Source organism: Ahaetulla prasina, chromosome 1, assembly GCF_028640845.1.
Source record: "Ahaetulla prasina isolate Xishuangbanna chromosome 1, ASM2864084v1, whole genome shotgun sequence".
Taxonomy (NCBI): Eukaryota; Metazoa; Chordata; class Lepidosauria; order Squamata; family Colubridae; genus Ahaetulla; species Ahaetulla prasina.
In genome coordinates this window covers 37,727,380-37,799,468 of record NC_080539.1, presented here as the reverse complement: position 1 = coordinate 37,799,468, position 72,089 = coordinate 37,727,380, and the positions used below count along the sequence as shown (strand labels likewise).

The following is a 72,089-nucleotide window of genomic DNA, read 5'->3' as shown; positions in this document are numbered from 1 at the left end:
CAGCCAAGCAATGTCGGCTGGCGGCCCCCAGGGGAAGGTCCTTCTCTGTGGGGGCTCCCACACTCTGGAACGAGCTTCCCCCGGGTTTACGCCAAATACCTGACCTTCGGACCTTCCGCCGCGAACTGAAGACACATCTTTTCATTCGCGCGGGGCTGGCTTAAATTTTATCGATTTTAAATTTTCTATTACAAATTTTAATGGGGTTTTAGTTTTATATATTTTAAAGTTTTTTGGCCAATTATAAAATAAGTTTTTTAATTTGTATTTTAAATTGTATATTGTATTGTTTGTTTTTTACTTTTTGGCTGTACACCGCCCTGAGTCCTTCGGGAGAAGGGCGGTATAAAAATCGAATTAAATAAATAAATAATAAATAAATACAGTATATCTCAGCTTTCATATCTGTTAAAAATTCCTGCTTTCTGAAGTTAAATCTAAGGGGGGGGGAAGCAGGAATGTATATGTGGGGGGAAGTAACTAATTTATGCCCTGGATAGCCATGCAAATTTTAAAATATTTACTATTTCTACATCACTACATGTCTTTAGGATGGAACATATTAAGGCTCCACTTGACTCTTCGGGCAAGTGCATTTTCCGTGTCCATGACATTTTTCAAATATTAAATGCTGCATAATCCAGGACATCAGAGCTGCTCTTAATATGATTCAGGAAGTTAGAAACAAACTACAAATAAACATTGCCAAGGTTTTTGTTTACTTCCCTAAAATTTTTGCCTTCAATCACTGAGCCTATGTTCACTTGCAGTTTAACATCTCTCTACTAAAATTATCTCCTAGACCTGTGAGATCATTATACCTGTCATTCTGTTGAAAAAGAAACATATTTAGCACTCAGCAACCCTACCTAATTTTCCTTGAAGGCAAGGAACAAACAGCTAGAATTAAGCAAATATCTCAGCAGCTCAGTCTGTCCAACTAATTCTCAGAATAGTTTAATTGTCTGTCCCCACAATTTAGATACAGCTTTTAAAATTCATTTATCTTCCTCCCCCTATTTCAATGTTATACTTAAAAAATAATCTTGATTTTTTTTAATAAAAAGAACTTGATAGATACAAGAATCAGTGATGACTAGTTTAATTAATTAACTTCCAATAGACAATCGGCCACTTGCCACCATTTTTTTCAATATCATTTTTGGGTTTTTTTTAATTCTGTGGAACATTTTCATTTGTGCAATGTTCCAGTCCTTTTCAACACTGTGTAAAAAATGGATTAGACTCAAGGTAGCCTTGAAAGTCATATGCCTCAATAGAAAATTAATAATGCATTGCATCAGTATAAAAATTAAGTTAGGGTGGGGGGAAGAGGGGAATTAGCCAAGAGGGGTGGCTGTGGTCAAAATATCATACATTCCAACTCAGAAATAATTTCTCACAATCTCACATCAAATCTTGGCATATAACTTTTATTCTTCTTCTATACACTTATTATATCTATCTATCTATCTATCTATCTATCTATCTATCTATCTATCTATCTATCTATCTATCTATCTATTTGCTGTCCATCTCATATCCAATGACTCTGGACCATTTACAGCTTAAAGCATTAAAGAAGAAAAGACATTAAAATTGACAGTTATGGTACACAGCAGATAAAATCATTCACAATTACAGACCATTAAAATCAAATGGTAAAGGCAGGAGCTGGACACACAGGGCGTGGGGAGGTGGAGTTAGATTCCAGTATGTAGCTTCCCTGCTAGATTCCAGTATGAAGCTTTCCAAGCCATCCAGAAGAGCCAAATCTTGAAGCTCTTCGAAACAACAGGAGGGTGGGAGCCAATCTCACCTCAGGGAGCAGAATGTTCCTAAGGGCAAGAGCCATGGCCAAAGAGGTTCTTCTCTTGGAGCCCGCCAGCTGAAATTACTTGGCTGATGGGATCCACAGTATGCACCCTCTGCTGGCATGGATGGTGCAGGCCAGTCTCATCAGGGTGAGACAGTTCCTCAAATAGCCTGGACCCATGCCATGCAGGGCTTTAAAGGTAATAACAAACACCTTGAATTGCACCTGGAAGCAGAATGGCAACCAGTGCAGCTCACGAAACTGTGGTATAACATGGGCCAGCCACACTAGGGGTCCTAAAAACTGCCCACACCATGGCACTCTGCACCAGCTGTAGTTTCCAGGGAGCCCTATGTAGAGAGCATTGCAATAGTCCAAACATGAGTTGACTAGAACTTGAGGTAAGTGAGCACAGGGACTCCTGATCCAGGAAAGGTCACAACTGCCATACAATATGAAGATGTGCAAGGGATCACCTAGCCACAATTGCCACCTGCACTTCTTTATACTCATTCAGAAAATGTGTATCATCATAAGTACCTAGAACATTCACTATAAAAACTATAAGTTGTTCATCCATTTGTTGAATAAATCATAATTGGTCCATTTCATGCCATACACAAAACCAAAACCAAATGAATCATGATGTTATCTTATGTGAACCCAACCATAATTTCAGTGGGCTGGATTCCTTCATTTCTACTTTCATAGGCCCTCTTTTTATGGTCTTTTTTTTCTTTTTCCTATGTTGTAATCGCTTGAAGGACACATTTCCTGGATTTATATGGCTTATTGAGTTTTATCTTATTAGCATATTCATGATAATGGAATCTGTAAAGAAACATGTTCCAGGTTAGTAAACTAGTTTAAAATCATGTTTTCTGATAGGCGTATTTCTAAACAATGTCCATGTGTCACATAGTTTGCTTATTTCTGGCTTATACCTACTTTATTTTGCTCCTCTTTAATCATTAATCGATTCACAAAAGTGTAGGCACAACCAATTTAAAAAAGAGATAACAAATAAGTCAGCATTACTTAAGAAAGTTTCCAGCTGGGTTCATACATCATATTATGCAAAACATTGTCTGTTGGTTTCATCTTAAGACATGTTTTCAGAGGTCTGTGTTGCACATTCAAAATGGGTGGATCTTCAATTGTATCACTATGACTTCCATCAACCTTTTTTTATAATGTCTTGTGAATATCTTTGAAGCTAATCATAGTTTAGTACAATGTATACAGGCATCCAACAAACTATGATGTCCAACAAACTATGATTAAGGTAAGCCATGGTTCACTATAATATAGACTTATTATTATTATTATTCCTAGCGTATTCCTGCAAGTGCAGGGTCCTCTTTTTGGATCATTGAACGCAGGGATGCATTCTTGTGGGATGCTTCTGCATGCGCAGAAATGTCTGGGCAGGTGGCCAGCGCCTCCTGCCGCCGCCGCTACCAGTTCTCCCAATCCAGGGTGAACCGGTAGCAACCCACCATTGATTGAATGTCACTTTGCATGGTTAGCTGCGTCTCCAGGTGCAGGTCCGTGGCTTCAATATCTTGCTAGATGGTATCTTGCCATTTTGTTTTGGATGCCCTTGAGGTCATTGGCCATTGATTTCTACGGTAGTTCGTAGGCAGTCTTGGCAAAAGGGGCTGCTCTCAGGACATGCCCATACCAGTGGAGCCGGCCTTCTCTCATCTTTTCTACAATTGGTGCCACACCAAAATGTAGTCAAATGATGTCATTTGTGATGTGGGTCATTTGTGATGTGGTCAAGAAGGGAGATGCCCAATATCCAATGGAGCATTCATATTTCCATGGCATAGAGATAGGTTTCAGTCCCTGTTATTGCTGCCCAGCATTCAGTGCCATATAGTGCAACAGGACTGCACTATAAGATTGTCTTGTAAATCTTAGATTTAAGACAGGTTGGCATTCGTCTGTCACATAGCACACTGGTGAGTTATCGCCAATGCTTCCAGGCTGCATTCATCCTTGCTTACACCTCACCATCGATGTTACCATTGTCTTAGAGGTGAAATCCCAGATACCGAAAAATTCCACCTTCAGCATAATACAGTATATGAACATAAACACTAGCACTAAGGTGTCATACCTTATTTGACTTGCTTCTTCTAATATTTCAGATTGTCCTGTTTTGAAATCTAAATGTTCCAGCTAACCCAGTGTGACTTCCAGATTGTTATCAAAAACTGGACCATATTCAGCACCAGCTCCATATCAAATTCTAGATATCCTGGGATCAGGATATCACAGGAACTACCTTCATTTTTATTTCTCTGCTTAAGAACTTTGTTCAGCTGCAGAAGCAGTTTCTCACAGCAGAGCAGGAATATTTGATTTCCTAACCTAGTCCTAGCCTGCAAAGCCTTGAATGAAGTCCTTTCAACAGAGTACAGTTAAGTATAGCCTTAATTGTCATGTTTTACTGAAGAAAATGGGAATGTTTAAATACATATTGAATCATTAGATTCATTAAATTAAATTAAATTTTAATTTTAATTTACTATCAAAATAAATTTAGTTTTTGTCTTTCTTCATTTGGGGTAAACATGGCTTTTAGTCTGAGCAATATTCCTATAGAGCTTTCACTTTCCATTTATACAGGTTTTAAAACTGAAATTATCCCAGCACAGTTTTTTTAACTGGAAACTGATCTGCTTTGCTGTATTTTTGCTTTGTTTTTGCACCAAATGTAATATTATTGATCTTGCTTTTTTTTAAAAAAAAAAAAAAGAACTTTTTTTAAGACTCTGAGAGTTAGTAGTATATGGAAAAAAGGAATCTAAGAAGGCAGTGATTTGTAGCTATTTAGTGATGACATTTGGTAGATCAGAAATTAATTCATATTTTTAAAATTCATATTTAATTTTGGATCTCCAATAAACATCAATGAGTTTCTGACCTCTAACATTTTAAGAAGGGAGGGAGGGAGGGAGGGAGGGAGGAAGGAAGGAAGGAAGGAGGAAGGAAGGAAGACTGAAGATTTTCATTCATATTTTTGTGTTACTGTTTCCTGCCTGCCTATTGCTCTCTTTTGCAGGTGTACAGCTGGTTTGCAAGTGAGCCCCAGAAATGCTGACTTGAAAACAAAACTGCACATCAATTATAAATTGTCAAAAGTAGATGAATATGTTATTTTGTTGTATTGTTAATATTTCAGGAGGATAATTCAAAGTCTGCTATAAAGTGAATACTTCATTTTTCTTCCTTATTTCTAAGAAACACAAACATACACATACACACACACACACACACATCCCTCCCTCTCTATATTCCCTCCTCGCTGTGCTCAGTAGTGCTGCCTTTCGAGCTGTCAAGCCAAGTGTTTTCAGACCCCCTCATTAACAAAACAGACAACCAGTCTCAATATGCATTATCAAAATTAGATCTTTTCGGAACAGTTGACAATTATGTATTATACAGTTACATGCATATAAATCTGGGGCTTGGCTTTGTTAGATTTTACTCCCGACTTTTAACAAAGTGCTATCTAATTACATTTCACATTGTGCCAACTCTCCATGGTGTGTGTGTGTATGTGTGCGTATGTATAACTTGTGGAGGGGCTCTTTACTTTGCAATTTGTTTTGCAATGAAATTGTACAAAAACTGAAATGATCATGTGTAGCAAAGGTTTTTATTGCTCTTGGTTAGCTATTTCTGCTAGTAAGCAAAGCCCTGTGGATGCAAGAATCAAAGTTCTTAATAGCATTAACTTTTCACATATACATGCAGATATTTCTAGAGACGCTGATGAAATGCCCTCATATCAAGACCTACAACTCAGGGCATTGCTGCTTGCTGCAATTAAACTATCCTTCTCTCTAGAGTTCAAGCCCACCTCTGTCTTACATTGAAGCTCTCTACATGATTTGGGATGGCATAACACAACACAACACAACACAACACAACACAACACAACATAACATAACATAACATAACATAACAACAGAGTTGGAAGGGACCTTGGAGGTCTTCTAGTCCAACCCCCTGCCCATTTCAGACAAATGGCTATCCAACATTTTCTTAAAAATTTCCAGTGTTGGAGCATTCACAACTTCTGCAGGCAAGTTATTCCACTGAGCAATTGTTCTAACTGTCAGGAAATTTCTCCTTAGTTCTAAGTTGCTTCTCTCCTTGATTACTTTATTTATTTATTTATTTATTTATTTATTTATTTATTTATTTATTTATTAAATTTTTATACCGCCCTTCTCCCGAAGGACTCAGGGCGGTGTACAGCCAAAAATAAAACACAAAATATATACAATTAAAAACAACAGTTACAACATAGCAGATTATAAAAGGCTGATAATTAAAATTAAAATTTTAAATTTTAAAATATTCACAAAACCCCAAATTAAAATTCAACACCATTATGCCAGTCCCGCTTGAATGAATAGATGTGTTTTGAGCTCACAATGGAAGGTCCGAAGATCAGGCACTTTCCACTCATTGCTTCTTGTTCTACCCTCAGGTGCTTTGGAAAATAGTTTGACTCCCTCTTCTTTGTGGCAACCCCTGAGATATTGGAACACTGCTATCATGTCTCCTCTAGTCCTTTTCATTAAACTAGACATACCGAGTTCCTGCAACCGTTCTTCATATGTTTTAGCCTTCAGTCCCCTAATCATCTTTGTTGCTCTTCTCTGCACGCTTTCTAGAGTCTCAACATCTTTTTTACATTGTAAAACACCAAGGCATTATAAAGTGGTATTAACACTTCACGTGATCTTGATTCTATCCCTCTGTTTATGCAGCCCAGAACTGTGTTGGCTTTTTTGGCAGCTGCTGCACACTGCTGGCTCAAATCTAAATGGCTTACTTCCAGCCATCTAGACTGCATAGAGATCCAATGTGCAATTAGCGACTTACAAGTTGATTTTAGCTTCCTGTTCTCTGTATTCAATGCAAGAGTTAATGGAGTAGGCCTAATGGTCTGAGGTGGAACTGTTCCTCTTTGAAAAAATGAATGCCTCACATATGAATACAGTACAAGTAGTCCATAACTTACAACAGTTCGTTTACTGACCCTTCAAAGTTAGACCACTTTGAAAAAAGTGACTTATGACCATTTTTCACATTTATGACTGTTGTAGCATCACTACAGTCACTGATTTACATTCAGATGCTTGACAGCTGACTCACATTTATGACAGTTGCGGTGTCCCAGAGTCATGTGCATTTTTCTGACAAGTAAAGTCAGTTAAGACTCATTTAACAACCATGTTACTAATTTAACTGCAGTGATTTACTTAACAAATGTGGCAAGGAAGGTCATAAAAGGGTGCAAAACTCATTTAACAAATTTCTCAGTTAACAACTTAAATTTTGGGCTCAGTGGTTCTCGTAAGTTGAGGACTACCTATAATGCAGTACTCCTTCATTATCCAAAACTGCTTATCAGAAATTCCTTGTTTAAGCAATGCAGGTAAAACACTAACTGCACAGAAAAACATATGACTTTGTGTATTGTTACCTAAAGAAAAACTGTTTTTACTCAATTTTGGGTAATTTATCCAGGTATGGGAAGCACTGCAGTAATGGGTAAAGAGGCTTTCAGCTTTCTTCCTCTCTCAAGCTTTGATCTGCATGTGCAATGAATGAGATAATAAAGTTTGCAGGTGTTAACATGTAATGCATGAATTCCAATCCCATTATCAACATTGCACATGTAAATGTTCTTATGCATTAAAAAAAAAGAAGAAATGTAAGGGAAATCCAGGAACAGAACCTTGTTTTTATCGTGTTAGTTGGTTGGTTGGTTTTGTATCAGGGATCAAATTACATAATGTAATAATGTCCATTGCTCCATGATGGTCTCTAGGCCATCCTGGACAATGGTTAGGTTAATCTACCTCACAAGGAACTTGTGAAAACAAAATAGGGAGTAGCAAGTAAGCCCTTTGTAAGAAGAGCAGAATATGAAAATTATTGAATATGTTAGCAGTATTCCATCAATACGCAATTATTTCATCGATATTCATTCCACCAAATCCAAGTTTCTACTACTTTCACTTGTCCTGATTTTTTTTCTTTTGTATATGAGAATCAACATTTTCCCTTCAGGTAACCATTTTGTACAGAACTTTTCCTAACATATTGATGTTTGTATGGAGCATTTTCTAATGCAAACACTTCCTTGTACAGATTTTGAGACCAGAGTAAAGACTGCCTAATTCGATGACTTGGGCAAACTCAAAAAAAATTGAATTCTAATATACACATTTGGCAGTACTGGAATTCAATTTTTTTCACTACCAGTTCTGTGGGCGTGGCTTGGTGGGCGTGGTGTGGCTTGGTGGGCGTGGCAGGGGAAGGATACTGAAAAATCTCCATTTCCCCCCCGCTCCTGGGAGAAGGTTACTGCAAAAATCTCCATTCTCACCCCACTCTGGGGCCAGCCAGAGGTGGTATTTGCTGGTTCTCCGAACTACTCAACATTTCCGCTATCAGTTCTCCAGAACCTGTCAGAACCTGCTGAATTTCTCCAGAGGTGGGTTTCAGCAGGTTCTGACCAGTTCTGGAGAACTGAGAGCAGAAATTTTGAGTAGTTCGGAGAACCGGTAAATACCACCTCTGACTGGGCCCGACCCCATCTATTCTCTGCCTTCAGAGTCCCAGCTGATCGGGAGAAAATGGGGATTTTGCAATAACCTTCCCTTAGAGTGGGGAGGGAATGGAGATTTTATAGTATTCTTCCCCTGCCACGCCCACCAAGCCACTTCCATCAAGCCATGCCATGCCCACCAAGCCATACCCACAGAACCGGTAGTAAAAAAATTTGAAACCCACCACTGAATTTCACCCCTGACATTTGGCTTAGTTTTATGAGTCAGATTCACTTTGCTTCAAAATGTCAGCCAGGTACAATTCTTCACCATTCCTGAATCAAGGATTAAGATTAAAGATTACTGTTCCCCTTGTTCAATACTCAAGGAGAAGCTATTTATTGTAGGAGACACTTGAACTGAACAAGTTATGGACCCAGGACCTAAGAAAAATGGATGGAGACAAATGGAAATCAAGCCCCCTCATCATTCATCCATAAAGGACACAAATACTAGATCCTGCCTTTCATTTAAACTTATGAGTTTTCAACTTGTTTTCCAGCCATGAGAGTTAGCAGTTTTCTTTTTTCTCCAAGAAAAGCTCACACCAGAGACATAGAGGAGGAGCTACCTTTATTATTTCTCTGATTCCTGCAATCACAGGACTTCTCTCTCCCTTGTCTATAGCTTCACAATGTAGCAGCTGTATCAAAGCCTGGAAATGAATTCAAAAAGCTTCGCAGATTAATAAATATTTCATATTTGATCATGAAATGCCCAAGTCTTTGACAATGCACCATGAAATATGCTATGTTTGTTACTGTGAGAAAACAATATTTTATCATAAACCTTTCAGCCCTAGTTGTAACCCTTTAATTTAAGGTTCCTCATTGCCCATAAGGCCCACAGGTTTAACAAGATTGTTAGGAAAATGCTTGTCGTCAAATTCAGAGGGAATCATATGTCAGCACAAACAGCCCAGAATATGATACTTTGCCTGAATGTGCCATATTGTCTTATTCTTTTAATTGTTTCTCTGATGCAAGAGAGAGAGAGAGAGAGAGGTAGAGAGTCAAAAAAGCAAGTGACCCGCTTTCTAATGAAAAAAGTAAAAACTAAAATAGTTGTCCATCAATAGGACCTCTAGATCTGTTTCCTGAGGCATGGGACTACACGCCAGCACAACGATTTAAACATGATATCCATGTAAAAAGAACAGGAGGCTGCTGGTCTCGCCTGTCATATATTTTTATAGGCTTTTCCAGAATGCTGTTGTGTTTGACAGAGTAACTGACTATGGCTTGAAATGAAGTGTAAGTCAATTCCATGCTTCCATAATTCACTGCCCAGGATTGTTGAAAAAAGATTTAGTGATGGCAGTGACAGACAGCAAGCCTCTTGAAGTTTTCATTTTCACTTAGTGGCTGTAATACCTCAAACTTGCTGACCCCCAGAGAACAGACTGAGAAAGGCCTCCAGAACTTCTCTGAAGGTGTTCATTCACTCAAATATTTTTGTTTGCTTCCGGTACCTTTAGCAACTAGCCACAAATCCACCTGGGTGCAGAATGAAGGTGAGAAAAAAATATTTATGAGGATTTTTCACTGCCAAGGCACTGTCAGAAGCCTTATACTCTTCTTAATGCTCTAGACCATTTCTTCAATCCTTTTTTAAAGTGCTGACTAGACTGTAATAAATTGTGCAGCATCCATTTTTAAAATGACGTGTAAATATATATATATATATATATACTGAGACCCAGGAATCTTCAAGGTTAGTCAAAAAAGTCAAGATGGTGGCCATGACTGTGTGATCAAAGCCCAATCTCCCTTTGATGTGGTGGAGAGGGAAATTTAATGTTCTAAAAGAGCAGACATTTCTCCTTTCTTGCTTGTGGCATTCATATTATGAAACACCTTGTGTCCCCTGAAGTTTGAGATCATCCACCCAGCCTGCCTTTTATAAGGCTGTATAAATTATACTCTTCTAACAAGATTATGGTATGGGTGGTGGACCCAGCTATCTTTGTAAATGGATGGTTTTTGTTTGTCATGGTTTTATTTTTGCCTTTAGTTTCACTGATATTATGAACCACCCTAACTCTTAAAATAGAGTAGTACGAAAATCTTTCCATAACTAAATAAAATTTGTGGTTTCCTGCCTGAATAGGGGATTGGACTAGAAGACCTCTGAGGTCCCTTCCAACTCTGTCATTCTATTCCATTCCATTCCATTCTATATGTTCAGAAAGCAAATGTGCATTTCTTTGTTTACCAGTTTTGTTCTTTCAGCATCCAATTTCAGGGCAGTTTACACTGCAAGCTAAAGAAATATGATAAAATTGTAAAATTGTAAAAACAGAAATATACTCAATCTAGAATATGTTAGTGATGGTGGAGCTGAAAACGAGGCTTGATCACATCAATATGTTCATGAGGTTTTCATCCTAACAGTACTTGAAGGGGCTTGCTGTGACCTTTATATGGATTTTTTAAAAAAACTCCCTAATCTGATTTACAGCCCTGGGATTCCCTGGTGGTCTCCCAACCAACTACTAACCAGGCCCACCTGCCTAGTTTCTGAACTCAAACAAAGTTAACTAGATATTGCCATCTGCAGAGACATCACAACTATGAAACAAGCATATCTGAAAAAACCTAGAACCAATTCAGACAATTCATTTTCTTTCATTTGAAAATGTCAGCTGTATTTCTTACAGCTTGCGACTCTTTTGGGCATTAGGTAACGTAGTCCATCAAAGGCTGATCTCTGTTGATTTCTGTATTACTTTATTTAAAGTATGTTTCCTGGAAGTGTGCTGGTATCAGTATTTCTTTTTTCAAGAAGCAGTGCTGGCAAGCCAGAAGAGTTCCAGCAGTGGATTTAGGAATACTCTAAAGTCATAAAACACAATTCCTCATGGAGTATAACACACATTCGCCAAACAAACAGGTTTAATTCTGTTTAATGGTGATTTTTCTACTGATCAGAACCACCTATTGTATTTTCTAACTGGTATAATACTACAAATAAAAGATTTAAATGCTGTGAATTATTATCAACTTCATTTTCATCTTTGTGTTTCATTCCTGAGCTATAAGGAGATGGAAAACTGTAGATATTATCCTTTGTTTGTTCTCCAATATCTGTTGTTATCTGTGGTGTTTCCTATTTATACTGTATAATATTGTGGTTCAATTGTTAGATGGCCTAGACCAGGGTGTCAAAGTCAAGGCCCAGGGGCCAAATCCAGCCCTCAGAGTGCTTAGATCTGGCTCATGGGGTTGCCCTGGAAACAGTTAAGGATTGGCCCACACATGGCCCTCCTGAGCTCCTTTTTCGCTGGCAGAGGGTTGCAGGCCACCACTGACATCCCAGCCAAAAACAGAGCTTGGGAGTCCATTTTTGCTGGCAGAGCACTCAGGCCACACAGGTACTCCCCGACATGAATGATGCTGGCCAGCCCCCCCTCAGCCACGCCTACCTCAGCCCCCCAAGGTCAAACACAACCCTAATGTGGCTCTCAATGAAATTGAGTTTGATACCCCTGGCCTAGACACTGGTATTTCAACATAGATTTTTTTTTAACATTTGTATTTTATTGTGTTTTATTAATCTACATGAAATGTTAATATATATTGCTACTCCATGTATGATATGCAATACACTAAATAAATAAATAATCTGTATAATCAAAGCATAAAGGTAAAGGTAAAGGTTTCCCTTGCACATACGTGCTAGTTGTTACCGACTCTAGGAGGCAGTGCTCATCTCCGTTTCAAAGCTGAAGAGCCAGCGCTGTCCGAAGATGTCTCCGTGGTCATGTGGCCGGCATGATTCAATGCCAAAGGTGCACGGAACGTTGTTACCTTCCCACCAAGTTGGTCCCTATTTTTTCTACTTGCATTTTTACGTGCTTTCGAAACTGCTAGGTTGGCAGAAGCTGGGACAAGTAACGGGAGCTCACCCCGTTACACGGTAGCACTAGGGATTCGAACCGCTGAGCTGCCAACCTTTCGATCGACAAGCTCAACGTCCTAGCCCCGAGCCACCACGTCCCTAGAAGAAGCTTAATAAATCCTAAAAAACCTGACTATTAGCACTTAATGGTTTTAAAAGTTAACATTAGAATTTTCAATTGAGATTTAAAAAGATTGAGAGGCGGAATCAAGATTAGAATTAGATAAACTAATGATGTCCAGCACCCAAAGAACAATATAGTCTCTTTGCTGTTACTTTTGTTTCCTGCTAACTACAAAATTCTTGGATTTAAAGAGTAAGCAGGGAGATCATTGCACTCAGACTGCAGCCTTCTTCCATCTGTTTTTAATTTCTTGCATCAGTAAGAACTTCCACAATTCATCATGGTCATCAGCATGTTCATTATTGGTGTTATTATTTGATTCCATTATTACTGAGGTATAGATTGGGAGGCAACTATTTTCTCCAATTTTCTGTTATAAGTCTGCTAATAGTTTTATTAGTTTTGATGATCTCAAGCAAGGATCATTTAATCTGAAAAGAGCAGCATCTACAAGATCAGTATATAGTCAGTTATTAGGTTTTATTTTCAAAACAAGTGTTTTTGTCAATAAAAATAAATTGATTGAATGGGTTTGTTTAGTAAAATGTGGATATCAGAAAACTACACAAAGGTATTCTTCCTGCTAACCCATGCAGTTGTAAAATCAGAATATATATATCCATTTGTGCAATTAGTTTCTTTACAAAAAATACTTGTTAAGGCATTTCAGTGGACTTACATTTATAAATTTATCAGGAGAATGGGAGCAGCCATTCTCTTCAATGGTGCTGATCATAAAAGAATTCTTGGTATCTCCATCACTTAGAAAAAAAATCATGGGTCTGTTGCCTAGGAAAAAAACTTTAGGAATTTCAGCTATGTGAATCTGAACATAAACAGCTTCCATCAGAAACCAGAATATTCAGATTTCAGATCAAAATCTAAATTCTTTCTACAATATCTCATAATTCCAACATTCTCCCTCTACCATCCATCTATGATAGATAAATCTATCCAAGTAGTCCTCAACTTACAACCACAACTGAAATCAGTATTTCCATGCAGCTTTTAAGTAAGTCACACCTGATTTTACAATCTTTTTGCTGCATTTGTTAAGTGAATTAATATGGTCATTAAGTGAATCGTGCGGTTCTTAAGCGAATTCAGCTTCTCCCATTGACTTTGCTTATCAGAAATCCTTGAAAAGGACAGAAATGGCAACAACATGATTCCAGGATGCTACAATCATTGTAAATACATGTCAGTTGCCAAGCAACCAAATTTTGATCTGGGGGACTGTGGAAGACTACAACAGTCATAAGTGCAAGGACTGATTGTAAGTCACATTGTAACTTCAAACACTCATTAAGTAAACGGTTGTAAGTTAAGGACTACCTGCAATAATTTTTACCCTAAATGCTTTTGAAGCACCCAGTTCCTTCAAATTCACCAGTTGTTTAATTCTTAATATTATGGATATATGAGATAGTGTACTTATTAAAAACTCCATCACCACGATGAGATTTTTAAAAAGGAGCAAATGAAAACAAAATCTTGAAAATACACAATCTGCTGACTCAGCTACCTTTCTTCCCTATATTATCGGTGTTGATATCTATATAGCACCTACCAAGGCATTGAACCAGCCTGGTCATCCATATTCTGCAATGAAAACAGTGTCTGCATTTCGGCAGTTTGAAATGAGAGTTGGCAGCACTTATTCAAACACTGAAGCTCTTTTTAATCTTTTCTCCTGCTTTCCAAAAGTCATTATTATTTAATTTTTCTTCTGATTCATGCCAAGGTCTTAATCTGTATTGCACCAGTAGTGGGAACATTTAAAGGAATCATTTCCCAAGGCACTTTTAATACATTGCCAGTAAATTGTACCTAAACCTGTCCAGCTGGCTGGGTCATTTAGCAAGTGACACACCCATTCAGTGTTTGTGAGATGCCACCTGAGAGTTACCTCAGTGCTTTCAAAACAAAACAAAACAAAAACCCATATAAGATGATGGGATAAAGCTTTGCTAATGTGCAAATGTGATGGGGGAATACAGTGATAACTGCTCACAGGGGAACAGAAGGATCTTTTCAAGTTTTGTTATGGAAAGGCTTACCGCACACGATTAGACAACAGATTTTGGAACAGTAGTGTTGAAATTACACCAGTTATAAAGGAAAGCAGCAGGAAAAAGTCACTTGATTATTTCAAACAGGTTTTCCTTGATGATTTTTTTCCCAGGTCTTTTTCTACCAAAAATCAAACACTGAAGTTTTCCAATAGCAAGGCTATTAAACAACCATATAGAAAATGAAAGCTGTATTTTCTTTTTATGTAAAATTGGAATTCATATTTTGCTAAGAGCTAAATTAAAGCTAGTGGTGTGTTTCACATTGTCTATTTATTTAGGTCATCCTCACTATACATAGAATTGCCTCCAAACAAGATGGTGAATGAAAGATGTTTCCTTCTCCATTTTACCATCTACAACCTGCAAGGGGGGAGGGGCAGGTTGGCATGGGAGGGTGAAAAAAGTCAAGATGGCAGCTTCAACCACATAATCAGTGCCATATCTTGTATGTAAACATATGTATGTATGTATGTAAGTAAAAAAAACAGGGTTTTAGTTTTGTCATCACAGTCACTGTCTCAACTATTTTCTCTCTCACACACAATCACTGTGGATGTCCCTGACAACATAAAAACTTCCTTTCTAGAACCAGTGGATCCTGTTGAAGGCCGCATGAGCAAGAGATAAAAAAGAAGAAATGACCAAAATAAATAAGGTACTAGCCTCAAAACCAGGGGACTGTGAGTTTTAGTCCTGCCTAAGTATGAAAGCTGGCTGGGTGACCTCTCTTAGTTCAACCCACCTCACAAAGTTCTTGTGGGGGAAAAGGGAGGAAGAAAGAGTATTATCTGCATTCCCCACCTTGATTTATTTATAACAATAATAAAGGAGAGAAAAACGTTCTCTAGTTAAGTAAAATAATATCCTTCAAGCATCCGGCTATTTAAATTTGAATTTATCAGACACCACCTTGTTTATGAATTTCATGAAACTATGATGGTAAACATGGACCTCTGTTAGCAACAGGCACATAAAGACTTTTAGCACATCATTCAATGGCATCTTTCAAGACAGATAAATATCTGAAAATAGTTTCGATGCTCTCCTTTCTGAATTTGTCCTCCCTGGTTAACCTCCATTATAATTCACTAAAGAATATGGCAGACATGGCAGTGAAGTCTCAAGTTGCATCTGGCTGCGCTGCACTGAGTTGAGAGGGGGATTGACTTAACTGCACTGCTCTAATCCCAAGGTTTTGATTTTAATGTGATTGATTAAGAGACATGGCTGAGTTGCTAAAATGAAAGATCACGAGAGGAACATCAGGCTTCCTTGGAAACTGGAAAAAAAAATCAGGGAAGATGTTAGAACAATGGTTCAGAAGGAAGCTAAAAAGAAACTAGAAGAGTGTCAGGCCTGGAGGTTGAAAGAAGATAAATTGGGCAAGAAAATAGACCCTAAGAAGATGAGCACAAGATCAGGAAGAACAAAACTGAGGACTCTGCTATGGATTTGAATTAGCTTGCCAACATTTCTCCCGACCTGTTGTGGGTTGTGGCATTTTTTTAACCTCTGCTCATCATCACCAATTAAGTTAGTTTAATAACAATATTTTCCCCAAAAAATGTTTTAGATGCCATATCTCCATGTCATAAAATTTATTGTACCTTTATGTGGAATTATACCAGAGCTGAACATATAAATCAATTTATAAGGTCTAATGACACACAAATGCTTAAAAACGAAAGGTGATGTAGTAAATTCAAATTACCATTACAAATGTAAGCTTTGTAGTCAGTGTGTGACCCACTAAGGATTATATTTAACTCCCCTGAGAGTGGTTTATCATAAAACTTTATACTTTTATTACAGTGAATTATTAACTCCTCCATGATGTGAGTCATTCCATGCTCTGACTATAGCTTTTTTAATGACACTATAATAGACATCTTGCTAATAGCAGTGGGATTGCTACCTCTGAGGTAAAAAGGGGGGGGGAATCAAACTATGAGAAGGAGAAAAGAAATGAAGGGGACAAATAGCATATTTCTCAAGAGAACAAAAACAACTGTTCATATTACTCATGTTAGAAACAATAGCTTTACTTGGTGATATCTGAAAAGAGCTGCATTTAAATGTCATATCTTTGGAGGGAAAAAAGCAGGGTCATTATAAGCTCTTTTTCCTGAAGAAAAAAGACCAAAAGTAATTCTCAATAGCTCTGAGATCTATCTGAATGACTGGATATAAATCACTACTTTGGAAAGTTATTCACTGCTACTAGGATGTCCACCAAGTAGTAAAAATATATACATAAACCCTCCTCAAGCTGGTGCCTTCTAGTTAGTCCAGGGGTCAGCAACCCATGGCTCTGGAGCCGCATGTTGCTCTTTCATCCCTCTGCTGCAGCTCCCTGTTGCTTAAAATATGCGTCACAACCACCAGTGTGTGACACCCGCCAGTTCGCAATTTATTGATCTTTTCGACTCCCAGTAGGCCAACCATGGATAAATCCAAGAAAATAAAAGTTTCAGAAAAAAACATAATGTTTAATTCAACTACATATGCTATTTTTGTGGCCGCTCAGGAAATAGTCAGGCACGGGAAAGGTTTTGTGGCTCCTGGAGTTTTCTTTTGTTCAGAAAATGGGTCCAAATGGCTCTTTGAGGTTTAAGGTTGCTGACCCCTGAGTTAGTCTATACAATGGGGGCATTGGTTGATGGACACCGGGTTCAGATTCTCATTCCTTGCCATCTTTTCCTTTCATATCTACTTCCTGCCATCTTGTTCAAACAGCTTTATACACATGAGATGAACTGAAATAATAGAACTATAATAGCTGCAGTTTTCCTCACTGTTGTCTCTTTAACAGATTCACAAAGGCTAAACATGTAACTCAGGCAGAGTACAAAAGAGCATAAGTGCTGTGCTGACTGGGGCCATGAAAATTCATTTAATCCTGCAGTCTGTTCTCACATGATGATGATGAAAAAGAATCCTTTAACAGCTGAAGATTTGTAGGCATATTTGTGGATGACTACTCTTCATAATATTTTCTTTTATAAAAAATATCTAGAATTTCTATTCCATCTATTTCTGCTGTCCTAGAATGTTTGTCCCTGTACTGCTAAGAATCTTGACTCCTGAGGAATTCTGGGGGTTGAAATAGAACCATCTTAAAGTTGTCACATATAGCTTATTGGCATCAGCAATGGGGGAGATTCCCAACTCAGTGTCCATCCAATTCTATATCTACACATATCTAGAATTGACAGTACAGCCAGTTAAAACATTGCCAGTTCATGTTGCAAAAAATCTTTGGCACAAGCACTTCTATAGTCCCTTAAGATTACGAGATGTATCTCTAATTTTTCCCATCTGCTACAGTATATAGCTTGAATCATCAGTTCACTTGACAGATTCCTTGTAGAAACTTCTCTAAACCTAAGAATGTGGTTCTGCTAAGCTAGGCCACTGGTCCAGTTTGCTCAATCTTTCTCTTTCTGACTGACAGAAGTACTTTTCTATAACAGCTTCCCTCAAATTAACATTTCCAGAATTTCTAAGCTGTCACAGCCATGTTGGGTGATATGTTGGCAAATACCATCCAACACATCTGGAAGTTATCAGATTGGGAAACTGTGATCTATTCACTGATGCAGTATCTTTTACAACCAAGTTTGCTCAGATAGAGATATCAGAGAATGACACATTTGTACAAGTCTATAGCCTTCCCCACTCTGTAGCTGTGTGGTTTATCATTATTAGATGAAAATGGAGCATTTTTGCTTAGAAGGTTTAAGTACTACTAAAAGCACTCAGGCAATATTTTCCATATACCATACCAAATCTGCATGCACACAGCACATATAACTGCCAATTTCCTAGGATCGATATTTACCACAGCAGGTTCTCTGTGTTCTACTTGGGGACCTTTCTATTAACAAAACATTCAGTCCCTATAGCCTGCTGAATTTGCTGCACAACTGAACACATCAAGTCTGACTCAAAACAACCTTGCTGCAAAGGTGTCTAGAGATTTAAGAGGAATCAAGGCATGCTGTGTTCAGTACAGGAGACTATAGTTTTGGGGAATGTGTAAGCAAGCTCACAGGACTGATAGAATTAATCAGGATAGAATTCCTTGCATTGTAAAAGGTCTCCCAACACTATCTTCATATTTTATAGGTACAAAGACTACACAATTATGCTTGTCTGTAAGAAGCCAATGTTCAGCAAATCAGCTAAGTTATTGTGATGTTTTAGAAAGCGCAGACAATGCTGAAGAATTGAGGGAGAAAATATGCAAATGGACAGAGAAGATATTAGATTTGGAATGTAGTTAGAGTCAGGAAGAAATGAAAATATTCTGTGTATCAGATGTGTGTGTACGCACGTGCACACATGCGCATACATGAGGTATTATATGTACACAGGAATAAAAGATCTTTACAAAGGGTTATAACCCATAGTAGATCTATATAGTGGGGCTAATATGTATCGAATACCTATTTTTTTAAATGAGGAATAATTCAATCAAACAACAGTTTAAGTCCCAGATTGCTTCCTTTTAAGAAACACAATGGAATGTTATAAAATGGAAAAATGCAGTTTTGTTACAATATTGATGGACCAAAGACTGGAAAATGTATACCTATCTTTAAACAAGAGAAAAACAGAATCAAGGTAACTTCAGACTAGTCAGCATTATGGTATACTGATTCCAGGCAAATCTCTTAAATAGATTCTTAAGCAATTGATTCATAAGCATTTGGAAAAGAATGCCTTGATAGGAGTTTGCATGACTTTATGAAGAAAAGTCGTCAAACCAACCAGATCTCTTTGGTTAGACTTTTGCTAGTTTAACTGACCATAGGAGTAAAATGAGCATGGTGTATCTTGATTTCAGCAGAACATTTTACTTAGTCCCAATGAATCCCAGTGAAGAAGATGGCAAAATATACACTGGACTATATTCCTACTAGATATAGAATTGGTTCTGTATCATGCTGGGAAGAAGTGATGAACAATGTACTAGACGGTACTGCTCTAGACCCTTTACAGCTTAATATATTTATAAATAAATGAATATGAATGAAGGTCTGGAAAATATTTCTATCAAATTTATGACAATTCAAAGATAAATGGAAAGTAAAGACCTTTATTAAAATTGTTGACAGCCTGGAACAATGAGCAGAAATTATAGAAGGGGCAAATGTCAATTTCTTTATTTGGGCAGGAAAAGTATAAGATGATATCATGTCATTGTTCCTTTCTTTTTTCTTTTTCTTTTTCTAATTTTTTTTAAATACAAATAATACAAATATAATACATATAACTTTAAATACAAAGAAAAGAGGAAATACAAATATTACAGTGCACGCCTCACCCAGGATACCCTTTTTTCCCCTATATTTCTTCTTCTATAACAACTAAAAGATATACAATATATTCCAGTTGTGCCCTTATCTCAGGGGTGAAATCTAAAAATTTTCCCTGCCGGTTCCGTGGGCGTGGCTTAATTGGTGGGCGTGGCTTGGTGGTCAGATGACTGGGTGGGCGTGGCCAATAACAATAAATAATAAAAATAATTAACAAAGTATACAAAACAATAAGAGGTACCAAAAACCAACTTTCATACTTTACACACACACAACACAACACAACACAACTGACTCACACACAATATAAAAGCAGCTGCACTTCACCCAAAATGGCCCCTGCAACAAGCAGGAACCTCACACTTTCACATTTTACACACACACACAACACAACACAACACAACTGACTCACACACAATATAAAAGCAGCTGCACTTCACCCAAAATGGCCCCTGCAACAAGCAGGAACCTCACACTTTCACATTTTACACACACACACAACACAACACAACACAACTGACTCACACACACACAAAATGCCACATACAGCTTTGTGAGATTTTGTGTGTTTGTGTAGTTAGAGTGAAACACTACAGGAACACACCAAATCTCAAAAAGCTGCACAAATATTTTATTTTATTTTATTTTATTTTATTGTGGACTTCAAATCCCAGAGTTCCTCAGCCAGCAAAGCAGGAAGTCAAAGCAAGCTTTTTTTTTTCCTTCAGTAGCTGAAGAAAGCATAGCGTTGCCAGCCCGAAAGAGTAGTAATTATAGGTAAGTGAGGAGGGGGCATTGGGTGGGCATGGGTGGGGGCTCTTGTAAGTGGGGGCTGTTAAAAAGTGAGTTTAAAAGCCTGCTAGGATCAGGAAACTCCTCTGGGATCGCCAGAGGAAAAAAAGTTTTAAAAAGCTCCTCTGACGATCTCAGCTGAAGTTCCCTTATAGCAGCCCAGAACCTCTTAAAATAATTGTTTTAACATGTAGAAAACATGTTTTTTAAGGTTCTGGTGATGAGGAACTCAGCTGGGATGGCCAGAGGAGCCTTTTAAAGCCCCCCCTTTTTTTCCCCTTTTTTCCCCTTCGGCTGAAGAAGTTTTTTTTAAAAAAACTTTTAAAGTGTTCTGATGATCTCTGCTCAGCCCCGCGATCATCAGAGGTTTTTTTTTTTACTGTTAAAGATATGTTTTTGGCTGAAGAAAAACTTTTAAAAGTAAAAAAAAAAACTCTGCTGATGGTGCGGCTCAGCAAAGGGGGGGGGATGGATTTTTGCTACAGGTCCTCCGAACCAGCAGCTGCCATCGCTACCTAATCGGGAGAGCTGGTGCGAATTGGGAGCATTTCACCCCTGCCTTATCTCCTCCAAAACAACATATATTCTTGAGTAGGTTCCCTTTGCCTTCCACCATCACTGTTTTTATAAAATCTCCCCATATTTCATTAGAATTGTTTAATCATCCCTTTTTTAAAATTTAATTTCTGTTGTTAATTTACCATTTGTTGCCATACTCCAAATTTCATTATACCACTCATTCCTTTCAATATCCCAATTTTGTCCCCAATATTTAGCCATCACTAATCTAGCTGCCCTTATCAAATTTAGAATAGAATAGAATAGAATAGAATAGAATTTTTATTGGCCAAGTGTGATTGGACACACAAGGAATTTGTCTTGGTGCATATGCTCTCAGTGTACATAAAAGAAAAGATACGTTCATCAAGGTACAACATTTACAACACAATTGATGGTCAATATATCAATATAAATCATAAGGATTGCCAGCAACAAGTTATAGTCATACAGTCATAAGTGGAAAGAGATTGGTGATGGGAACTATGAAACGATTAATAGTAGTGCAGATTCAGTAAATAGTCTGACAGTGTTGAGGGAATTATTTGTTTAGCAGAGTGATGGCCTTCGGGAAAAAACTGTTCTTGTGTCTAGTTGTTCTGGTGTGCAGTGCTCTATAGCTGCTTTTGAGGGTAGGAGTTGAAACAGTTTATGTCCAGGATGCGAGGGATCTGCAAATATTTTCACAGCCCTCTTCTTGATTCGTGCAGTATACAGGTCCTCAATGGAAGGCAAGTTGGTAGCAATTATTTTTCTGCAGTTCTAATTATCCTCTGAAGTCTGTGTTTTTCTTGTTGGGTTGCAGAACCGAACCAGACAGTTATAGAGGTGCAAATGACAGACTCAATAATTCCTCTGTAGAATTGGATCAGCAGCTCCTTGGGCAGGTTGGGCTTACTGAGTTGGCGAGAAAGAACATTCTTTGTTGTCCTTTTTAATGATGTTTTGATGTTAGCTGTCCATTTGAGATCTTGCGATATGATAGAACCCAGAAATTTGAAGGTTTCTACTGTTGATACTGTGTTGTCAAGTATTGTGAGAGGTGGAAGTATGGAAGGGTTTTTCCTAAAGTCTACCACCATTTCTACGGTTTTGAGTGTGTTCAGTTCCAGATTGTTTTGGTTGCACCACAAGGCTAGTTGTTCGACCTCTCGTCTATATGCGGATTCGTCATTGTCTCGAATGAGACCAATCACTGTTGTGTCATCTGCGAACTTCAGTAGCTTAACAAATGGATCATTGGAGATGCAGTCATTGGTATACAGAGAGAAGAGAAGTGGGGAGAGCACACAGCCTTGGGGGCCCCTGTGCTAATTGTACAGGTATTTGATGTGATCTTGCTTAGCTTCACCTGCTGCTTCCTGTTTGTTAGGAAGCTTGTGATCCACTTACAAGTCTGTTCCGGTACCTGTAGCTGGTTTAGCTTAGTTAGAAGAATGTCTGGAATGATGGTATTGAATGCTGAACTAAAGTCTACAAAAAGGACCCTTGCATAGGTCTTTGGAGACTCAAGATGTTGTAGGATGTAGTGCAGAGCCATATTAACAGCATCATCTGTTGATCTATTTGCTCGGTATGCAAATTGCAAGGGGTCTAAGAGCGGATTCATGATGGTTTTCAGGTAGGAAAGCACTAGCCTTTCAAAGGTTTTCATGACTACAGATGTTAGAGCAACTGGTCTGTAGTCATTCAGTTCCTTGATGGTGGGCTTCTTCGGCACTGGGATGATGGTAGAGCGTTTGAAGCAAGAAGGAACATAGCACATCTCTAGTGATTTATTGAAAATATGGGTGAAGATGGCGGCCAATTGGTCAGCACAGACTTTTAAGCAAGAAGGAGTTATCTTGTCTGGACCTGGAGCTTTTCCTGGCTTTTGTCTGTGAAATAGGTCCTGCACTTCCTTTTCTGTGATCACTAGGGGTTGTGAACCCAATGAAATGGGGTCAGTTGTAGGAGGCTTGGCTGTTGTTGCTGAGTCTGAGATGGGGGTTGTGGAGATAGGTGGCTGTAGTTTCCTTTCAAACCTGCAGTAAAACTCATTCAGGTCATCTGCCAGTTGTTGATTACCTTCAGCCTGGGAAGGAGGTTTGCCATAGCCGGTGATATTTTTAAGAGTTTTCCACATGTTTGCTGGTTCATTTGCTGAAAATTGATTCTTTAGCTTTTCAGAGTAGCTTCTTTTTGCTGCTCTTATCTCCCTTGTTAGTGCATTTCTGGCCTGATTGTACAGCATTTTATCACCTTTTCTGTAGGCTTCCTCTTTGGAATGTCGTAGCTGCTTAAGTTTAGGTGTAAACCAAGGTTTGTTATTACTGTGTATTCGCAAGTTCCTTGTAGGTACACATAGGTCTTCACAGAAGCTGACATATGATGTTACAGTATCTGTGAGTTCATCCAGGTCTGCAGAGGTATCTTTAAAAATATTCCAATCAGTGCAGTCAAAACATGCCTTTAGCTTTAATTCTGATTCCTCCGTCCAGGTTTTCACTGATTTAATTATTGGTTTTATGGCTTTAAGTCTTTGCTTGTAAGCAGGTACAAGGTGAATCATGCAATGATCAGAGTGTCCTACAGCTGCACGTGGTAAAGACCGATAGGCATCTTTTAATGTTGTGTAGCAATGGTCTAGAGTATTCTTGCCTCTGGTGGGACAATTGACATGCTGAAAGTATTTTGGTAGTTCTTTCCTTAAGTTTGCCTTGTTTAGATCTCCCAAAACAATGGCCAGTGAGTCAGGGTGTTTGGCTTCAGCCTCCATGATTTGGTCAGCTAGAGTTCGTAATGCCTCGTTTACACAGGCTTGTGGTGGGACATAAACAGCAATTAGAAGAAATGAGGAAAATTCACGAGGCGAATAGTAAGGTTTGCAGTTGATAATTAGAGTCTCTAAATTGTTGTCACAGAATTTGTAAATTATGTTAAAATCTTGACACCAGGTTGAATTAATATATAGGCATAAGCCTCCTCCTTTCTTTTTACCAGATGTTTCTGGAATCCTGTCTGATCGTTCAATTTGAAATCCTGGAATGTTCAGGCTGCTATTTTCAATTGATTCATTTAACCAGGTTTCAGAGAAGCATAGGACTGCTGAATTGCGAAAATCAGAATAGTATTTGTTAAGTTCTGGAAGTAATGAGGCTGGAGACCAGGGTAGTGACAACAGCTCTTTAATATAGGGTGAACCCAGCAACAGGCTGGGGGAAAAACCTCTCCTTTTATACAGTTCTGCTGGAGGCTTCGTCCAATCAGCAACGTGCTGATTTCCCGCTCAAATATTTAAAGGTACAAACATAAATACATAACACTCCTCCCCTCCCAGAAAACACTTTGCCTCTATTTACATATTTATTTACATGTTATTTTTCGACGTAGTCACGCAAATAACCTGGGCGTCTCCTAGTTCTTTCTGACCTGCGCGGTTCAGTTCTGGGTGGTGTTTTGAGCTGGTCGGAGGGGCTGTTTTCTCCTCCCAGCTCTTTCTCTGAGCCAACGGGCTCTGGATTATTGGCTGACTCTTTTTCTTGGCCATCCGCCTTGGATTACTTTTGAGACTTTCCCTGCTGTTTCCTCGAACCTGATGGCGTCGCTGGAACTCTGGGACCTCAGCTAAGTCTTGCGCCTCCCGGTCATTGTCAGCTGTGAATTCAAATTGGTATTGGTCATGATTTGTTTCATTTGGTTCGGTTTGATCAGTTATTCGTTTCCTTAACTGATCTATGTGGCGCCCACACTCGGTTGTCTGGTAGCTCTACCACGTACGATTTTGGGCCGGTTATTTTATTATTTGTCCTGCGAACCAACTAGGGCCGTCCCCATAGTTTCGGCCCACACCCGGTCGCCTATGCTCATTTCCTTGTCTTTTCTAGTTCCCCCTTGTAACCCTCGGGTGTGTAATGGGGGTTCAAACGGTCAAGTGGGCACCGTAGTTTCCGTCCCATTAGTAATTCGGCTGGGCTTTTCCCGGTGGCCGGGCTTGGGGGTCTGTGCTGGACGGCTAGGAAAGTCTATTTTGTTTGCCAGTCACCTGGCTTGAGCCTGACACGCCTCCTTAGCGCCCGGACGGAACGCTCTGCAAGGCCATTCGACGCAGGGTGGAAAGGCGCAGAGAGGGCATGTCGGATGCCTCCTCTGCCAGGTATTCTTCAAACTGGGCTGCCGTGAATTGAGGCTCATTGTCGGACACCAGAGTGTCCGCAACCCGTGAGTTGCGAATAGGTGGCGAGGGTTGCGATTACTGCTTCGGCCGTAGTGGATTTCATGACTATGATCTCCAACCATTTGGAGAATGCATCAACAACCACTAGGAACGTTTGGCCGTGGAAAGGGCCAGCAAAATCAATGTGGATTCTTGACCAGGTCCCTTGGGGCTTTTCCCATTCCTGACTGGGGCCGTTGGGGTAGAGGTCTGACTCTTGGCAAGCCTGGCATTTCCCTACCCTCTCAGCAATCTCTGCGTCCATGAGTGGCCACCACATAGCTTCTAGCTAACCCTTCATCCTTACGATCCCTGGGTGACCTCGTGGAGGAGGTCCAATACCTTTCCCTTAATTTATCAGGAATTATTACACGATCACCCCATAACAGGCACCCCTTGAGCCGAGAGCTCATCTCTTTTTAACAAATTCTTTGAACTGCTCGCCCGCGCAGCGGCCACCCTCTCTGTACCCAACCGAGTACAGTCCTTAACACAATGTCCCGGTATGATGCCCGAGCCACTTCCTTAGAAGTGACTGGGCCAGAGTCCAACGAGTCAATAAGTAGGATGGGCGTCCCCGGAGTGGGGTCTTCGGTCGCCCCTGGTAGTGGGCATCGGCTCAACGCGTCTGCATGCCCCACTTCTTTTCCTGGTCGATGCTGCAGCTTGTACGAATAAGCGGCTAAGAATATAGTCCATCGGGTCAAGCGTGGCGAAAGTGCCACAGGCGTTGGGCGGTCGCCAGCCAGTATCCCTAGTAGCGGTCTGTGGTCAGTCACGATTTCAAAATTTCGCCCAAAGACATACTCGTGGAATTTTTTGACCCCTGACACAATGGCTAGTGCTTCTTTGTCTAATTGGCTGTAGTTCCTCTCTGGGGAGGACATCGTTCTAGAGTAGAACGCTATAGGGGCTTCTGTGCCGTTTGGAAGTCTATGGCTGAGCACAGCCCCCACCCCATAAGGGGAGGCATCGCAAACCAACACTAGGGGTAATGAGTTGTGATATTGAATGAGCAGGCTATCGCTTGAGAGCAGGTTCTTTACTGCTTCGAAAGCCCTATTTTCTGTCTTTCCCCAAGACCAAACAGTATTTTTCCCTAAGAGCCTATGCAGCGGTTCCGCAACGGTTGCTTTGTTCTTTAAAAAGACCGTAAAATTAACCAATCCCAGGAATGCCTGCAGCTCTGCTTTATTTTTAGGCGCTGGAGCCTTCTAATTGCCTTGACCTTGCTCTCAGTAGGGTGAATTCTTCTTGTCTATCCGTAGCCCAAGAAATCGACGGATTCGACCCCTATCTGGCATTTGTTTGCCTTGACTTTTAATCCGCTGTCCGGAAAATCCCCAAAACCTTTCTTAACGCTCCCCAATTCCTCCATGTTTTCCCTGAAATTAGGACATCATCAAAGTAGGGACTACCCTGGGAGCCCCTGCAGTAGTCGTTCCATTAGGTTTTGGAACAACCCTGGTGCCACACTGACCCCAAATTGCAATCGGGTGCACTTGAATGCCCCCTGTGCGTTACAATCGCTTGGGCTTCGCCAGCGGGCGCTCACTGGCAGTTGTTGGTAGGCTTGGGCCAAGTCTAACTTTGCAAAGACTTGCCCTTGCCCCAAAGAGTGCAATAAGTGTTGCACCACGGAACCGGTAAGCGCTTTTCTGTAAGGCTTTGTTAAGCGCCGCCTTGTAGTCAGCGCAAATTCTAATTGACCCGTCCGACTTTAGTGGGTGACGATTGGCGTCTCCCACTTTGCGTGATCGACTGGCACCAAAATCCCTGATTGATGAGCTTGTCCAGCTCCTTATCGATTTTGGTTTTAGGGCAAAGGACTCTCCTCGCCTTAAGCCTAATGGGGGCTACCTGGGGTCTAAGTTGAAGGAAATAGGGGTCCCTTGTACTTGCCCAGGCAGTCCTTGAAGACATCTTCAACTCGTTAAAGAGAATGTCTTTCAAGTTGCAGTCACTTCTGTAGATGCCAGTCACTCCCATGCCCAGGGCACGAAACCAGTCTAGTCCCAACAGACTGGGCAGAGTTCCTTCGACGATCGTGATGGGCAGGGTCTTCTTGTGAGGCCGTACTCGACTCGGACGGAGGTGGTCCTCGAACAGGGATGCGATTCCCTGGTAGTCGTGGACTCGTAGTCGTTGTGCTTGCAGGTGGCGCCGCGACGGACGGCAGCGACTTCGCCAAAGTGTCCCAGGACATGATGGTGATCGCTGATCCCGTGTCTACTTCAAGCCGCACCGCACTCCCTCTATTTTTGGCTTGGTGAAGATCTTCTTCTCCACTTTGGTCGAGGCGCGCCTATGACCACAGTTGTTTGGTTGGAATCGCGCCTTTTTGTTTGAGCCAATCACGGGTCGCCTTGCCGATTCCGCGCCTGATTGGCCGATTTGAATTTTCGGCGGAAGGTTGGGCCGCCGACAAACTTGAGCTAGGTGCCCTTTCTTCCCACACCGCCGACATGTCGCGTCTTTAAATTTGCAGCGTTGGCGCTGGTGTTGACCCCGCAGCTTCCGCATTCGTCTCGGTCCCCTTTGTCGCGTTTCTCGGTGCGGCAGACCCTTCCTCGTCTTCACCGTCGGATTCGGTCTGAACCTCCTCCTGGTGCACCGGAGTTGCCTTCGCCGCCTTTTGTGGGACCGGCTTCTGCAGTGTCTCTGCCGCTTGGGAGGACATTTCATGTGCTCTGGCTTCGCCCAGAGCGTTGGCCAGCGTTAGGTTGCTCTTTGCTAGCAGCCGCCGCAAACGGATGTCTTTGACCTCGGATGAGTTGCTCGAGGAGCACCTCGCCCAGGTCACGGTATCCGCAGTCCTTGGACGCCTTAGGGCGGCCATGTAGTCACCGGCGGACTCGCCCTCCATCTGCCTTCGCCTCCGAATTCAAACCGCCGCACGTATTTGGACGGCGCAGCGGCGGTTTTTAGTAAGGTCTGTAAAGTTGGCCACGACACCGACTGCAACGGCGTTGGCTCTGCCAGGGCTTCCGCGATATCAATGACCTCCGGACCGCAGTGGCTTAGGAAATAAGCCCTTTTTCGGTTATCTGGAACTCCGTGCAGTTCGTTGGCTTCTAGAAAGCTTTCGAAACGGGTCATATACGTTCCCCATTTCTCTTTCGCCGGGTCAAACGGTGCGGGCGGAGTGTAACTGGCCATCTCCGCTTTTCTGCCCTGAGTTTGCGGGGTTCGGGTCTATCGTGCTTCAGCTCGGTTCTGGTTCTTCTCAGCCTCGATATCCCACCTTCGTCGCCAATGTTATGTTCTGGAAGTAACGAGGCTGGAGACCAGGGTAGTGACAACAGCTCTTTAATATAGGGTGAACCCAGCAACAGGCTGGGGGAAAAACCTCTCCTTTTATACAGTTCTGCTGGAGGCTTCGTCCAATCAGCAACGTGCTGATTTCCCGCTCAAATATTTAAAGGTACAAACATAAATACATAACAGTATTTGTTTAAGAGGAGTATTTCATCCATCTTATTTGCAAGTGAGCGTATATTTGTTAGGAAAATTGAAGGCAGAGGAGTTTTAGTGCGAGTTCTTAGCTTGATTAAGGTCCCAGATCTTTTACCTCGTTTCCTTCGTTTGGTTTTTTTAGTAATCCATGGCTCCGTGGGAATTGCCTCCTCCTGTGTTAGAATCTCCTCCGTGTTTGTAAAGACAGGCGGGGGTGAGATTAAAGAAAGCTGCTCCTTAAAGAAATGTTCCTTAATTTTTAGCAGATGGTCTCGTGAGTAGGAAATCCGTAGTGAGTCACAGAGAATAATTAGAAATAAAGAAACAATTAGAGAGCATTTCACCGAGGCAGCCTTCGTCGGCGCCATCTTAGATTGATTTACAATCAATTCCTTTTTTTTTGTTTCATTTATACCCTGTTTTTCTACCAGCTACAGTAATGCAATCCTTGGTGACATATCTAAATTTACATGGGCAGGAAAAGAATAGGATGAGTGATATCAAGTCATTGTTCTTTTCTGTTCATCTTTTCTATTCATCAAATAACACTTGCAATATTGTGTTCTGTGGCCCTGAAATTTAGGAATAATTTTCACAGAAGGTTGACTAAGTCCAGAGAACAGCAACCATTACTACTATCTAGTGGTCATCTCCTAGTGTTCAAGATCCTAACAAACAGAGAAACATGATAAATTGGGGTTGGTGGTATAGAAATTGCAGTGAAAGGAATGCTGTGGATGTTAATCTCTGGAAATTATAGGACCATGTTTCTGTATGCCAACTAAATTTTCAGGAGAGTTTGGGTATGAGATCAATAATTTTAGAGAAGGAAAAGAGATGAAATGGATTGTGAAAATTTAAAATTATCTGTTCAACATTTAGAAACATTCCTTTCTATAAACATTCAGAAGACATCATGCCCAAATACATCAGAAATACTTGAAAAATATATATACTACTTGCTTCTCTGGAAACTCTTTTTTGTTTGACTCTCACCTTACCTGCTTCTACATTACCTGAGCCTCCTACCAATTCTTTTTAAATCTTCCAAGAAATGTCATAATCCAGGAAAATCCCAGTTGGATTAGATAACTATTTGATACAAGCAAATTGTGTGTGTGAAAGGTAGGGGGGGGGTTATATCTTTAGTTTGTTTTAAGACGCTGTGAATATAAGCTTCTCAATGCAAGGTATATGCTTGCAGCAACCTCTTGTTATGACCTCTGATGACAAGACAGATTGTTTGGATCATCTATGGCTGGATGGTGAGCTGAACTCTTGGCATTTTATTTTCTTTTTAAATGTGGCATCCTTGGACAAATACTTCTTGCAGGGAAGTACACCATTGTTCGCAATATCCTGAGCAGTCATGGACCAATGGTAAAGTCAGAGAAAGTCAGAGGGGGGAATTGTACAAAGGAAAGAGAAAAGAAGCAAAGGGGAGTCTCAGGAGCTTCAGTGATTCCAGCTCATAGCCAGCAAACCTTCTTCCACTGAGTGCTAATGGAGAATATGACTTACAAACAGAGGGATCAGCAAATATGTTCTAAATTAATAATGTGCCCTTTTAGTAGCAATTGCTTGGTGAAAATTGCTCGGTCTGGTTGTTGTTGTTGTTTCTTTTCTCCTCCTGAAAAGAAAACAGAGAAATAAGTGGGTCTCACCGGAGTTTTTGTTTAAGACTGACCCCCTTGTTTTATTAACCTTCTAACACTTTTAAGGTAGTTCTTCCTTCGTGTCTCCTCCAGCAAAATCTCTATTGATCACTGTTTACTGTTATAATCCCTTTCAAATTTATCATCCATGACTAACACTCCATGTATTGATTAACACTGACAGATGTCCCTGTATACTGCATGCCCATGGTGATGGGAAAGTGATCAGATTTACGAGAGACAATCATAAGTCTTCACCTGTAGCCTAAAGTAACAAAGATGTAAGGTCTAGCATTTATTTCTGGATTTGTTTGTTCATATAGTGAAGGGATAAATTGTCATTGATGATTAAGGACAAGATGTACAAAATCTGGACCATAAATGGATTCATTTGTCAACCCTGCATTTTTGCTAGCTAGCTGCAACATTTCTTCTATTCTAGTAGGCAAGAAATAAAGTGTAAGATTAATTTCTGCTGGGGCTTCTTTTTCCATAGCTGCATTTTCTTTATTTTTGTATTGCTTGAAATGACCTTAGAAGTGCTTGCTAGAGCACCACCACTGTAGCATTGCCTTGAGAAACCAAGATAATCAGAAGAGGGTAGGTCATGTTGACTGGTGAATTAAAACTATCTCAGGACACAGTTTGGTTAAAATAAAGTACTCTTAGAGCTGCAATTCTTTAGGCACTTGCTTGGGAGTACATCTCAAACAGGTAATCTTTGAATATCTTTGTACTGGGCTGTACATTGAATTGGAAAGCATTTAATTTTGTCCAGTTTGTCTCTACAGTTAAGAGCTGTGATGGTGCAGTGGTTAGAATGCAGTACTGCAGTTTGTCAGTTCTAGTCTCACTAGCTCAAGGTTGACTCAGCCTTCCATCCTTCCATGTTTGATAAAATGAGGACCCAGATTGCTGGGGGCAATTTGCTGACTCTGTAGACCGCTTAGAGAGGGCTGCAAAGCACTGTGAAGCAGTATATAATTCTAAGTGCTAGTGCTAAGTGCTAGATACTTCATGATGAGGTTATCCATTTAGTTGTGTCCAACTCTTGGTGACTCTATGGGTCAGGTCTCTCCCATCATATGATATTAATCATGAATAAAGTTACATCTAAAATGAATTTTAATTAAATATTAAAATGATTATTATGGAAATTGTTAATTATTTCCATAATCCAGACTGGTTTTTCTGCATGACTCACTTTCCCAGTGAGTGAAACTTTACAAAGAAAAAGCAAAATCAACTATAAAACCCAAGGATCCCACTTTCCTTTTTTGTTTTATGGCGTGAAGGTCACCTATTCAGATAAGAGTCCTGTTTCCTATGACTCCGAATTTCCAGATATTCTAGTATGGTATCTTACCTCATCCATTACTTAATCTATGACTCAAAACTGAAAAGCCTCTCAAGTTTATTTAGCCAATTATTACAATTACCTCTGTTCTTTACCTGTAACAAATAAGTTACATTCATAACAATTCTTGGTTGCAGAAATGAACAGCCTTTCCTGTGTCAAAGAGCACAATGGACCATACTGAAACATAAGAATACAATAATGCCCTTGCTGGATCAGGACAAAGGCCATTTTAATCCCATAATATGGGATCCCATAATTAATATGAGATGCTCACGAGTAGGAGATGGAGACATAGCCTTTTCCCAACATTGTTCCCCAACACTGGTATTTAAAGATGTACTTCATACAACCCCCAAATAACATTGAGACTTAAAACTAAAAGCACTTGATAAACTTGTCCTTCCATGTCCTTGGCTATCATCATGCTTTCTAGTAATGAATTCCACAGGTTAATTGTGTGCTGTATACATTCTTTTGTCTCTTCTAAATCTTCCTTCCAGTCAACATTATTGAATGACATGACCTTAATGCTAGAGTTTTAAAAGAAAAAAATAGAGGGGGTCAAAGGAGATTCTCCCTGTCCATTTCAACTATGTCTTGCATGATTTTATCCCACATCAATCGTGGGATAAAATTCCCCTCATTTTATTTTATTTTATTTATTTATTTATTTATTTATTTATTTATTTATTTATTTATTTTGTCACAACAGTATATATAAGCATAAGCATGAAAATAACTATATAATATATAAGCATATATATAACCCTCATTTCAGTCATATTTTTCCTAAGCTAGAATCCAAAGGTTTTAATATTTCCAGATACTCATCTCCCTGATAATTTGTGTTGCCCTCTTCTACCCTTTTCAAGCTCTGTTATGTTGTGTCTTTTCTACTAATCAAACAAAAGACAACAGAGAGAGTTTGCCTTCTGAAACTTCTAGAACTACCTTTAGCGGATCTTCAAGAATTACAAATATACAGGTAAAGCAAGTAACAGTGTAAGAGCACAAGCATCCATAATCAACTAACAAGAATAACCTAAAATACCAAATATTATATCCCTTCCAAATATGGTGACTGGAAGAATGCACATTATTCCTGATGCAGATACACTATGGATTTATATAGCCATTTTATTTTCAATGCCTAAAATAGAAAGTAGGTTGATCCAGGAACATTTTTTAAAAAATTCTAATGATGTTTTAAAACTTGCCAACCATAAAATTAAACATAAATGTACAGGTAGTCCTTAACTTACCACTACAATTGAGCCCAACATTTCTGTTGCCAAGTGAACAGAACATTTGTTAAGTGAGTTTTGTCCCATTTTACAATTTTGCTTGCCACAGTTGTTAAGTGAACCGCTGCAGTTGTTAACTTAGTTGCTAACAGGTTGTTAAGTGAATCTGGCTTCTTCATTGACTTTGCTTATCAGAAAGTCGCAAAAGGTGATAAGAGGATCCCAGGACACTAAAACCATCATAAATACATGACAGTTGCCAAGTGCCTGAATTTTGATCATTTGATCATGGGGTTGCTGCAAGGGTCGTAAGCAGTGGTGAAATATAAATTTCTTTCCTACTGGTTCTATGGGCGTGGCTTGGTGCGGGGTCATGTGACTGGGTGGGTGTGGCTATGTAACTGGGGGAATCAAAAGACAGAAACTCACTAACAATGTCCTGCTGGAGCAGGGTTGGACTAGATTTATTTATTTATTTATTTGATTTTTATACCGCCCTTCTCCCGAAGGACTCAGGGCGGTGTACAGGCAAATAAAAACAGACAAGACAATATTATATAAAATACAAGATTAAAAAACTTATTATAATTTGCCTAAAAATTTAGAATATATAGAAACTAAAACCCCATTTAAAATTAATGATAAAAACTATAAAATCCATAAAATTTAAGCCAGCCCCGCGCGAATGAAAAGATGTGTCTTCAGTTCGCGGCGAAAGGTCCGAAGGTCAGGTATTTGGCGTAAACCCGGGGGAAGTTCGTTCCAGAGTGTGGGAGCCCCCACAGAGAAGGACCTTCCCCTGGGGGCCGCCAGCCGACATTGCTTGGCGGACGGCACCCTGAGAAGTCCCTCTCTGTGAGAGCGTACGGGTCGGTGGGAGGCATGTGGTAACAGCAGGCGGTCCTCCAGGTCCCTTCCAGCCCTCTGAAGCTGCATCTAGTGCCAGCTTTGTAGTCCTTCCTTCCTCTCCTTTTTCCTCCCTCCCTCCCTCCCTCTTTCTTTCTCTTTCTTTCTTTCTCTCTCTCTCTCATGCACACACAAACCCCCCACCCCTCCATTTTTTGCCTACACCCCTCACTTTTTGCCTAGCAGGCTTCAGCTTTTTTACCTTTTAAACCTTCAGCTGGGATTGTCAGAGCCTTGTTTTAACCCTTTAAAAGCATTTTTTTACAACCTCTTTGGCCAAAGTGGTTGTTTAAAAAATGCTTTGAAAAGTAAAAAAAAAAAGGTTCTGACGATCGCATGGCTCAGCTGGGCATGGGGAGGCGCAGGGATTTTTGATACTGGTTCTCCCAACCACTGCCGCCATTGCTACTTGATTGGCCAATCCAGTCCGAACCGGAAGCATTTCACCCCTGGTTGTAAATGTGAAAAACGGTCATACGTCACTTTTTTCAGTGTTGTTGTAACTTTGAGTAGTCACTAAATAAACAGTAGTAAGTCAAGGACTACCTGTATATATTCCAAAAGGTACTTAAAATTGCTCTTAAGATGTCTCAGGAGCCCCATAAGATCACTGTGGCTGGCTACCTACAGCTTGTGGATCGTGGCTTGCTTGCCTCTGTTGTTTTGATTTGGTTTCAGCACTATTATTTTATTTATTTATTTATTTATTTATTTATTTATTTATTTATTTATTTATTTATTTATTTATTTATTTATTTATTTATTTATAAATTTTATAGGCCAACCATCTTACTTCAGAGTAACTAATCTTCAATAATGCAGCCACTGAAAAGCTATAACTCTAGCTGAGAACCTCATCACTTTCCTCACGGAAAAGCAACCCACTTCATACAATACCACAAATTGGGGGAAGATAAATGAAAGTAGGAATTGTCTGAACAAGACAATTAACAAATAACAACAAGTAAGACTGCATTGTAATAATGATTTGTTAGGTAGTTACTTTTACATCCTGACTTTTCTCCAGGAGTTCAATGTGACTTCCAGAGTACATAAATTGTTGGATTTGGTCTCCACTTCAGCTAGCAAATATCTAGGTCAATATTGATCATTTGCAGTACATTATTGGTTTAGACCAATTGTTGCTAATAAGAAGATCACATTTTTTGCAAAATAACTCCATGGAATAAGCAAGTTAAAAATACTTCTTTTTACATTGGCTTTTTCCAATCATTAATTCTCATTATTTTTTTTCTCTACATAGTTTTTATCTTATATTCCTTTTCACTTGTCATTAATGGATTATTGCTACCTTGGAATATTTTTTTCATATTATTGTAAAAGAATTCAAGAATTATAGAGATATTATAGGAATTATAGGAAGAATATAAATAAAAAATACAGTCCTAGCACTTTCCCTTTCAGCCAGCAATCTTGGAAGCTTACTAGAATGAGAAAATAATTCCTGGTATTGAAGGTTATTGTTATACTTCCACCATTTCTAACACCATGGTCCTCAGCTTTTTCCTTATCACAGCCCAGTTTCTCTCTCTTAAACTGTAACAAGGCGTATAAATCATCCCTAGATATAAAACAGCCACTTTTGTAAGGAGTTAGCAAGATGCAGGAATCATAACGGACTATTGTTGTGCGACAGACTCATTTCCCGCAGCAATCTGTTGAAACTGTATTTTAAAAAGATTCCTGCTTCAATTACACAAGCTACTAAATTGCCTTTGTTATTTTGTCCCTTTTTAATGCAATATTTGAAAGGATTGCTTTCAGTGGTCCTGCAGCTTTTAACAGCCTATTTATAACATCTTTTCTTGCTTCCCCTCCCCATCCCCCTTGTCACACGTGCATTTTTATTCAGGTGTAATAAGGTGGCAACAACTGTGTGAAATAGTTGTTAATTCTGAGTATAAAAAGATTCTTAATAATCACTTGGCATTTATTTGATATACAAGCCCTGTCTTATTAAATCAAACTCTTTAGATTTAATAGGATAGTTTATTGTATTATATAGCTTTGCAGCTGCAACACTAGAGTTCTGCCTGAAGAAGCATTTTCATTATAAACTGCTTGTTGCGAGTGTGTAGAAGTTTCCCAAGTACTGTTTTTACTTAACTGCACTTTCTATGCTCCATTTTCCCTTGTTTCCTTTAATTTTCTTTTCTTTTCTTTTTTTACAAGTAATCCTCAACTTCCAACCACAAAACTTCCCACTGCTAAGCAAGGCAGTTGTTAAATGAGTCACACCCAATTTTATGACAATTTTTGCCAAGTTTGTTAAGCAAATCACTGTAATAGTTCAATGAATCATGCAGTTGCCAGGAAGTCCCCCATTGACTTTGCTTGGCAGAAGGCAGCTAGGAAGGTCTCAAATAGTAATCACTTGACCCCATGATGCAGCAACCACGATAAAAACATGCCAGTTGCCAAGTGTCCAAATTATGATCATGCGATTGTGGGGATTATGCGACAGACTTAAGTGTGAGGACCAGTTGTAATTCCCCCTTTTTTTGTACTTTCTTTAGTAACATCAGAAAATCAAACAATCATTGAACATGTGGTTGTAAACTGACAAGTATCTGTATTAATTCAAGTATAGTTAAATATTCCAAAAAGAATTCAGCTCTGTTAATGCAGCGTTATATAGCAGGGAAACATGCAAAACTTAGCATTCTTAGCCCATTCCTTCTTTCTTTCATCCATACCCAGGATCCCAAAACTTCTACCCAGCATTTCAGGAAAGCATTTATTTGAGACATGTAACATTCAATACTAAAAGAGCTTCTGATGTGGACAAGTTTGGACTAAGCCTGGTTCACCATGGCTTTTTGAAGAAACAAAAATTTACTATAATTGTAAGTCACAGTTTATAAACCACAATAGCTAGAGTCACAAGTGGCATGGTCTGTCAAAACCAGACAAACACTTTGATGGATTAATGCAAAGTTCAAAGCCAGTCAGAGACTGGCCCAGATTCACCAAATAAATGTGAAAATTCAGTAGAGATTTGATATAAGTTTCCCCCAGGCCACAGAACCAGCTGTGCAGGTTTGGAATACAGTATCAACTGCCTATTGTTCTTTAATATACTTACTTGAAGTTCTGGTTGGTTCTTTTAATGTTCTTCCATTTGACCAGAATCTAGTGATAGATTAAAAACCTGGTTTTCTCGCAGTACTTCATCAGCTCTTGCTTCAGGATTTACTGTGATCCACAGAATGTTCTAGACCACGCTTAAACTCCTTATGAAGGAAAGAAACTCTAAAATTAGGAAATTCTTTATATTCCCACATATTCTTGCTGTGCAGCACTGATATGTAGTAACAAAAGATTGCTCAAGCAATAATAAGGCATCATTGGAATTGGATAGCCAATAAATTTGAAGGAAAGGAGGGAGGGAGGGAGGGAGGGAGGGAGGGAGGGAGGGAGGGAGGAAGGAAGGAAGGAAGGAAGGAAGGAAGGAAGGAAGGAAGGAAGGAAGGAAGGAAGGAAGGAAGGAAGGAGAAAGAAGTGTGACAGCTTAATTTTATGGACTACTTGTTCCCAGTATGGACTGGTGCAGGAAGATCAATCCCTCTCCCTCAGTCTTGGCAGATTCAGTGTGTATGAGCAAAACGGTAGCATTCTGAAATGTTCTCCCAGGTGAAATTGGACTCTTTCTTTGTGGCTTCTCTACCAGAAACCATGGAGAGATTTATTACAATGAGCCTTTAAATGTGTAATTTGTATTTTTTTCCAGTTTTAATAAGTAACATTATCCTTGCTGCTGTTAGAGGTTTATTTTTCTCAGTTTTGATTATATTATGACTTTTTTGTTATTGCGTTTAAAAATTGGTGGTTATATTTGAACTTTTAATTGATTTGATTATCAGTTTGTTATTATACTTCCATTAATCTGGAAGCAAGAGGGACATTAATCATTCATCAAATAATAATAATTAATAGTGGTATTGAGGACAAATGAATTTGAGAGTCGTCCCAAATCTGAAGGAGAAGAAAAATAGTTTTCTATTTTCCCCAAATCTTCCTAGATATACTGATTACTGTTGGAATTATTTTAATAATTATTTTAAAATAAAATAATTTTATTTAATTTTGTTTTAGAGTCAGTTTGTCTAGTAATTAAGACCTCAGGCTAGAAACTGGGAGACCATCAATTTTAATCCCACCTTAGTCATGAAAAACAGCTGGATAATCTTAGGCCACTCTCTCTTTCGGCCCTATTCACCTCACAAGGCTGTTGTTGTGGAGAAAATGGAAGGAAAAAGGAGTATTAGGTATGTTCAGCATTTTGTGTTATTTGTAAAAATAATAAAGTGGGGTACAAATAAAACCATTTATTTGTAGTAGCAGTCTTAGAAGTACTTGTATAGTGCTTTGAGGTTTTCAGAATGCTTTTCATATGATAGCTAATTACCATTATTATTGTCTCCTTTATTGCAGATGGGAGAACTGTGACCAGCAGGATTGAAATAAATTTATCTAAAGTCACTTTGTTCATGGAGGTGGTGGGGAGATGGTCATTTTGGTGCCTTGGGTGTAGATTTGAAAACAGTGAGGCAAAAAAAAGTGTCTTTTTCCTTCTTGATGTCTGATCTTCCCCTGCCGTTTCTGGGATTCATACAGTACTAAAGCATTCCAGGAGACCATGACAATAGTATCTATACAGTGTCTGTATATATGCTGCAGTGTTTATGAAACATTTGAAAGTAGGCTGTTTGGGGACAAGTAGGAACAGCTTTTTGGAACAACATACATTTGCTACAACATAATGTTGAACACTTAGTACAGGGAGACAGAAAGTGAGAAATGAGGTCACATGGGACCATCCAGTATCCCCTCTGCAGTCCTATTGGAACAGTTAGCTCCACTCCTACAACATAAGGCAGTAGCGATCAGCCCAAAGAAGCATCTCATACAAAGCATATTCATCATCACCCTATGATAACATGGACATTTGCAATAAAAAAAACAAAAATTAGTCACCACCGAAATTAGATGTTTGAGGAAAGCTGCTGGAGTGACCAGAAGAGATAAAATCAGAAATGAGACCATAAGAGAAAGAATTGGCATATTACCCATTCTTAACTATATACAAAAACAGAAAATATAGTGGTTTGCTCACCTGGAGAGGTTATAGTGGGATTCCATACCATACAAAGCATATACAAAAGAGGAGAAAGTCAAAGAATACAAGGCAGGCCCAGAAGAAGACGAAGAAACAACATCAAAGACACACTACATCATTTAATAATGGTGGAGATCACCTGGTGCTTCTAGCCAGCAACTCCCAATTTTTTTGTAATACTCCCATTTAAAATATATCTTATTTTTTATTAATGTTGTAATTTTATCTATGGCTAAAAAGGAATTGTTTTTCTAATGTTCAATATTTTGTTGAGCCATCAGTTCAACTCAAACATTCAAGAACTTCAATTCTGCTATGGGGCTTACTCTTCCTAAATGCTGTGTCTTCCATCTGTCTTATTACTACTAAATAGAGGAGGTTTTGCACGCTGAGTTCTTAGCATTCTGTCCTACCAAAGACCTGTTCCAACAACCAAGCATCATCTTCAGACTAATCATGTTTAAATTATCATAACTGAGTATACATAGGCTTGCCTTTAAGGATCATACAGAAACTTCAGTGGTTCCAAAATACAGCAGCTCATATAGTTATTGGTCACTTTTAATTTTATATTACACTAATGTTGTGGGAGCTGCATTGGCTACTAATATGCTTCTGAGTCCAAATGAAAGCATTGGTCACTATCTTTAAAGCTCTTAATGCCTTTGGGGACTAAGTATCTAAGAGACTGGCTTGCAGTGATAAAATATGACCATCTGTCCTGCACAGTCACAGGACATCAAGGTCCCACTACCAGAAGGTGCAATGGGAGGGGTCTAAACAAGCTTTCTCTGTATGACATCTTGCCTCTAGAAGAACTGTCTCAACTCTTAAGATGTTCTAGAAAACCCCTGACTTTTTCAGGTATTTTCACAATTGATTCTGCAGTTATTACACTGATGCTAAGATTTAGTTTTCCTACAGAGATATATTGCTTACATTAGTGGTTTGTTTTGTTGTTTGTTTATTGTAGATAGCCTAGAGCCCAATTGAAGTGGAGTGATGTACATGTTTCATAAATAATAAATAAATAAATTGCATTATTGTGTCTGGGAATATAATCTCACCATCACTGCAATAGGAAACGATAAATTATGGGACACGTTCTTCTTTGCCTGTTGAGGCTTCAGACACTTTCATAAACAAATGTCAATTAATATTATTCCGACTGGTATCAGAAGTAGTTCCAACCAAATTGCTCTTCTATATTAAAAATAAAGCCCTTGATTAATGAATGTGTATCTCAAAATGAGTTTCTGAGTAGCTTCTCTTATATTCTAACTGCAAGATAGCAGCTTTGTCATCATGATCCAAGCACGATCCTTTGGTCCATGTGTCAATGTCACATTTGCACTGACCTGCTTGCAGACTTTTATATTATTCTCCTCCCATACCCCTATCAGCTTTGCATGGCAAATCAAAAGACATGTTTACAAGGATGGGTGGGTCCCATCCTTTCATAAATTAGGAATTAATAAATTCCCTAATACAATTTTTTTTAAAAACTGATGAAATTTTTGTCTCCATACACTTTAGAGAGTTTGGGGACTAGAAAGTGGATGTTAACAGTACCCATGGGATTTGGGGAAGCATTTTTTGCACATTGTACTAGAGCACTCTGATACTAGAGATTTTATTAAGCTACACTTGCCCTAAATAGAGGGTACAAATGGCAGTTATTGAAAAAATTTGGAGCAAGTGGGGACCTTGTAGATTAGGGACATTATCACTGTACCATAGCTGTCTTGGCAGTAACCCTTCCCATTAGAGATATACCTGGAAGTGTTTTCTAGTCATGATAGGTTGTCTATTGTTATCTTTAACTCTTAAGTAAATATAATGAAGCCACCAACTTTTATGCCTTGGATTGAACCTAGCAAACTTCAGCAATCTCTCGCAGGGATGTCAAACTGGTGGCCCACAGGCTGGATGCGTCATGTGCAGGCCACGCCCATCCCAGCTCCATGAAGGAGAAAAACGTCACATGATGGCAACATGACACCAGGAGTTTGACACCCCTGCTCTATGAATTGACATGCCTGGATTTTCAGCTTCTCTTTTCAAAATGCAAAAAAGAAAAATGCCTTGTATTTCCTAGATGCATTTTTTAAGGTCACTCGTTTGGATCCAAATTTTATTAGAGGTTAAACCTGACTTTAAAATGACTGCAAAACTTTCCACATGATTAAGCTTAAAATTATCTGGGCTTTTTTTTTTTTTTTTTTTTTTTTGGTGGTGGTGGTGGTGCTGCTGCTGTTACTGCTAATGTACATCTGACTAATCAAGAGGTCAGAAGTGCAGATTTCCACACTTGGCTCCCAGCCAGGGTTGCAAACAAAGGCCCTCTAAATGGATGCAGTAATACAGATTTCTCTTTACACCTCATCCTGGATGGACTATGTCTGACAGAGCCTTACAATGGCAGCATAATGGGAAAAAATTATTCCAGGTGACATTTATATAATTGAATTGGTTGCAGTAGAGTGTAGAAATAAATAAAGGGATTAAGACTGGTGCAAACTGGCAGGGAGAAGTACTTACTTGTACAAAGAAGTAAGACGTTGACAGGTGAGGTAAGCTTCTGGTTTCACAGGGTCTGAAACTGAGAGGTCAGAAGTAGAAGAAATAAGATCCTAAGATAAATAGAGGTAAAGTTTAAAGGAAGTGATAAGTTGTTTCTTGTTTGCTTGAAATTAGTAAGATAAATTAGAAGGGAAAGGTTGTAAAAGAGAGAATCGTGCCCAAAGAGCCAAGAGGCTAGAAATGAAGTTCAAAAATGCCAGGAAAGAGATATAAAGCGATAGATGCACAGAAATAGCTTAGTAGTTAAGTCATCAGACTGAAAGATCATGAGTTTTATTTCCCGCCCCCCTTAGGCATGAAGCCAGCTGGGTGTCAGGGTTCCAAGTAACACCCCTAACGAAAGAAGACTCCGAGGCTCAATCTTCCATTTTATTAGAGATGTCATATTGGCACATCTGGGAAAACCCGAATCTGAAAGCTTCCAGGTTTTCCCCACCCAAGTGAAAGTTCAAGTCCCTGCCAAGCACCCACATGTCAATCACATAGTCCAATCAATGCACCATCCCAAGTGGAGATGCCTCCCAGTCACACCACTCCAGGTGCAGGCTGAATGTCCTTGACTCCCAGAGAAAAGAATGTGATTATGGCTAGATATCTCTACAACTCCATGCAATCCCCCCTCCCAATTTCACACAGCTCTAAGCGTGGCAGCCCTGAAGATCCAAAGAAAAAGATGGCCTCCAGGGCTGACACTGGGTTCCACTTGGCCTAGTCACTCTCAGGTCTAGGAAACAGGTAAGAGCAAACCACTTCCAAAAACCTTGCCAAGAAAACTGCAGGGAGTCATCCAGCCATGCAATGCTGACTTGAAAATGACTGCAGGCACACACCTACACACCGAGAAAGACATGGGGAGAGAAAGGAGGGAGGTTTAGCTTGGGAAAAAAAGGAGAAGGTTAGCCTAGTAATAGGCTGCCTAAGGAGATAATAGGGAAGAAAAAATACTTGTCAGTAAGCAAGAGATAACAGAGAAGAACCACAAGTGAAAGAGGGGCTGGCTGTTTCACCAGTGCAGAAAATACCCAGTGAATCAGATGGAAGAGGAGGAAGGTTTGAATTACTAAGAAGGTAAGACTTAATTCAGGCCAGGCAGGAAGTGGTGGAGAATCGAGTGGCCAAGCAGACAGTGGAACCAACTGTTACAAGAGGCTTTTTCCAGAAGATTATGCAGATGGGGAGAGGGAGTGTTGGTTTATTTCATGCTGGCTGGAAAATTCTGGGAGTTAAAATCCACACACCTTTAAGTTGTCAAGTTTGAAAAATACTGGCTTATTGAAATATGAACCGTCTTAGGGATGCACTGTACCTTAAAAAAAAAAACCTACACAATTGTTGAGATAATGGCTAGCTCTGAGTAAGCCTCTTTGCAGGACTTCCATTGAGTTAATCAGGGTTCAAAAATGCTATTGTACCTGTGTAATGCTATTTATGTAATGGCATGATTATTATTTTCGTACTATAAGTAGTACAGTTTTTAGCTCATAACTAAAGAGGGATAAAAGAAATCACCACTAAAGTTCCCCCTTCTGGTCAGAGATTTAGTAGCAGATTTTGTTTAATTTGTAAAGGATCTGGAAGGGATCCTGCTTGAAAGGTTTCTGAGGGAGACAGATCCTTGAACTCCAAACAAGGGATTGTGTGTTTAAAACTACATTTGGGACCTAAATCCAGTAGAGCAGAAAGAATGCATGTCAAAATATTGTACAGAAAATCTGTCCAACCCTACAGCAAAAAATAATAATAATAAAAGTTAAACTGGGGGAGGAGCTGATGAAATATAAGCTTCCTTAATGGCAGACAGCTTCCTTTAGATTATTTATGGCAGCAGCACAAGGCAGGATAAAGAACATAAGACTGTCATTGATCAAAAAAGGATTGCTGGATTTCTAGTTTCAGTGCAGATTTCACCAGCTTATGTTGTATCAAATATCTGCTGTCCCAGATCATCAACCACCAATAATATCACAGTTGTAAAGCTAAATGTGAATTTTGCATATTTTCTACAAATTATGTAAATAGTTACATAAATGACTTAACTGATTATGTCATTCATGGTACGTGACTCCTAATACAATGGAGTGCAAAGCTACAGTATTTTCCTACACATACTCAGAGCACAGAGAGGGAAAGTATGCAGATATGCTTGCAAATGACTAACAGGATGCAAATATTCACATAGGTTTTTATACACAAATCTGTGGTAGGTTGCTTCTGGTTCATCTGGGTTTGGGTGAACCACTAGCAGCAGTGGTGGGAGGCTCCGCCCACCTGCCCAGACATCATCAAAAATGCTCTGCGCATGTGCAGAAGCACCACACGCTACCAATAGCAAACTGATAGCGCTGGGATTTGAAACCCACTACTGACACAAATGCAACTTTCACTTGCAACTTTTTCTACGACTATCAAATGGCAAGGGAACAATGCAAAATGGTTTCAAAATTCTGCTTTAAAAATGCTCAAGAAAGTCGTCAGATCTGAATCAATCAATCAAGATGTTTAATATCCCTACAGTTGAGCACCATTACCCTGGTTTATTTATCCCCACCATTGCTGCTCTGTCTAGTTCAATCTATCTCACAATTCCTGGTGGCTTTAAATATTGTGTTTTCTTGCCCTAGTCAGCAACAGGTAATAATTATTATCTTAAAGGGGGGGAAGGGACAGCTATGGAGTTACAAACCAGTCAATCTGACATCAACACCTGGGGAGATTCTAGAGTAGATCATAAAGGGATTGACCTGAAAGCACTTCTTAAAGCAATTCAGTAAATACCAAAGTCAGCATGTCAGCAGTCCCCAAGCAAAGATTTCCCAAGAACAACTCTTGCCAGACTAGCCTTATCTCATTTTTTGATCAGGTAATTTCCTTTATAGATTATCAAAACACCACAGATATGTCTTAATTTTCTTCTTATAAAAAAAAAAATAACCTCCTAAGACATTCTCATTAGCTGAGTTTGGACTAAATGAATTCATATCTAGTACAAAGATCATGCAGAGTATTCATCATTAGTTCCTCCTTAAACTGGAATGAAGAATTGATGGGTTTGGTATGACGTTAACTCCTGGTCCTATACTCTTTGATATATATTTTTAAGGACTTGGATGTAAAGTTGGAGGGACTTCCTATCAGATTTGCAGAAAACAGAAAAATGAACGCAACAGCTAATATCATAAAAGATAAAATAATGTTCAAGAACATATTTGAACATAAATTGAAGAAATAGGCTGAAAATTACAGAATGAATTTTACAAAGACAAATGTAAAGTTCCTGAGCTGGGAAGCAACATCAAATGCATCATTATAGAATATGGGACTCCTGGCTTGTGAGTAAGAACTTAGAACAGAGGTCGTCAAACTTGGCAGCTTTAAGACTTGTGGACTTCAGCTCCCAGAATTCTCCAGCCAGCATAGCTGGCAGCATAGCATAAAGCATAGTCTTAAAGCTGCCAAGTTTGGGGACTCCTAACTTAGAAGGAGAGTTCATTATAAACTGAATATGAGCACTGTGATGTCACCACAAAAAAGACAAATGTAATTATAAGCTGCAACAATATAAGTACAGGTTCCAAATAACAAGAAGTAATCATTCCTTTTTATTTTGCATTGGTCAGACCTCATCTTAATAATGGGTTCAGTCAGTTCTGGGTGCTATGCTTTAAGAGAAATCCAAATAAACATGAACAGGTTGAAAGAAGAACAATGTGGATGATCAGAAAATTAGAAATTAATTTCATGAAGAAGGATTGAAAGGATTAGAAATGTTATCCTTGATGAGGATGGGGTGGTGGTGAGAAGCATGGTAGCATTCTTCAGATATCCGAAAAGATGCCACACAGACTAGTGCTTTGCGGTTCCTCTATGTAAAATTCAAGATTCAAGTTATGGAAAGGAAGAAGCTGACTGACATTGGGGGGGGGAGAGCCTGGCCCTAAGAAACCAAGAGCAGTTTGACAGTAGAAATAATTTTCCTGAGAAGTGGTATCTCCCCACCCCCTGACATTTTCAGAACATGTTCAAGCAAAAGTTTTGCCCAGCCATCTGCTGGGGAGATTTGAATTTACTTTTCTGCCCTGAAGGGGAAGATTGCATTCAATGGCTTCAGTAGAACAACTGAACCACTTACTATAGAGTTGTATGCCACTTTGAAAATAATCCTGGAAAAACAATGTCCAGACACCAGAACCTGAAGCCTAAGAGCTGCAGCTTGGGTGATGTGGGCATACATTCTGTATCTGCTTGCAGATCCTCAAACAAACCATCTTTTCCTGGGCTTGTAGGGTAGCCACACTACCCCAGGAAGATACTGAGGGTCTGTAATGAGTCACTGTCTGGGTACAAGAAAATACTTCAGAGCTGGTGTGGGAATATTCTCAGTACCCGTTACCTCCACGCATATCTTTCAGAGATTGCATAGCTATTGATGTAAGCCTGTGATAAAGTGTGGATTTTCCAAGGAGACCCCAATAGCAATAGCAATAGCACTTAGACTTATATACCGCTTTACAGTGTTTTACAGCCCTCTCTAAGCCAGGGATCTCCAACCTTAGCAACTTTAAGACTTGTGGACTTGTGGACTTCAACACAGGAATTCTGGGAGTTGATGTCCACAAGTCTTAAAGTTGCCAAGGTTGGAGATCCCTGCTCTAAGCAGTTTACAGAGTCAGCATATTGCCCCCAGCAATTTGGGTCCTCATTTTACCCACCTCGGAAGGATGGAAGGCTGAGTCAGCCTTGAGCCTGGTGAGATTTGAACTGCCAAATTTCAGGCAGCTGGCAGTCAGCAGAAGTAGCCTGCAATACTGCACTCTAATCATTGTGCCACAGTGGCTCAGATAGTGGTAACATGTGCCCCTATGACCCCTTCTGATACATGTTTTGCTTCATAATCAGATCACTATATCACCCTTACCTGTATCTCATCTTTTTCCTTCAAAATACAGTAGTTTGATAGAGCTACAGAAACTCTTTAAATGACAAGATTTTTTTTATTCTCCTTCCTTACCATAGAGACTCAATGCCCTGTTATTGGTGTCTACATCATTTAGATTCCCTCTCTCATGCCAGCTACAAAACTACCATTTTATTTTTGGAGACTTAAGTGCAGCAGAAGGCTATTGCAAGGCGACTTGAGTGTTTACTTTTTTCATAAGTTATCTACATTTGCCTAAGTTCCCTTGTAGCAATATGGAGTAGGGGGTGGCAGCAATTTATTTTATTTCCTTTTTGCATAGAATGGAAATAAAGGGGAGAGGGTTACTCTGGGAGCTTTAGTAATTAAGGGTGGGGACTGAATAGCCCTTTGTATTCTCCTATTGGTCATCTGGAGGGAACATCGACTCATAGTATTCTCTTCAAGTTCTCATTGATCCATGTCAGATAAGTTTGGCTGACAGAATGACCGCCTCAAAGTCTTCTACTGCTGAGTGTAGCTTAGGACCTGGGTCTTTTTTGTGCCCATCCGGTCCAGTGGTGGGTTGGTACTGGTTGGCCCTGGTTCGGTGAACCATTAGTGGTGGCGACGGGAGGCTCTGCCCACCTGCCCAGATGTCATCAAAAATGCTCTGCACATGGGCAGAACCTCCTGCGCATGTGCAGAAGCACCACACACTCACCAAGCAACGCACCTGCGCTTGCTCCCAAGCAAGCACACCCGCGCTTGCTCCCAAGCAAGCGCTGGGATTTGAAACCCACTACTTTATTTATTTTATTTATTTATTATTCATATTTATATACCGCCCTATCTCCCAAAGGACTCAGGGCGGTTTACAGGCATTTAAAAACAGATAAATACAGTCTAAAAACAATTAAAAAACTTATTCTAAAAGCCTAATAATTAAAAATATAAGAATAAAACCCAATTTAAAACCCGTAAATTAAAATCTAGCTCAGTCCTGCGCAATTAAATAAGTATGTTTTAAGCTCGCGGCGGAAGGTCCAAAGGTCCGGAAGCTGACGAAGTCCTGGGGGCAGTTCGTTCCAGAGGGTGGGAGCCCCCACAGAGAAGGTCCTTCCCCTGGGCGTCGCCAGACGACATTGCCTCGCTGACGGCACCCTGAGGAGTCCCTCTCTATGAGAGCGCACGGGTCGGTGAGAGGTATTCGGTAGCAGTAGGCGGTCCCGTAAATAACCCGCTCTGGATCCAGCTCTTTAAGTACTATATCCCAATGGTTATTTTTTCATTTCCCATTCTACCCTCTATGCATAGTATTTTCTGGTAATTTCCTAATCAAATATTAATCAGCTTAGCTTTTCAAGATCAAGCATCATCATTATGTACTGTCCTATTCATGTATCTGCATGCCCAACAAATATACACCTCCATCCACCCAATACAATCTGTGTGCATGTACTTTACCAGTACTCCAGTACTCACACTTTTTTTTATTTTATTTTGTCAGTATATATAAGCATAAGCATGAAATAATTATACAATATATAAGCATATATATAAGTATGAGTATGTAATAACTATATTAATTGGATATAACGAAAGGAAACAATAGGACAGGAACGGTAGGCACATTGGTGCTCTTATGCAGACCTCTTAGAAATGGAGTGAGGTCAATAGTAGACAGTTTTTGGTTGAAGCTTTTGGGATTTTGGGAAGAGACCACAGAGTCAGGTAGTTTATTCCAGGCATTAACAACTCTGTTACAGAAGTCATATTTTCTGCAGTCAAGATTGGAGCGGTTAACATTAAGCTTAAATCTGTTGTGTGCTCGTGTATTGTTGCAATTGAAGCTGAAGTAGTCTTCGACAGGAAGGACATTGTAATAGATGATTCTATGAGTTAAACTCAGGTGATGTCGAAGGCGGAGTAGTTCTAAATTTTCTAAACCCAGGATTTCAAGTCTGGTGGCATAAGGTATTTTGTTGTATTCAGAGGAGTGGAGAACTCTTGTCCACCCTCTCAATTACCGCTTGCTTCACCAATATCATGTTACCATCAGACTGCCAGCATGAACTACATTCTTTAGAGGGTTTCCCCCCATTGGTACAGTGGTGACAGAATCAAGGCTGCTAAATGGGATAAGTTGTTACCACAGCAAGATGTGTGATTTATTGGAGGGAATGGTTGATCTTGCTCCAGCAACTGTGGCCGAGGGCCAACAAAGCACAGGACTTTCCATGTTTCCTTTGTGAAGACTGTCCTGCCCTAGGCAGAAAGCTCAATGGAGATCTCTGAATTTTATGCAAGCTCAACATCTTGTGCTGCTAGCAAAATCCAGTAAGCCAAGTAGTTAGCATATTTAATAAAATCTAGGGGAATTTCAGCTTGAATTCCCCATTGAGACACTATGTTTTGAATCAGTAAGCTCAATTTGACAGAGTTTTTATGAGGAAAGGCAGAACGGGGTAAAGGAAAGAAGGGAAAAACAACATATATTTCTCTGTGTTTCTTGAAAGTTGGGTGGAATGTCATGCAATCAATAACATTTTTTTTCCACATCCAGCACGAGGAGATGTTTTGCAATACACTGTCCTTCTCAGGGATAGGCCACCTTTTATTTAGAAAATTAAAAGGGTGGTTTTTTTTTAATGTCATATTCCACTAAATTCAGGGAAGGCAACTTCTTAAAGGCCAGGGATACATTTAACATTTTGGGGAGGATAAAGCCCAAGAGAGATGAGGCAAAGGAATATCAACACAAGTAAAAAAACCAAACAAATTCAAGATGGCAGGCACAAAACCTTACAATTAACTTCACCTATTTTCTTTTTCTCAAATGCATCATACATGCAATATATGTATAAAAAATGGCAGGGTGTGATGAGATCATGTGTTTGATATTGCCAACATGGGGTTTTTGAACCCCTTCCCAGCAGATGTTCCTAAATACAAAAGAGATCAGTCACTGTCTTTCTGCAAATGTGGGGTATTGGGAAGTTTTAGGGTTTTTTAGGATTTATGCAGTGTTTTTACATGTTTCCTTTTTTAAAGGGTGAGAAACAATGGTACTGATTTTGAGCAGCTGTAGTAAGAAGGGGCTCTAGAGTCTGCAGAAAATGGGAATGAGGATAGGTATGAAGTTGTTTTGAAATGCATCCTTCAAGCACTCTGTCCATCAAGAATCAAGATACTGGAATAACTAGCAAGCCTTGGATGATAAAAATGTATGGTTTTATAAAAATTATAATATTAAACAGTATGAAATTTCATTAATTAAGCAATGTCATCTAGTAGGAGCAGGAAGCAATCCTCCTCTGCTACAGTGCTTACCCTCTTGAAGAGTATCTTCTGCTGTAAAAATTCATTTGGTTCCCATCTACTCTTCTTCAAGAGAACTCAAAGCATATGGCTCTTTCTTTGGGCCTGAGGTTAGGGTGGTTGGCTAGTCCCTTTCTTGTTCCCTTGGGATGATTAGGCTTTTTAATATCAAGATTTTTTTTCTGTTTTTAAATTTATGAAGCCACCTAGAATTATTTATGGAGCTCGGTGGCCTATACATTGGATAATCAACCAATGGATTTTGATGGTGTTTAGTACTATTTAGTTGTATTCTGTTTCAGTGACTCTCTAAGATTTTGTACTTCCAAACATCTACACACGCATTTAAATGAAATTAAGTCTAACTAAACATGCCATGAAAAAGTCCTTCTTTCTTTCCTTCCTTCCTTCCTTGCTTCCTTGCTTCCTTCCTTCCTGATTATCAGCCAACATATTTGTGTTCAGCTGCTGTATCTAATAGGTCTTCAGAGATACCCTGAGTGCTTAAAGAGTCATTGGCAAGACTAGAGAAATGGGAGAGGAAAATCTTTTCTCCTGTTGCATCAAAGAATTTAAAGCTTTTTATACTACTGATGTTGTCACTGTTCCTTTTTTTAATTTCATGCTTTTCCTCCAGGAGCTGAAGGTGGTACATATATATTGGTTCCTGCAACATTATCAATACAGCAACCTACTTGTGAGGCAGGTTCTTCTCAGAGATACTATTTAGCCTTAACTCTGTGTGGACTTGAATCTGAGCCTCTAGTCTGACACTGTAACTACTATGCTAAACATCCTGGTTCAGTTTATATGAGTCAATAACAAAGAGGAAGGTATGTCAGTCTAATTCAGGTCTGTGCCCCAGCGGTGAAATCCACTTACCTTCACTGCTGGTTTGGGAACGGGAGAGTGCAGGAGTGTGCAAGTAGTACGCGCACGTGTGCCTCTTCTGCACATGCACAGAGCCTTTGCACATGTGCAGAGAGTAAAAAACAGGACATAATGACATCCCAGTGGGTGGAGCCTACCACCACCAGCGCTACTGGTTCACATGAGCCGGATAGATCTAGCCGGATTTCACCACTGCTGTTCCCTATTTCTATGTATTTGTTCACGTATATATTCCATCCTATTTCTGCATTTCTGTGTCTATGATTATTTTTAAAACAAACACAAACTTTGTTTGTACCTAATTATATACTTGAAAATCTATTTGTAAACATTTTCCTCTGAAAATAGAAAATATTTCACTTTAAACTACACATTTCTAAATGTATTTTGAACTCATTTTTTCTGCACAAAAAAAAAAGCTTTAGTTACATTCCAAGCCATGCATTGGTCTAGCAATTACAGAATCATGGACTCAGACCCTACAAGAATTAGTTGAAGTTAGAGTCCTCAGGTGTAAATCTTCCTAATGAAATCACACATATTTTCAATTTCATAAAATATCTGAAAACATTTGGCAATCTGTGGGACATTGTTGGGTTATTTCAGTTGGTATATTGTGTTTCTCATTAAGGAAGAAATAAGAAGCGGAGGAAAGTAGGTTTATTTTTTTTTAAAAAAATCCCTTTTGTGAAATTTGTAAGCTGCCTTTGGTGAGATGGGCAGCATATAATAGATAGATGAAAGAAAGAAAGAAAGAAAGAAAGAAAGAAAGAAAGAAAGAAAGAAAGAAAGAAAGAAAGAAAGAAAGAAAGAAAGAAAGAGACTAACTTTACATTCGGCATGCAGCACCTATTTCCAAAATTGGTCAGCCTCATTCTTTCTGTGGCTCAACTGCTACCTATCCAGAAATAAACCACTGAAATAGCCATGCTTCAAGTAGTCTTGAAAGCACTTGTAATTAATGTTATTAAAATGCGAGCTTGTTGCAATTTATAGTAACCTGGCTTACTTATTTGTTTCTTTGAGTTATTGATTGATTGATTGATTTCTATAGCTGCTCACCCCAACAAGGGACTCTGAGAGGCATACATCATAAAACATAAAAGCAATTAAAATAATTAAAATAGTACAAAATATATAAAACAACCAGTAAAACTGTTACTATGGATGTTAATAGAGCCAGGAAATGTGACCCTTAACACACTATGGGCCCCAGACCCAGGCACACAACCAATTCTTCACAGCAAAAGGCTAACAGGATTGGGACCATCTCGGTTCCTGCAAGAATATTCCAGAAGCCAGGGGTTACCACAGAGAAGGCACATCTACTGATTCCCACCTAGCTCACTCTTTGGCTGATGGTCCCACATACCCAACCTGCCTGACCAAATGGGATGATTAGAACCAACTGGGAGAGGACAATCTTGGCTTTACAAGTGTACCAAAATATGGCCTTCTAAAAAGTTGCTTCTTTTTTCAGTGATGTCATTTTTATACAGCAGATGTCACATTTTTATATGACTGAACTCTTGCATGTCTACCACTGTGCCAAATTTCCACACATTATAATAGGTCAATAGAACTTCTGCAAATTTAAAGACAGAAACATCATTGCCATTCCTGTAAGTCAACCAAAGTATCCCAGAATAAAATCAAAAGTGGTTTTTGCCGAACCCATATGGCAATGTATGAATGGTATAGAGATGTTAAACAATCAGAAGCTTTGAATGTTTCCTGAGAAACACGGCAGGCTGCCATTTACTGGTCCCTCTAACTTACTTTTCTCTATACTAACACCACCTTTTCAGGAGTTGAAGACAGCTGTAGCCAAAGACTAAACCTGTGATCTTCTTTTGAAAACGGTAGCTCTTGAACTACTGAGTTAGAGCACTTCTACAGTGAACTTGTTTAGCATTGCTGGAGCAATGAGTCAGAAGAGGGATTAAAACTGAGCTTCCACTCAGCACTTCATATATCACTGTACCTTACAGTGATATTCTTTCCCATGGTCAAATTTCCAAACTACATTCCAGTAAGGAAGTAGCTGCAATATTTTTTTTAAAGTCGGGAAAAGGGCAGAAATGGGCCCAAATTAACTTCTGTAAGGGATCACATCGGATTTATTTATTTACTGTTGATATTGTTAGCAGTAGTAATATATTCTGTTCTGAAGAATGCTCAGAAAATGCTGCTAATTTAGGGTCAGTTCAAGCTTTATCCCAATGCTTAATAATTGTCAAAATACTACATTAATATAAATGTTTCTAAGACAATGATAATAATCATTAACTATGATCTTCGAACAGTTCATAAATGGGGAGAATGTGAAGGCAACAAGGGTACATGATATATCTTGCTCCTTGCCAAATCTCTCATCCCTAATCAAATAAACAGGATAAACTTGCCAAAAAGAATTTCCTTCTGCTTAATCATACAGAAGCCATATTGTGCTGGACCTCTCCACAAAAACTGGTCTATCACTCCAAATTAATTTGATTTGTGCACAAGAACCTCCAGGTATGGTTAAAAAAAGTTAACATGGCAGCCATGATAGTACAATACACATGAAAAATGGGTGGAATTTGCTCACACTATTGTCCTAACATCTTAACATTTATGATTGCACCCTACAGACACTCCTGACCATAAGTAAGATCTAGAAAAAAGGAAACAGGCAAAATAAGAAAACTATGTAACACTGTGACCCTCTAAAACAGGGGTGTCAAACTTGCATCATCACGGCGGTGTCACGTGGCATATCATGGCTTTTTCCCGTTCGCTAAACCAGGTGTGACCATGGCCAACACATGATGCATCCAGTCCGCAGGCTGTGAGTTTGACAGCCCTGTGATGAATAAAATTGTTCTGTACTTTAAGAAGTCAACTTATTAAGAAGATTTGTTGCCATTTTTCCATGGATTCAGGGACATGGCTTGTCAGCAGAGATAAGACATGTGCCATTGTGATGGGAAAAGCACCATTCAGATGTGCCTTTAAAAATTTATTCCAGCCTACCCTCAAGTACACTTGCCAAAGCCTGAGTAGGATTCATTTCAGATTAATAGCTATTAAACTTATCTTGTTGGAGGATTATGCTCTGGAAAACCTGTCTTTCCATTCTCATCACCAAACAGACTAAGAGAGTGACACAAACAGTAAGATTTAGGGTTTGCCCTCCTACTGTTGTTGTCTTTTGCCAACAACTAGCTAACCATTCCTTTTCCATGAGCTGTTTGCTACAGCAGCTTCAAGAAGAAAAAGGAAAAAAAGAGATAAATTGGCATTAAATCACTATCTGGAACCTGAAACCAACCAGGAGGATCTCTGACAATAGCAAACTGGCTTACAAACCACATGACAAATTGGTCTGATTCCTAAGTATTCCCAAGCAAGTGGATCTTATCCTTGAGCTAAAATTAAGGCTGCAAAAACCCAGACACCCATGAAGTTAGAAAAACAAAAATTTTCGTAATTCATTGGATTCTTTCAGATTTAGGAGAAAAACCAACAGGGATCACCAATGAAAATCAAACTGCACTAGCTGAGTTCACCTCCTCCCCAGTTAACTTCATTTGGGAAGTTGGGAAAAGGTGTCTAGAGTGACACCACTCTAGAGATCCTTGATCTGAGATGGAAGGATATATTAGGAGCATGGTTTTTAATATTTTTAGATGGTAGATTTTTGATATCCTAGGATACCAGAATGAAAACACATATCCATTTCGCTCTTGAATGAAATCACTTGGCTCTGGGAATAAGTTACCTATTTATCAAATTTGGAAGGATACCAGTTTTTGGCTATGAACAATATTAAAACAACAGTGAAAAAATAATGGATGCCTTAAATAAAAACAAAGTATCTGAAACATACAGTACAATGTTTTTCAAACTTGGCAACTTTGGCATAAATGGTATAGATGGATATCTACTTGGAGAATTTTGGCTGGCTGAGAGAAGTCCACATATCTTAAAGTTGCTAAATCTGATAAAAACACTGATCTAATGTAACCCAGAAATGGGGGGAAAGCTAGATTTTAAGGGCCCTTTTGATTGACCAAGGTAAAAGAAATTATGAATGATGGAGGGTGAAAATGCTGTTCTAGAGAGCAGATGTGCAATAAAGAAGGTTTGTTTCCTATCACTCAATGGTCCCTAGAGCATATCAATGGGCCAAGTATTACTCACTTCTTATTGCTCCTCCAGCCCGCTGGCAACAGCAACCCCCCTTTAAATCGTCTCCTTCGCCCGTTTTGCCTTGGACTTCGGCTAGTGGAAATCCTTGCTTTGCTCTGCATACTTTCAAAGTGTCCCTGTAGCCCAATGCAATTGAACACTTAACAGATCGGAGAGGTGAAATGGTCGCTTGCCCTGAGAAAGTAAAAAGTATGAAATAGAGACTCAGAATGGCCCCATCTTGACATTGCTGTCCTTAAAAAGGGGCAATGAAGGTTTGAGATAGGTTTTGAATTTCTGTTAAATACTCCACCACAAAAAGTAGCATTTCTGGAATCTGTTTTTTGACCTGACTTACCTCAGAGATTGACATTAATAGACAAAGGGGTGCCTTTAAGGAGTGCCTTTAACTGCTTGCCAGTTTTGCACTGGGAGCATGCGGAGTGAGGCTGCCCTTACGGATTTTTCTAGGATAAAGGATATTGACCTTGGACAATAAGAATAGAAGGTAGGCGGGAGGGCCTACAAACCCAAAGTCTCTATGTTTGGCTAGGGTAAGTTTTGCATATACAAGCACCCTACAAGTGAAGCCATCTTCAAATTTCACACAGAGAGGGAAAGAATCATAGCCCATGGTTTAAGAAGCCCTGATATAAATAATAACATTTCATAAATTAATCTGAAATCCAGGACTGCAGCAGGCTAACTTAATATAATATGGATGTTTCATCCAATGTGATCTAGCAACAGAGAGAGAAAAAAATCAGAGGAAAAATCCAGCCCTAAATTCAACAGCCCCCTTCCCATATGACGGTCACTGAGGGCATTTGAGTTAAGTATTGCCTTTTAAACTAACTCTTTGTAGAGGGTGAATCTGAGACTAAAATGTCCCTGGACCCATATAAACTATCCATGCAGGTTACTTGAAAAATAAGTAAGGAGATTTGATAGATTTCTACTAGCATATGTGAGTAAATTCTCTTCAGAAAATCAACCCTTCCTCTCTAATCCCTCTGAAGCAAGAGACAACAATTCTTTGTTACCATGATAATCCAGGATAAAGATTTTTTTTCAGTCCAGTGGAAGAACCAGTCATAGTTTGAAGTAGTTTCTTCACTGCAGAGGGGGTGGGAAAACTGAGGCTGCTCAGAAATGTCACTTCAAGCTTGAACAAGTCCATGCTGCTAGCTGCAGAGCTTGTCAGAACACAGTGAGGGAGAAGCTGACAGCCATAAATCAAGTTCAAGACCTAAGAATATACCACTAAATAAGGCCTCAGTCACAACTGCTTTAGAGGGGCGCACTATCCCTGTGACAACCATCGAATTCCCTGCAACTTTCTGAAAGCAGAGAACATATCCATGCCTCACCCTTTATTCTCTTCCATTCCCCTTTCAATGTTGGATGTGCTCCAGATTCCCCCTCCCCACTTTCTTTCTTTTTCTTTCCATGCCAAAAAGCCTTTTTTCTCATTCCCTCTTCTGTGTCAAAGAAACCAGCTGAGAAGTGCTAGCTATTGATTTTTCTATTAAATAGTTCTAGCAAACATTTTGACTAGCCATGCTAACCCAATACAGATGTTCTTTTTTGCTAAAGCACTGTGTGAACAGATCATAATGTAGCTTAAAAGAGTTCCCTGACTACGATGGAGCTTCAAACTGAACACAAAAGAGCACTGTTTGCTTGCAGTGAGAGCCACCAAGTCTTTTAATCAGATTACAGGATTGGCTGGTGGAACCAACAAACAAAGCATAAAGAACATAGCTCTCCCCTGTCCATTGTCCTCCCCATGATGTCTTCAAGTTGGGAACCCTGTTTTTCTCTAAATGGAAACAACCACTCCTCTTTTGAAACTGAATTGTCTATTACTTTAAGGATCAGGTCCTTCATGCCTGTTATTTATCTTGTCAGAAAGTGTTCCTGTTAGGCACAAGGACTGGGTTTGTCAAGTGCCCAAAAAAGCCTTGCTGGTCCAAGATGCTGAAACCCCCAAACACACCTTGGTGAGGATCTCTTAAAGTCAAACTGAGGTCCACTGTTACATCCTGCATTGCCTTTCTATCATCACCACCCATAGCAGTAGAATAGTAGAGTAGAATAGTACCTCCTAATATTCCCTCATATATATGTTTATACACTATATAATCTTTTTGTGTGATGCTTATATATATTGTTGTGACAAATAAAAATAAATAAAATAAAATAAGAGTTAGGCTGTCTTCCTGTGTCCTGAGTTGGCTCAGAAATTTTAGTTTGGATCAAAGCAACAATGGAACCTGATTGGGTATCAGAAAGCCCATCTAAGGAAAGGTGATTTTGCTACAAGCTAAGTTTATTGCCCACCCCTCTAGCTGTGTGAATGACTTTTTACAGAGTGCAAGAGCCCTCTGTATACTTACAATCTGGTCTGCACATTCTGATAAGCCCTGGCTTACTAAATACATCACAATTAACTATATTCACACAACATGCTAAACTAAAACCAAGTTGATGCTCCCTGAGCTTGGTTGTTTTCTTGAAGACATTTCATTACCCAAACTAGGTAACATCCTCAGTCATCACTGTCATTGATGTTTTACCTAGTAGGATAATGAAACATCTGCAAGAAAACAGCCAAGCTCAGAGAGCACCAAGGACCCCTCATTTCAACCCTGAGCTGCAAATATTCTCCTTTAGTGGTAAAACCAAGTCACATTGGTTATGTTTGTACTGCAGAGTATACTCATCTTTAACAAAGGCTTACAAATTACATCAGAGGGACTAGCATGAAACAAGTTATGCCAAAAAAAGTAAATCTGGTTTATATACTGCACCGTAAAATAATCTAGTATGTCATTATGATTTAGTCATAATGCGATCTGTGAACCCAAACACTGAAAACAATGTGGAAGCACAGAAAGGGGCAGATACACCAATGATCAATATGATTTATATACACCTGCTTTTCAGATATAAGTAACTTCTTTTAAAACCAGCAGTTAAACCAAAAAATTAAATATACAGAATATTTTACTGTTGTCTTGTTCAAATGTGAAATCTTAAGGAAACTCAAATGTGTCACAAGCTGTCCAAAATCAGTGATGATTTCCTTCTCCTAATTTTGGATTGTCCCCCATCTTTTTGTTGTACTTTTTCAGCTATCCAGTTAGGTACCAGCTCTTCTTTATTCAAACAGCCTCATCTTCAAGTAATTACATTTGTTGGGTATATGGTTGGTAGGTAAACAAAGTAGAGAAGTAATGGAAAGACATCTGTGCATATTTGCTGAAAAATCCAATTGCACTAAAAGATTTTTAAAAGATCCACTCTTAATAAGAAATATGCATAAATAAAGTGCAGCAAGAATAAAGGGAAAAGGACTTTTTTTTTGTTTTACTTTATTTGAAGTCATTTGTATAGTGCTTTAACACATCGTCTGTCTTATGTCATTATTTGGTCTTTTTATCTTTCACTTTTCTAGCCTGGTGGTTTGGGTTTCATATTCAGCTTTGGGGTGTTGTGTACATTATTTGCTGTGCAAATGGAATAGATTTCCCTTTTTTGTCTTAAAAAAGCGCATTACATGGCTGAAAGCAATACCTAATAAAACCCATCCAATGGTATAGGGTTATGTTTGGGGGACTAAGTAATCTAAAAGGGGGGGATGCAAAATCAAATCTATAATTAAATTATATGCAAATTAGTATGCAGATATATTTTCTTTGGTGCATTAAAATATACTATCCCTACATGTGACTCCAGTAGAATCGGAATTATACACTATAGAGGAACAAAAGTTTAGAGTGCCCCTATCCACAGTCACAAGATAGCATCCTGATCCTGATTAGATTCCATGTACTTTCATAAAAAAAAATTAATAAGAAATAATAAGATGTAGCTGCTAGTTACATCTTTAAAATACTATGTAGTTTGTCCCATTTTCTGTAATATCTCCAATCCTTTTAACAAGACATTTGAGTGAATGGTACTCAATTCTATTAATGAATTATACATTGTACAAAGAAGTCCTGTCTACATTTTTCTACAGGCAATCATTCTCATTAAATGTCTAAAAATTTAGAAGGGAAATTTTTTTCTGCTTTGTCCATGCCATTCACAATTGTATAAACCTATCTTGCCTATGACTTCAATCATCACATGTTTTTTCTTTTCTTTTTTTAATCATAACAATAAAAGGTGGAGTCCACATTTCAACAGTTTATGACTAATAAGGCCTCAAGGCAATGATTCAGTATGAGAATATGTAAAAAGCAGGCAAAATACTGATGAGAAATCAACATGGTAAGCAAACAGAGCCTGCTGGAAATGTATAAGATTAACATCTTACAAATCTTTTCAAACACTGTCTTGTGGCATTCAACTGGCAGCACCTGGACAGCATAATTTCTCTACATTTTTACAACCAATCAGCCACATCCCAACAGATTAGGATAGCTTTATTCTCATGTTAGACCTCTATATAGCTCTGAAAAGATACAAGAGGTGGATTCTGACTCTCATAGTGATCTTTCTGGTATGGTGCACTCTGTTTGGGACACATTAGCCTGTTTCCATCTTTGCAATGTAGTTCTTGAGATTGAAGGTTCTCTCTCTTTTGGATCATTTTTAAGCAGCTTCTGAGAATTTAGTGATTCCTTCCTTGTGACTTCATGATTAGAATAGAATAGAATAGAATAGAATAGAATAGAATAGAATAGAATAGAATAGAATAGAATAGAATAGAATAGAATAGAATAGAATAGAATAGAATTTATTGGCCAAGTGTGATTGGACACACAAGGAATTTGTTTTGGTGCATATGCTCTCATAAAAGAAAAAATACCTTCATCAAGGTACAACATTTACAACACAAATGATGGTCATAGGCTGCAATTTAACCCTTAGTGATAGCAACAAAAAGTTACAGTCATACAGTCATAAGTGGAAAGAGATTGGTGATAGAAACGATGAGAAGATTAATAGTAGTGTAGATTAAGTAAATAGTTTGTCAGTGTTGAGGGAATTATTTGTTTAGCGGATCTTTCTAATTTTGAGGGTGACAATGGATGTGTAGGAGATTGATTTGAAGGGTTAGGTGGTTGTCAGCCTTTTCTTTTATTGAAATAAAATCTACTAGCGAGTAGGAGGTAGCAGCTTTCCTCCAACTAGGTGAAGTGATAGTTTATCATTATCCAACAAGTTATTTTGTAAATCGGAATGCAAATCCAAATCAGCGGCAAGAGAAAATCTTGCCTTTTAAGGAATATACTGCTCCAATTCTTGGGTCTTGCTTTAGGTCTAAAATGGGTTTCTTCTTGGAACTGAATTGAACAGGTAAGTGGGAAAGAAGTTACACTTTCCCCTAAGTTGTTGTCAGTTAGGCCCCTCTGAAGGATAAGAGATGTCAAGGAGGGAGATTTGTTTTAAAATCTGTAGTCTGCTCTAAAGTTCTATTAACTGAACATAAAATGAGTCATTGAGGGAGAGAGAAGGATGATTGCATTCTGTCTGCACTGAAACATTAGTTTCTGTAGTAATTATCTTCTGCTCTTGGCAGGAGGCTCTAGCCTTAAGCAAGTGAGGGGAGTGTAGCTGATTTGGGGCTGGACTGGGGTATCTTAAAAAATTCTAGAAGGGAAAACACTTATTTTTGTTGAAAAGTTTTGGCCATCCTAAATATTTTCTGTAAATTATATGGCTTATGAAAAAAGCAGAAAGATTCCTTTAAACCTAAAAAACTAGGCAAAATGTGATATGTATCCAAATCAATGTGCTTGGGATGATAGTTTAGGAGTTTGCTTATCAGATTTATTCCTGCTTTCCCATGTACAAGATCCCTAGCAAGTAACTACTAGCACAAGGTTTGTTAGAGATTGAATAACTTGATGAGGTTTGGATTTGATGTCATTTAAGGGGGGAAATAGCAATAGCACTTAGACTTGTATACAGCTTTACGCTGCTTTACAGCCCTCTCTAAGCAGTTTACTGAGTCAGCCTTTTGCCCCCAATCATCTGGTTTTCATTGGGTAATGAAATGTCTGCAAGAAAATAATCAAGCACAGAGACCACTAAGGACCCTTCAAATCTGGCTCCTCATTTTACCAACCTCAGAAAGGGGGAAGGCTAAGTCAACTTTGAACCAGTCAGAATTGAACTGCTGGCAGTCAGCAGAATTAGCCTGCAATACTGTATTCTAACAAATGTGCCACCATGGCTTTTGTGCCACCATGGCTCAAATGACCACATCTGTGGAACCTGTAAGTAGACAAAATTCTCCTGGAGCCTTTAGGATAGTTTCTGAAGAATGAATATCATACAGTCTTTCTATTCTCTACAATATTTATTAGCAACTAAGGCTGTAAGAATTGAGCACCAAAGCACCAAAGCGCCAAAGAATTGAGGCCTTTGAACTCTGGTGCTGGAGAAGACTCCTGCGAGTCCCTTGGACTGCAAGGCGAACAAACAAGTCAGTTCTAGAGGAAATCAACCCTGACTGCTCTTTAGAAGGCCAGATCCTGAAGATGAAACTGAGATACTTTGGCCACCTAATGAGAAAGAAGGACTCATTGGAGAAGAGCCTAATGCCGGGAAAGATTGAGGGCAAAAGAAGAAGGGGACGACAGAGAACGAGGTGGCTAGATGGAGTCACTGAAGCAGTAGGCATGAGTTTAAATGGACTCCAGAGGATGGTAGAGGACAGGAAGGCCTGGGGAAATGTTATCCATGGGGTCTCGATGGGTCAGACATGACTTCACAACTAACAACAACAAGACTGTAATAAAGCTTGTTGAGTTGAAGGTGGGCAGGTGTTGTCTTTCCTCAATCTCCTTCAGAGAGGAAGTAGAGGCTTCTCTCGTGACAGCAAGCTGGGTTCTTAGCACTTAGCACTTAGACTTATATACTGCTTCACAGTACTTTACAGCCCTCTCTAGGTGGTTTCAATAGTCAGCATATTGCCCCCAACAATCTGGGTCCTCTTTTTACTGATCTTGGAAGGATGGAAGGCTGAGTCAAGTTCAACCTGAAGGTGAGATTTGATCTGCCAAACTGCTGGCAGCTGGTGATCAGCATAAGTAGCCTGCAGTACTGCACTTTAACCACTGCGCCACCGCGGCTCACCTTCCTATAAGGCAGTGGTTCTCAACCTGTGGGTCGGGACCCCGTTGGGGGTCGAATGACAATTTGCCAGAGGTCGCCTAAGACCATCAGAAATATGGGAAGTATACTTGCGAGTCGAAGAATCGCGCTCCAATGGTTGACTTCACAAGCCAGCTGCAGGCTCTTCAAATAGCTAACCGAATTCAGCTTCAGGCGTGATCAATTAAAAAAGAGAGAAATCTTTGCTCTGATGTCTCCCTCTCAAGCCAGCTGCAATCACTCCCAATCGCTAGCCTAATCTGGCTTCAGGTGCGATAAACTTAATAGGGGAGGAGTCTCTGCTTTAATGCCTCCGTCCTCAAGGCAATCGCAAGCAGTTCAGATCGCTAGCCAATATGGCTTCAGGCACGATAAATTCAAAACGAAAATAATTTTACGGTTGGGGGTCGCCACATCGTGGGGAATTGTATTAAAGGGGTCGCAGCACTATAAAGGTTCAGAACCACTGCTATAAGAGAATATTGTACTTGAAGCTCTGTGGGTATCAAGATGTGGTAAGAAAGATGTTTTTGTTGCTTTGTTGCCTCCCACTTTTTTTTCTGGGCTGTGTCTTAGTCACTTCTTTCCCTTGGTGGTCATTTCCAAAGCTTTAATTTTGTTTTAATTCTTGACTTGGCTTTTTGTTTCTTTCACAGTGTGATCCTCTAAATGCAGGCTTGTACTGGGATAATTTCTTATCACTTTGAGAGGAGCAACATAAATCTTTGGAACACAAAGAATTGAAGGCTAGAAGATATTATCTAGATGACTAGAAGATATCTCAAGCCCTAGGTATCTATTCGTAACCACAGATACCACAAGGATGAAACCCATGTTGGGACATCAATCTGCAAACTACACCCTATACTACTTACATCACAATATCACATGCAAGTACTTAATGGGCCAAGTTTGTAAGATGAGATTGTGATACATGTTCACTTGCCCCCCTTGCCACCTATGACCTCATTTATTTTTTTGCTTCCAATTCAGTAATGGATTTCACTTACCTTTGTTACCAGTTCAGAACCGTGAGCGTGCGCGTGAGCATGCTTGCTTTGCTTGCGTGGTGCACTTCTGCGCATGCACGGAACCTTTTGTGCCTGTGCAGAGTGTCCATGATGATGTCTGGGCAGGTGGGTGGAGCCTCCCACTGCCACCTCTACCAGTTCTCCTGAACCTGGTTGAACCAGTAGAAACCCACCACTGTTCCAGTTCCTTTGTTTTCAGGATTGACTTCAGAATGTTTGAGGGACTTCAGACACTACAGTGGGCACCCTGTACCAAAAACTTTGATGCTGTTTTTCCTGTCCCGTCCAAATACAGATGGAGAGAAGGAAACATTCCAGAGCAACACAGCCTATGCTTCAGCTCATATATATACATTACAGTATATATAGACTGAGATGCATGTTACTACTTGTAACAAGGCTAAATCAAAAGGCACCGTCTTATAATTGTGTATCAATTCAATATTTCCCAAAATATTGGTTTGATTTAAAATTTCTCCCTTCATGAAAGACAAGGAGGGTAGAAATCAATTTATCTTAAATAGGAAAGTGTTGCCCTTAATAGGTTGGCCCTTAATGTTAACAATTGAAGAGGAAGAGAGGAAGACATCTTAAGGCTGTTAAATTTGTTTGTTTTTAATGTACCTGTATGTGCTTGCTCAGAAAGGACACAAATGTTTCTCTGTGCCTTCTTCTGTTTTATATTAACTAATAATCATATTAATACACATGGCCTCAACAGGGCTAGATGATTACCTCCTGTGAAAGAAGAAGGAATAAGAAAACTTCATAAACTTGCAGCACTAAAGCAAAGTACCTTGATCTCCCCATCCTCTGATTAGCATGAGGGAGGAAAGATCTGCTTACTCTCTTGCATATGCTTACAAACACCAGGAGAGCTGCCATAATCCTCTTCTTTCTAAATGAATAAAGATCACCTGACCTTGCATGGTTAGTTAATCACTATTTATTAACAAAAAAGAGTCAGGCCTTAAAGCCATCTTTTTCATTGGCTCTTCAGGCCTGCCTGTCACATTTACTACTGTGGGAAACTGGGAGGGGGGATTGTATGGACATGGGTGATATATAGTCATAATAACATTCTTTTCTCAGAGAGTCAAGGACATCTTGCCCTGCACCTGGAAGACTGGAACTGGGAGGCATCTCCACTTGGGACGGTGCTTTGATTGGACCATGTGATGGACATGTGGGTGTTGGGCAGGGACTTGAACTTTCCTTTGGGTGGGGAAAACCTGGAAACATTTTCCCAGATGTACATTTTCCCAGATGTACCAATGTGACATCTCTAATAAAATGGAACTTTGAGGAACTTCAAGCCTCAGAGATTTCTTTCATTGGGGATGTTCCTTGGAACCCTGACAAAAAGAGTATTTGGAGAGCTCCCATTCTTCTCACAAGGACATACAGCAGGAGCTTTTTTAGGTAGAAAATAAGGGGGGAAGTTGAAGCGGGACTGGACTGATTTTTAAATTTTTAAATTTTAAATTTTTTAATCTTTTGTAATTTTATATGGGGTATTTTAGGTTGGTCAATCTGACGGTTTTAATTCAGCCACTATTGAATAGGTATTTTAAATTGATATTTTTAACTTTGTATATTTACTGTTTTTTATCCTGGCTGTACACTGCCCTGAGTCCTTCGGGAGAAGGGCGGTATAAAAATTTAAATAAATAAATAAATAAATAAATAAAGTAAGTCCCCTCACTTCCAGATTCCATTCACTACCTGCAAAAAAATGGGGGAGAGAAGTCTATCCTTTTTCATATAAATGTGAACATCTTGTGAATGTTATGGCTTTGAGTCAGTCTGAGAGTAATTATTACAAATGAATTTAGAGCAGACAAATCCTGCTAGGAAAGGTGGAAGGAAAGAGAAGAGGATGACCAACAGCAAGGTGGACAGACTTAATTACAATACCAATGGGTGCTTCAGTGGGAGAGGATCAGGTTGGAGAAGAGATTATTCTGGATAAAGTTCATTTAAATGATTACTGCATATCAATACCAACTTGATGACACATAATCAGTTAGTCAAAGCTAAGTAAGATACTCTTGGCCAGGAAGCCTTGAAGCAATTCAGAAAGCCTCCTTGTGTGAACTTGTTCAATACTGAGGAAAATACCCAAAGCTGTACCAATATGAAGCTTCTTCTTCCTGGCATTCTGGATTAAAATCAGTTTAACAGTACACACTGGTAATAGTTCAGGAATTTCTGTTAAGTAATTTAATTTAGAAAAGCTACAAAACCATGAATAAGAATTCCAGTAAAGATCTTATCTTTGAACTTCTTCCTTCCACTTGAGCTGTGCAATGAGTTAGATAGTTGTTTCACTTGGGCAAACAATCTGATTATCAATTGTCTTTTATTTTAGCAATGATCAGATCTGATAATAGGTTGTCTTCAATTGTGTAAGACTTAATTCACACCTCTGGGGAAGGGAGAGTTAGGATCAGGTAGTAAGCATGGTCATCTGCTTGCCAACTATCCAAAGCTCATCCACACAGCATACTTACAACAGTGTGAAGACATTGCACAGTTTCTTGAGTTCATGTCACACAATGAAGCATCCACCTCACAGACAGTCTGCTGCTGGGATAAATTGAAGCTGGTCCAAGGGATTCCCACCTAAAAGTAATGTGATCAGGGATGGACATTTCCCATTCAGATAATCCTTGGTGACTAGAGGAGGATATTTGAGGGGATGCACTTGGGGGTGGAGATCTGCTTATCTTTAACTGGTTGGTCATTCTGTTATGAATCCACTACTTCCTACTGTCTGGATTTGGTACTACTTGTGCAGTGTTTCTTGGATGTGAAGGACATTAGAACCCTGGCTTCCAGAACCAGTAAAAATTAATTAGCTGATCAACCTAAAATGTACGATGCTCTGAAGTGGACTACCCCAACACCTGCTGAACACACATCATTGAAAGTTTCCACTCAGATGTCATGATACTAAGAAAGATACTTGAGTGTGCAGAGATGGATAAATTAACTATGGAATTAAAGGATAGAGAAGAAATGGAACACTATAAAATATGGACTATATGGTACAACTGGTTAGAAGATAGATGTAAAGTTGTTACATGAGGAATATGTAATATATGTATAGCAAAATGAGAAAATACTGTATATATCTGTAAATATTGTCACAATTTAAAAATAGATAACTAAAAGATTATATAATATATAGCACAGTAACTATGTTAATATTAGTGATATCGATACTGAAATGCTGTAATGAGTGGAAATGTGGTTTTTAATGTTGAAATATGTCTAATAAAAAAAAATTAAATTAAATGCAAAAAAAAGTGTGAGCAAAAGAACTCTGTTCTTGGGCTTCTGTGGTTTGCATGATAAAGAATTTCTTTTCCAGTGGCCTTTGCTAACTTGTTGCTGGCAATCCTTATGATTTATATTGATATACTGACCATCAATTGTGTTGTAAATGTTGTACCTTGATGAACGTATCTTTTCTTTTATGTACACTGAGAGCATATGCACCAAGACAAATTCCTTGTGTGTCCAATCACACTTGGCCAATAAAATTCAATTCTATTCTATTCTATTCTATTCTATTCTATTCTATTCTATTCTATTCTTCACAGAAAATCCTTTTTTTAAAAAAAAAATTGCATTACAATAAGGAACCCAGTACAAAGTTTCAGCTACAATTTCCCAGCAACATTTAGTGACTGCATTTAGTGACTAAATCCTAAGCACACAGGGCAGTCAAGAGAGACAAACACGGTCACCTAATGGTCCATAAGAGAATATAACAATTGGTCAACAGATCAACAACCATCTTGGAAAAATTATGTGGATGAACTCAAAGGCCCCTGCCAATGGAACATTTCTCTCACACATACCAAAATTATTTTCTTGATCGCAGGTTCCAAAATACTTATGTACAATATGTGGGTTACACCAATCCAGGCTACCACTACTTTGCAGCTAAGAAAATTAAACTCTTTGCTGCCATCTGGTGATTGCTAAGCCAAGGGCCTCTGGTGGCTCAGATTGGTAAGACAGTCTGTTATTAACAGCAGCTGCTTGCAATTACTGCAGGTTTAAGTCCCACCAGGCCCAAGGTTGACTCAGCCTTCCATCCTTTATAAAGGTAGGTAAAATGAGGACCCAGATTGTTGGGGGCAATAAGTTGACTTTGTATATAATATACAAATGGATGAAGACTATTGCTTGACATAGTGTAAGCTGCCCTGAGTCTTCGGAGAAGGGCGGGATATAAATACAAATTAAAAAAAATAGGTTGGCAAGCCCCTGCCGTGGTGGGATGGGGACAGAATAATTGATTGGAGGAGTGCACATAGCTTGCAAGCACTCCCGATAAACATTCTGTATGGAACTGGGTGGCAGCTTTTCCTAGGGTTGATGACATTCAAATTTCAGCGAGAGAAAGCCCAATGACTGTTCTCTTGCTATCCTATGGAGGAACTAAACAGATAGCACAGCATGGCCCCATTTCAGATGTGTATTAAGGGCAACTGTGGGGTTAAGCATGATTTACATTGAGTTGATTTTCTCCTACCTCTGGGGCAGGAGGAAGGCTTGTGAGCCTCTAATAAAGACAGCAGCTTGCAGATGGAATAGAGATGCCATTTCTGGGCTGCAAAAATCTGAAGCCACCACTAGATGACAGCAAACAGAGTTCTCTATATCTTTTTGTTGCCATCTAGTGGTTGTCAAGCCTTAGCGATATGAAAATAAAGGCTCTTTGTTGCAATGGCATTTATACAATAATAATAAACAATTATTATATTCAAATAAGTAACAGTAACATACTAAATTTACTTTTAAAAATCTGTTCTTATTGGGAGCCAGAATTCACTCTGATGCTCTGTTACAGTGATACTAATCTTGCTATGATACCAAACTTTGCTTGGAATGCTTCTCTAAATTTCGGAGAGACCTGCAGAATTTTGCCTCATTCAGTTGCAATAGAAGGATTGCAGTGGGTGTTACTGCAAGGAGCCAATCAAGACTGGTTCTTTTTGCAGCTTGAATATTATTGCACTAATGGATTAAATCAAAGCAAATTTGGAGGTTTCTCAGAATATGAAATATGAGGAGTTTGGGAAAAGGCAGAAGAATTTTAATATCATCAGATATGTGTGTGTGTGTGTGTGTGTGTGTGTGTGTGTGTGTGTGTAGGTCTTTGGTTATTCAGGTTTTCTCCTGCGTAAAATTGGAAGTGTTTTGGCGACGTTTCGATGAAGTCTCATTCGTCATCTTCAGGCTTCAGCTTCGTGCTTCTGGGAGCAATCCCTTCTTCCCTGGTCCAACACCTTAAAGCCACAGGACACGATATTGACTTTAAAAAGACCAGAACTATCGCCAAAACTGAACACTTTAACAACAGAATAATCAGAGAAGCCATCGAGATAGAAAAACGCCCACACAGCATGAACAAACGAGATGATACCTCCCGCCTACCAGCCATTTGGAAACCTGCCCTTATTGACAAACGAGTCCCTAACACGAGGAATGACACCAGACCCACACTCACGAGGTCCACACAGGATGTCACCACCACACATCCACCCAGAAAGCAGACCCAAACCCACACTGATCAGGAAGCACGACCAAGGACCAGAAGCCAGACCGCAGCTGCAACATTAGCCATTTCAAACCCTTCCAATCCATACATACAGCAGACAGACACCCACTATGAAGATGTAGCACGACCACAAACACGAAGCCAAACAACAGCAATGCAACTCACCAGCTCAAATCCCCCTGCAACTCAGACTAATCTGAGCACAACCAAGCCCCCACCCAAACAGGACACACCCCCAGCCAATCAGAGCACAAAAAAAACCCCATCCAATCAGAGCACAGCCAAGCTCCCACCCAATCAGTTCAAACCCCACTAGCAGTTAAAAGGAAGAAACAGCTGCAATCACACATTGCTCCCAGAAGCACGGTTGAAGCCTGAAGATGACGAATGAGACTTCATGAAACGTCGCCAAGACACTTCCAATTTTACGGAGAAAACCCGAATAACCAAAGACCTACATATATATATATATATATATATAACAGGGATATATATATATATATATATATATATATATATATATATATATATATATATATATATATATATATATATATATATATACCTGTGTGTTTGTGTGTGTGTGTGTGTGTGTGTGTGTGTGTGTTGCACATCTCCTTGTGATCTTTAACACTAAAACAGGGAATTTGCACAGACAAGTCTGACACTCCAGCCATTGCCCCAAAATTAATGTGTCTTAATTTTATTTCTTACAGATTTTCAAAAAAAATATTTTGCAAAAACAAGGACAAAGTTCATACTGTCATCATCCAGAAAATAAGAGGAAATTTGTCAAGTCTAGCTCATGGTGTCTAGCTCAAGGTAAAACTCAAGAGCTCTTATCTATCAATCTTTGGCAGGTCACAAATCCCATTTTAGGATTTGTTAATTTATTTATTCTTTTTAATGCAGGTAATTTCCAAGATTCTGCAGTTGGGCTTCAGCTCAGAACAACCTGAACCAGAACTGCAAGTCAAAACAAGAAAACTGAAGCTTTCTTATTTCTCACACACCACCTGGCCTGAACTACACCCACCAGACTGCCACAGAACAGAATGACAAGCCTCAGCTTGTGACCAGCTAGTGAAGTGTCTCATTCTTATGAATGACATGAATATTCGAGAAATATTTTAGCAAATGCAAAGTAGCAGCATGGCAAAGTAAGGGGATGTTGGAGTTGCCAAATAAAATGTTTGTGACAAATCTTGGGTTTCTGCTTTTAGAAAATATGTGCAGAACTTTTGAGGAAAGTAAGCAATTCTTACAATAATAGGGAAAATTCTCAGGGAGGGAGGACATTCACCTGTAGTGAATTAGTCTATCTGCAGAAAGAGCAAGCAAATTACTATTTGAAACAGAATCCTCCAATTTGTGAGGATTCACAATGCTGCTAAATAATCATGCATAGCAAATCATTAAAACAAAAGTACAGAACAATGAAAACAAAAAAGACTACTTTGAATCAGCAATAAATAGCACCAACTTGTATGGAGAGTTGCTGCTCTTGTTGAGTTTTTCATTTTATTGATGGCAAGTTTCATCCTATTCCATTCTGCTTGAACTGGCAGAAAAAGTTTATACAAATATTATAGGCATCATTATGTGTACTTCTAATATGCTTGCTTTTGAATGCAGTTTCCCAATTCTACACATTTTTGCAAGCAATTGTGCTCTCAGGTATACTTTTTTTGGATGGACATTTTTCTGGTCTGTGTTATAATGAGCCTTCCTCCCCCCCCCTTTTTTTTTTTTTTCCCATTCAAGATCTTGGATGCAACTGAAATTTTAATATTCCACCCTCTCAGTGACTACAAAAGTGATCCAGGATGACATGGTATAGGTGTATCTGGAGAAGGGATTGGATCAGTGGCAGTCAACCTGGTCCCTACCGCCCACTAGTGGGGGTTCCAACTTTCATGGTGGGCGGTAGGGGTTTTGTCCGATACTGAAGCACTTTCCTTTTTTTTAATTTAATTGACTTTTTAAAAAATTTTCATAGCATTATTTAAAAACATTTTCATTAGGTTTTCATAAAATTCCCCATGACAATTTAAATTTCTGAAAATATACTATTTGTATCGCCCACACATAAGTCTAGTTCACGTTACGTAAGTAAAACTAAATGGCACTATAGAGCGACCGCAAACAAGAGCCTCATCCCAGAACAGCTTGCGCATCTCCCCTTACACCACCCAGCTATAACAGACAAGCAGAGCTGGTAGCCGGCGCCCCCCCCCAAAAAGCCCAATCCACAATGCGCGAGAGGCATGTGTAGACGATGATACACAGCGCATTATTGTGGAACCAGTGGACAATTACAAAATTTTACTACTAACAGAGATACAAAAGTGGGTGATAGGTATAAAAAGGCCGACTACCCCTGGATTGGATGATGTCCACTGGTATGAAAAGTGTGTATTTGAATGGTATTGGCAACAAGACTAGCACAGCCAAAAAAAAACTGCAGTATAGCCAAAGAACAGCTGTCCAAGACAGCTTCAACAAGAACTAGAGGAAAAGTGGGGTGAAAACCCTGAATGAGCGGTATAGATAGCTAGGAATGGTTTGGCAACCACAGCATTGAAAAAGTCCCTGAAGAAGCACCAGAGATGGGTGGCCAGAGAGCAACCATGGTCATATCAACAATGGAAGAAGAGGTCCCAGAGAGTTAAAAGATACCAAAGGGTTGACAATTCTTAAGAGTGGCAATGGCCAGCAAACTCCTCATCTGAAAGGTGTCCATGAAGAATGCTCCAAAGTCTCCAAAATCCCCCCCTTTTGTGGGTGTACCGAGTGCAACACATAAAAAGATACAGGGCTGTGATATTATAGTTGTGGCTGCAATTTTACCTTTTTAAAACATTAAAGGCTCACAGGATTCCCTGTTTTTGCTGTAGAAGGCCCAAGCAAGAAAGAACACATAGAAAGCTACTTTTGCTATTTGAGAACCTAATAGGAGGAGGAAATATAGACTCAGAAAAAATAGAATATAGATTTAGAGGACAGATAATAGTTACAGAAATATAAAGGTAAAATATAAAGAAGGACATAAGACATGAGACATATAGAAATGAAATGTATAGATATAATGATAAGAGTAATCTAAAAATCAAAATGACATTGGCAAAATAAGTCCAATAAATTTCCCCTCTTGTATGTGGTCTATACCATTCCTACTTTTGTGCTTCGCATTCGCCCTTATCGTTAAAGGCAAACTTTGGTATAGACAGCATATGTGCCCCATTCTAATTTCAGCAGCCAACCAGCAAATTATAATTGTACTATTTCCTGCCAGTTGTTATTTTGAAGGAAAATG

The 72,089-nt window shown here is 39.3% G+C and overlaps 2 long non-coding RNA genes across 4 annotated transcripts; one reads left to right on the top strand and one right to left on the bottom strand.

The window, feature by feature from the left end:
* Nucleotides 1-28,416: 28,416 nt before the first annotated feature.
* Nucleotides 28,417-59,556, bottom strand: LOC131189068 (uncharacterized). 3 transcript variants are annotated; one of them, XR_009152898.1, is made up of 5 exons: nt 56,092-59,556; nt 55,061-55,243; nt 41,728-41,788; nt 37,153-37,300; nt 28,417-30,511 (listed from the first exon to the last, which is right to left on the bottom strand). It is a non-coding gene; the product is annotated as an uncharacterized LOC131189068 (long non-coding RNA). The 3 variants fall into 3 exon arrangements; XR_009152896.1 differs by having other exon boundaries at nt 55,061-59,556; XR_009152897.1 differs by lacking the exon at nt 41,728-41,788 and having other exon boundaries at nt 55,061-59,556.
* On the top strand, nt 42,595-67,420 carry LOC131189069 (uncharacterized). The gene is made up of 3 exons (XR_009152899.1): nt 42,595-42,837; nt 62,821-62,956; nt 64,288-67,420. It is a non-coding gene; the product is annotated as an uncharacterized LOC131189069 (long non-coding RNA).
* The last annotated feature ends 4,669 nt before the right edge of the window (nt 67,421-72,089 follow it).